At 39.7% G+C, this 72,089-nt stretch overlaps 1 long non-coding RNA gene and 1 pseudogene across 1 annotated transcript; both read right to left on the bottom strand.

The window, feature by feature from the left end:
• The window catches only part of LOC117424821 (DNA topoisomerase 1-like), a 19,868-nt pseudogene extending 7,221 nt beyond the window's left edge, over nucleotides 1-12,647 (bottom strand).
• A 26,131-nt stretch (nucleotides 12,648-38,778) lies between these two features.
• Nucleotides 38,779-71,521, bottom strand: LOC131698763 (uncharacterized). The gene is made up of 4 exons (XR_009307773.1): nucleotides 71,333-71,521; nucleotides 45,558-45,626; nucleotides 45,203-45,255; nucleotides 38,779-39,494 (listed from the first exon to the last, which is right to left on the bottom strand). It is a non-coding gene; the product is annotated as an uncharacterized LOC131698763 (long non-coding RNA).
• Nucleotides 71,522-72,089: the final 568 nt, after the last annotated feature.

Raw genomic sequence — 72,089 nt, 5'->3', positions numbered from 1 at the left:
GATCAGAACCTGTAAATGTCTGACAAAGCACTGTCCTTACAAAGGTACCACCAAATGTTCCTGTCAGGACACTGCAATCTGATTGGTTATCATATTATTGTTAATAAAACAATGAATAATCCTCTCCCAACACCGAAACCCTAAACCTAAGGTCAGTATCCTATACTGCAGCCATTACACATCTATAGTAGTTCATGTTTGGCAGTGAATAAGTGTTTTTGTTACTTTAAAAAAAAAAAAAGTGTCCGGAGGTGCTGACTTCCTCAGTTGTCCTGACAGGAACATTTCGTGGTACATTTGTAGGCACTGCTTGACAGCCCAGCACCTAGGAAGTATGAGCGACGCTGAAAAGCAGAAACACAAGTACAGTGTCATCGCGAGGAAGGTATGTTAAAAAAACACCAACACTGAGATGCTATTTTAATAAAATACCAAAAAAATATATATATGTGGAGGTACCAGTACTTCGGAAAATACATTGGAGTGAAATCAAAAGGAGGAAATGACCTAGGTTTACAGTATATGGATTACAGTGGGGCAATCTCCATGGAAAAATACAACCAAGTCTCACCTTTTTCTCAGTCTCAGTGTTTTGGTAGTAGTTTCGGGTTGTGTGTGTTTTCATGTAGTTCTCTTTTAGACTGAGAAATGATCGTTCCAACTGCAAATACACTAATTCATATTAAAATACCAGAGGCTATGTTTGTGCCTGAGTTGCAATTTGACTTACTGATATTGTACAGCTTTCTTAAACCGGGTTTCCATTAAGTTTTTAGGTTGTCTTAAAACACACTATGCCTCATTTGGTCCCCCAAAAAACAAACAAAAAAAAACTAAATTAAAAAAAAAAAACGTTGTTCCTGTGTGTGCATCTCTGCTGATTGTGGTGACACAAATAATAATAAAAAAACAACATGACATAAGAAAGCGCTGTGTACTATCCTTCTATTATTTGCTAAACATTTCTGACTGCATATATATTTATTACAAACCTATTTTACACATACATATTCATAAGAGATAAGGACAACACATTTCCAGATAACTTGCTATTACGACAAAAGAGTCTGCATTTTGCATTTCCCATTTCTTATTTGACACTGCCAGTAACTAACACTAGGCGAACGCTCATTTTCAAAACTGGCACTAATTCAAACATCGAATCAGGTCAAATATGGATCAGCTAAGACTGAATAATTTGACATTAATGTTAATCGAGTGTGGTGGTAGTAAAACAGTAAGGGGAAGGAACTGAATATGCAAAGAGGGGCCTTCAAAATGATAACAGCCCTGGCCCCCCCTTTACTCTTAATCCGGCCCTGGTCAGGATGCGTGTGTGAGCAAATTGAGAACATAGACAAACCTTCAGGCATTTAAATTGCACTTATGCCACTGACAATCCCTAGATGGCACTGTTGTATTAGTGAATTTCTCCCATCACTGGTTTGATGAAAACACATTTCAGTATTTAATTCACAATGTTAGGATTTTTTTTTTTATATGATCAAAAACGCTACGAAGTTTAGCATTTACATATTTGTTATGTCCCATCCATGACTTATTACTGTATTACAGACAAAACGTATACAACCACTGTACTGTATGCCAAAATCGTGAATCTTACAGCAGAAAGATCTGGTTTAGCTCTGGAGGTTAAAAAGGTTAAATCACATTTGATATTACTTTACTCCATGTCTGGGGCTACAGTAGATTTATCCTCAAGATCATATACTGGGGGTTTTAATGGTTGAGCTTTTTGTTTTCCAAGTATTAAACATTTCAAATGTTTTCTAAACTGGTGAAGATATGCATGAGAAATGGAGGTCAGCTGTAGTATCTACACAGTAGAATGTATGCAGTGTAGGCTTGTTTAATCAAAGCCTTTTTTCCTATGCACATAAATGTTGTACACATGTCTTCCCATCCACATTACTGTTGCAGTGCGTCTTAAAGTAACAGCACTCCATTGGAGGGCTTGTCCGATTGTTTACAAAACATTAAAATTAGTTTATACCCTGCAGTTTAAATGCTTAGGAAATTAAACAAATCTAAAATCCCTATTCTTTACATTCTATTCATTAACCCACAGCCACACTTGTGCTCGCCATCACAACAGGCAGAAAACACAGTGACTGCTCTCATAGCACCCAGGGTAATCTCCTGAACACAATCAACTGCTGGAAAAGAGCTGGGCTACCAGACCAGTAATGATTGGGCAAAAAAAGGGGTTCTATTGGAATGATGAACAGTATCAGAGCTATTGTAGATCAGAAAATAACTGCTGTGGTTGCCACTGTACTATAACATCATTGCTTCATATATGACACTTTGCATATGATCCATTTTACTGCACTGGTAATTGCTCTTGCTATAACAGTGGAGCTGCCTGTTCCCAATTGTGTAACATATGGGAAGAAGGACGCTGTAGACATTCAGAGTGAGAAAAGCCTGCGGGAGATTAGAAATCTGCTGTTCCAGTTTCACAGTCAGGTACCTACAGAATGAGTGGCGGAACAGGCCAGCTGTATTCCACTGGGGGCCTGGCTCAAAGCATGAGAACAAGAGGCTGCATAATCAAGCTGGGTCCAAACCGATTCATTCTGCCCATTCCCTGCCTTTGAAGGTCCTGGGTGGATTTCACTGACCTTTAAGAAACACTTGAGACTAAATTAAATGGATAGATAGATATCAACCGGCAAACAATACTGGAATTGTCAATAAAAAATAAATAAATAAATAAATAAATAAATAAATAAATAACAAAACAGTATGAACTCCTATGGAGAAAAATGAAGGGCATTATAAATCTCTACCTGAAAATCACTGAGGACCAATTGGGAAACATTATTATAAATACAAATTACTGTATGCTTTACAACATATTACTTCGAACTGTAGCAGACTCTCTCTCGTTCTCTCCTCTCAAAATAGGTGGTGATATAACAAATATGCTGTAGTACTGGGTCTTGCATTGATAATAATATACTAATGATAATAATAATGATATAAAAACCTCAGAAAGCTGTAAACTCTCTTTGCAGTGTTCTTGTGAGTTTACAGAGCAGAACAGTTCACTTCTGTACAGCAACTTAATTACATGCAATATGTTTGCGGGGCTGTGCTGGAACCAGGCAGTGACATTTTGACCTCACAAGATATCTGAATCTGGCCTTTTTGCTAAGGGCGCAGTGCAATCAACATTTGCAGTGCATTGTACTACTGATCTTTTTAAACAAATGTTGAGATTTAAAAGCACTGCAGGTTACAAAATGTATTCACAAGACAAACCTAGAGTTTCCTATTGTTTAGAGCAGTAAAAAGAAGCAGTGAGTTTGCTGTATTTTTCAGCTAGCAGTTGAAATGGAAACCCTAATTATATTCATAATAAAACATGAAATGTCAAAACTATGTAGCCAACGTGCAGTTGCTTCAATCAAAAAGGTCATTTGCTTGTTTTTCCTGCTTTAATGAAGTAATTACAGGTTTAGAATGGCATGTACAAGACAGTTGGAGTCCAACATGTGTTTTTTTTAAATTTATTTAAATAGGGCATTAACTTATGTACATCTGATATATTATTGGGAATATGAAATCAGTGAAACAATTACATAAAATCTTTCTATCCAACACCGCCAATTAATAGGGGTCATTATAAGATGGGTCTCAATGAAACCATGCAATTGCCATTCACAATTATGTTTTTGTGTGTTGAATAGACAAGCACACAAATTCCTTATCCCAATCCCTTTATTAAATTGGCACAAAGTCACTTGCTGTAAGGATTGGAAACCTGGTGTTTTGTTTACTTATTTTTGCTGCCCATTACTCTTTCCACAATTTCAGTTATTTAGTCTTATTCTCTTAATATTAAATGTGTTGGTAGCTGCTATAATTCTAATGTTGTGCTCCACACCTTTAAAATAAGTTAATCTGTCATACATCCTGAGAGTCATTACCATATATAGATATGGATTTGTATGTATGAATGACCATACAAAGAAATGTTCAATACAATAGTCATTTGAACTAGAATATACAGTGCATTAGGTTCACATATTGAAGGTAGCTTCGGTGAAATACACTTACATTCAGTCTGTCAAACAGGTCGTCATCACCTTGCTTGTTTTCCATGAATAGATTCAGATTTTTGAAGACCTAAAATAATAAGTTCAGTAGAGTGGAAAATATTTGATTATTATCTATTAAAAAAGCAAATAAAAGTGCATGGATATAGCTGAATTCTCCTTGACAGACCAGTGTCCTAGACAAAGTCTTGTTTTGACATTTATCTAAAATATATTGTAATACATAAACCAATATATTACACTTTATACAGCAAGCATTGAGAGAGGGGTCATGCTGGCCAATGTGAATGGACTGGCCCACAGTTCTCCACATGCCATGGCACCGACTATGGTCATTTTAATTTGTAAAGCCTCCTTATCTACTGCTACATGTTTTATACAGATTAATGATTTCAATTCCACTAGTTACAGTATTTTTGCAAGAGACTCAAGAAGGTAAAACCTAACACAGATTAAGGCATTAGTCGAAACATTCTTCCCTCAGAATTTGCGATGGAGTGAAGTTTTGGAAGAATAACCTACTGTATCTTTGTTAAGACAATCTCTGTTTAGTTAGAAAGACAGTGGCAGTCTTACCGATTTCTTCACAGGCACCTTGTAGTAGCGGATGGAATCTTTACCCAGGATGTTGAACTCAACCACGTGCTGCTGTCCGTCAAGTTCAGGGTAAAGTTTTTTGTGCTCCACCTGCAGGGATCAGCGACCCACAGTGTCTGCCATCTCCCCCTCTTCCTTCTCTGTACCCGCTCTCAAAGCCTGCTAGAAGAACCAGACAGCATGTTGGAACTGGACACAGACCACTCCTTGATCCCTGGCCAGGCACTGACTCTCCTCTTGCCTCGGATCCATTAGTTAAAATACTAAACCACCATCGTCCATGCTCCACCATTATGAGGATCAGGCTTGAAGGTAAATTAGTTGACACTGGATAATCACCTCTTCAAAAGTTATGAAAAAGAATGCCGCCTTATTTACAAATAGTACAAAAATGGCCTCCATTTTCTAGGAATGCAAAATCACTGGGGTTGAAGCAGTTATTGCCCATTGGACCCAATTGAGATCCTTATTACATGTCTTTTACACAAAAAGCTGCTCACCATCATCTTCAAATACATGCAAAAGATTTTCCAACCCACAAGGGCAGTGGTACACCAATTGTCCATTTAATTAATTTAGAAAAATGAAAAATGATTTTTACTCACATAAATTTATTTCTCCAATAGGTGTTTGCCAAGACTGGTACCAAATGAATAAAAATAATTAAAAACCTAAAGTACACATTGGTATTTAGGGGGTGAGGGCAGAATATCTATTTGAATATTCTACTTTGTATTTCTCCCAGCCCTTTTCTCCCTGTCAGGGAGAGAAAGCAGCAGGCATTGGCCAACACAGGCCTCTGTGCCTCTTGTTGCAATGGGCCTTATTAACATAACCATGAAGGGGACGTGTGTGTGTGTCAACACAGTAACACTCTACATACAAGGTAAATAAGGAAAAACACCACATTCATTCAGACCCAGGGGAATGTTTGACAGATGGCCCATGTTAAATATCACACACACACACACATAAAAACACATGATTTATTTCAGTCATTGGTTTGTGTGTTATAATTATAGTTATAAATTCTGTGAGAAACAGTACAGTATGTTTTTACAACCACTCATTTTGTGGTTATCTACAGTTTTCCCTGTACTTAGCGTAGCATTTTAAGAGAGGACTAAACCCCCTGTGAATCTTTTAGGTAATGAATTTGAACTCGAGGGAGGCAAGCAGAATATGCAGCCCTGCCGTTCCGAGTTGTGTAACGCTTCTACTACACACTGGGAGAATTGAAAGTGACAGGTGCATCAGTTGATATAATTAACTGTTAATAACTCACTTCTCAGGAGAGATGACGTGCAGCATATAAATACATAGCATGACACCCAGCCAGCTCCTCCAGGGAGTGCAATCAGCCTGTCAGATATTATATGAAACTATATACCCTGCATGGAACTAGCAGTGTGCTTGTGGAACTGGATATCTTAGTTGTACCACCCATTAGGTGCAGAATCATTTTGCTTTGCTGGTAATACACCGGTGCACTAGCTGGTGCAGGCGCTTACTAACTTAAAAACACTTTGGCTGATCTAGCTTATATTACATTTGTCTTTGGCAGGCAACTAGAACAGAAGGGAAGTTCCTGAACTCAGTCAAAGCACCTTACCAAAAGGTTTAAGAAAATACATTTGCCTAATTGCACTTGAATGATTGCAAATTTCATAGAAAGACACAGGGACAGTAAAATAATTCCACATAGGGAAATGTTTATAGTGGAGTCTTTCTTACACAATAGTTTGCATTTTGAGGACCCACAGTTATAGGATATTTAAATGGCTGGGTTAAGTTATTGTGGTGGATATTGTTCTGGTGTCTTAGATTTCTCAATGTGAAGGTCGTATTTACAATGTTATTCACGGGGCGTGAGCTGGGGTGAAGGATAAGGCAGAAGAAGCAAGGAGCAGTTAGTAGGATGGTCGCTGACTGAGGGCGGCGATGCCGACACATTCCAGGGGCAAAGGACCCAGCATACTGAAGACAGGATAGAAAAGAGGTCGCTGACTGAGGGCGGCGATGCCGATACATCCCAGGGGCAAAGGACCCAGCATACTGAAGACAGGATAGAAAAGAGGTCGCTGACTGAGGGCGGCGATGCCGACACATTCCAGGGGCAGAGGGCCCAGCATACCGAAAACACATACGAGGGTTATGACTCAGAGAGCCGCCCCTCGAGAGGAAGTCGGTCCCGGAGGCCAGGACACGAGAAGAGATGAGAGAAAGAGGTACCCAGTATCTGAGACTTCTGTAAGGGGCGCTCGTAAAACCCGATTGGCCGAGACGTCACGCTGCCTGGGACCTGAAATAAGGACAAAGCATAGAGGTTAGTATAGGACTCAGCACGAGTGGCCACGTCCTGAAAGAGAGGCAGAATAGAACAGAGCCTTGAGTGAGGCAAGATAAGTCGCAGGAGCTGTGACAGGACAGAGTTTGGCCGGGGGTCCGCTCTGACTCACATGGTGAGAACCCCCCTGAAGGTAAGGGAGGCGAATGCCTAGCCCTGAGGTCGGGGAAGTGAGACTCATTTGCCCCCCCAGAGATGACCGACGCCAAGGCATGTATGAAGGTGGAGGAGGGGAGGAGGAGGAAAACGAAACACTAGACAGAAAAGGTGCAGGTGATCAGGGTTTAAATAGAAAATAGATACGAATTAACAGGAAATTAGAAAATTAGAAGAGTAGAAGCTCCCCCAGCTCCAAATCCCCTGAACCATGCAAGCTAACATTTAAAACTTCTGGCCTCACTTAGGAGTCAATAGTTAAAAACACTGTTGCCCTCTAAAATAACAGGTTTAATTAAACATGTATTGACAGCAGTTTTCACCTTACAGTGTAAAACCTGTCATCGTCCCCCCTCCCGGTGTTGAAAAAGTGACAGAGTGAGCAATAAAGCCTTCCACTATAAACCTCAGCTCCAGTCAATATTTATACAAGTTATAAACAAGAAAATGTTACAAGTTATTTAAGGTTTATCTTATATTTTTGGTTCCTTCACACAAAAAGCCATGTGTTTGAGGTTTGCCTTTATCATTACTAATTAAACACACAACACCATTTACACAGAATGTGAGCTTTATGAAAATCTGAAGGACAGACGAATGAAATGAGTACCATCAACCACAGTCAGATGTTCAAAAACCTGCATAGTTTTGAACAATTAATTGCCCATGCTCCTCCAAAGGTCAACCCACGTGTGACAGGGGTGACGAGTGGTCTGACGTCAGGCAGAAGCAGGAACAAAAACTGACACCAAGGCAGTACTGCAGTTCAAAAAGGCTTGCGCCGCAGTTTTTATTAACAAACAAAAATAAATAAAATATTCAAACACAAAACACTGTGCTCACCGAGCAAAATAAAAGAGTAAACAAAAACAAATCTCGAACACAAAATGAACAATAAATAATAAATAAACCATACAGGTCAGGCTGGGCAGTCGCTGTCACTGTTCCTGTATGTTATAATTTAGTTTCGTTTTCACACTCTCGCTCTCGCTCTCGCTCTCGCTCTCGCTCTCTCCGCTCCTACAACACCTCTGAACTCCCACCCCGAGCTAGAGAGCTGCAGGCTTTTTATAACAGGTGACCATCTCCCAATTAGCAACAAATTAAATCACCTAATTAATTCGGGAGATGGCCACCTTCTGCACGAGTTTTAATTATGTTGTGCATCCACGCTAAACAAAACAAAATCGGCTACGCCGTCAAAATACAAACAATAAAACATACGGCGCTCGCCGACAAATATAATAATCAAAATAAACAAACACAAAATAACACAGGAGCGGAGGGGGAACCCTCGTTCTAAAAATAAACAAACAATATACAGGGCTGCTCGCCCTGTTACACCACGTCAAAGCATATATGCAGGATTCCTTACAGTGTGGATTTATGATTAGCATACTAATCCTAATAATAAAAAAAAAAACATAATCCTTGTGGAAATGTCCACACTATACCCACTCCGAAAGCATTGTCTCTAAGCAGTAGAGGAATAAAAATGAGTGTCAGTAGCACAGCAATGTGGAACCGCTAAAGATTCGGTATAGTCATAGATGATATTAGCTACATAATGCTATTCCACTAGCACTTGCATTCTTGTTATAAAGCAGAAGACAAAGAGCAGTCTTTAAACTATGGCTTTGCTTACGATTGTAAGTCGGCCTGGATAAGGGCGTCTGCTAAGAAATAAATAATAATAATAATAATAATGGCTCCTAACTAGCCTTGTGCACTGTGTTAACTGCAGATTGACGTTTCATGCTGCCAAAATCAGTGCAACTCTTTCACCAGCTTTCCAGCTTATCCATTTGAATTATACTTATTGTATTTAGGGATAAAAAAAAATCAGAACAGGCTTTTATATTACAGCTGAGCTACAGACTTCAACCTTGAGCTTGGAGTTAGCGTTGCGCATGATGTATTTGCAGGAGCCCTGTACGTTTTCTGTCCAGCTGGCCAGCCAGGTGTCACTGTATTGCGGAAAGAAGCAAACTTCTTTCCACTTGTGTCCAAATGGGGGCTTGGGTATCTTAGAATCTCTGAAAACAAAATGTAATAAAACAAAACAAACATAGTACAATACCTACCATAATTACTGTGGTTATTATTCAGATTTTAAGTTACACTTCAATACAATCCCTCTCCCCTCATTTCACTGAACCTTGGCCTTGGGTATCAGGTTGTATAATATATTACATTGTAATTGTTGAGAGTTACTTACCTGTTGCAGGTGATGATGAAGTCATCTTCTTCAGCTTGCCATGTTTGGGATGGTCTCCTCTCCCTCGGAAGAGCCCCGGAGGATATTTCAATCTTGAAATTCCAAATCCTCTCCTGATTCTGGTCGATTAAGCAAATCCAAACATCGCCACTATCTTTTGATTCGCCTCTTTGATTTTCTAGTAGGAAAATAAATATATAGTACCTTATAGAAATTATCTGGGTGCACTTGTGTATTACAAAAAAAAAAAGGTTTTTCATTCCTGTAGAACTACAGTACACATCAGCGCAAGGTTGCCTTAATTATGTCAGTGACTGTGACAGGGTGGCTGGGCGGTGACGTCAGGCAGAAGCAGGAAGGGAAGAATACTGACACCAGGGAGTACTGCAGTTAAAGGCGCTTGCGCCATTTTTTATTTAAATAATACAACAAAAATAAAATAAATATTTAAACAAAAACACACTGTGTGCTTGCAGAGCAAAATAAAAGGGTTAAACAAAACAAATCTCGAACACAAAGTATAACACAACACAGGTCAGACTGGGCAGATTGCCTTCACTGTTCCTATGTCTCCTCTCGCTCCGCTCGCTCTCTCTCTCCTCTCTAACACCCACCCCGAGTGCCGAGAGCTGCAGGCTTTTATATTAGTGACCGAGGGATTAACTAACTATTATTTAATAATCCCCCAGTCACATTCTGCACGGGTTTTCTAATTATTCCTGGCAGAGGACGAGCACCAATCTCGCCTCTGCCAGAATAAGTTTACATAAAACAAAACAATAACAAAACCCACGGCGCTCGCCGTTATTTAAAACACATAACTAAACACAGAAATAATAACAGAATGCACAGCGCCTCGCCATCATAAATAATAAATACAAAAACAAACACAAAATAACACAGGGGCGGAGGGGGAACCCCCGTTCTGAAAATAAATAAACAAATGAATCTATGTACAGGGCTCTCTACCGCCCTGCTACAGTGACCAATAAAGAGATCTTCGACTTTCAATAACATACATACTATTTAAATACCTTCATTTTCTTGTAATGCTGTTACCCTTTTAGAAATACTAAAAGAAACTTAAATTCAAAAGGCACTTAGTCTTTAGTCGAAACGTGTCATTGAATTGTGTTTTTTAGTATTTCTAAATTCAGCACTATTGAGTACTTAACAGTTATGTATTATACTGTTACACTGATCCAACAATAGCAAAACAAAATATACATCGATTAACTACACACAATTTAGACCCTCTGAAGATTGAGACACAGTTATAGAATTATTATGAATTGTTTCCATCTGCCATTGGGCATTCGAAGCAATCTGAAAATCAGTTCTGTTGGTTTTCAATGCCAGCAGACAGGTGCTTAGCTTGAAAATCAGTGTTTGAATCCTACTTTGAATGCTTGAACACTTCGTTTGTCTACTGCCAATAATGTTTAAATGTGAAACTGCATGCAAGATGTATGTGTATTCCAAACCACTTGCTCCACAGGGGAATCAAAATGAGAATTTTAATTTTTCCTGGTAAAAGAAATAAAACCTCATCTTAATTCTGTGTGTCCCTAAAAACTTATATTGAAAATAAGAGTCGACTTATAACCTTTTCCCTGCTTTTAAAACTAGTGGTCATTTCACTCTTAGTTTTTAATCTGCCATTCAAGGAGCTGCCGTTCAAGCAATTAAGAGGCCACAACCGTACCAGCCTATTCATTTGTAACAATCACACTTTAATTTAGCCATTAGCTTATAAATCACCACCAGTTACACCGTATGCAGTTCTTAAATCCTATAAAATGGGCTCCTACTCTATGTTTTATATATTTAAATGTTCTTTTGTTAAAACCAATTTTACATTCCACATGTTATGCACCACAGGGCTAGATGATATAAATTCGCTTTCAGTTGCTCTGTTGGGTAAAACAATCTTGAAGTCGACCGCTCCATCCTTGGAATTAGCACAATTACCCAGTAAGTATTTCCCGGGTACTGTTAGAATAAAGTGAAGCACTAATGTCAAATTTAAATACACAGCAGATGTACACTCCCCATAGGTAAAAGCTACCCACCTACTGTGCCTAGCTATTAGCGTAGGCATTTTAATGTCTGGAGTAATTGATCAAATAAGCAAATGGAAAACTGTGATGGTGCAATTCTGTTTCACAATTGAACCATGTAATGCTTAAGCATATTTTAAATGAGATATTTATGTATCTAGATTCTGTTTCTTGTACAAAACATCCCCCCCCCCCCCACCCCGGCAACACAATGCACAATGCATTGCATAGGAAGAAATCTGGCTTATGAGGCTGTATTTAAAAAAAAGAATAGAGGGATGGGTAGGCATTGTATCATAAGTGAAAGAAATGGGCATTACAGTTAAGCAGTTGTATTGGTTGGCACACAGCTTCAGTATTAAATGCCAGTAAATAGTCGCACCCAACTTGGATATTAGTCATAGCTACCAGCAGACTGGGGCGGACAGGTTCTTCCCTAGTCCAGTCTCTGCTTTAACTTTTCTTCATGGTTGCTACGATTTTCCAGCCTGCCAAGTGATCATTCTTGCAGATGGGTTACCTGCCTTGAATATGTCATTGCTTTGCAAGGCACTAGACGTGAGTTTCTAACTCATTATCTGCTTGTCTTCCTTGCTTATGTAACACCCCTTCTCTGCTCTTGGAATTAAAGTAACTGTAAACTCATGTGCTGGAGACCACCTAAAATCAACGATCCTCCCTCACAACCCGAAAACTTACTGTTTCTCAGGCCTACAGTAAAAAAATATATAATATAATCAGTACTTTTTAACAATGGGCAGACTCGCTGTGCCCTCTATTGACACAACTGTAGCGCTCCAGTGAATTAATTCAATAAAAATCAGGTAATATGAGTAGTAATAATTCTATAAGTTATGTATATACAGCATTTACATCATGTATTTTGCATTGTGTGATTTGTATTATAGTCTAATAATGAGCCCAGACCAGGTTTCTTTCTATTTCTCAATGAGCCAGCTTTTATTTTGCTCCTCCTGTTATTTAACAACAAAAACATAAATAACACAAGAGTTATGCAGTGATCTCTGTACATTACTGCTGTGCTTCACATCTCTGCGCTGTCTGATGCGAATGGGAGCGATCACCGCAGTTTTATAGGGCCAGACAGGAAGTGATGCATTTTCCTCTGGTTGCCTGGCTACACTTAGATTTCTTCCAATGTTCCCCTTGTAGAAATCAAACATGTTCTAGTTTGCAATATAAGTTTACAAAACCCGTAAGTGTTAGTCTGCCATTGATTTCAGGAATAGTCAACGAATAATTTTGTTATTTAAAAAGTTCCCGATAATACTTGTACCACAATATCATTGTCGTTTGCTACATTTTTATGGGGCTGTTTTGAAATCTATATTGTGCCCTACACCCTCAACGAGTCACAAGAAGGTGATCTAAAATACTGTTAATCTTGAATACCTTAGTCATTTTTATATGGTATATTACATGGATGACACTTTACAAACACACACACAGTAAATAAGTAAGGGCTTCCACTGAGATAATGCATATCTGCCCATCAGCACTGAGATAAGCAATTAGCATTCACTTTACCTACTACTGTTTAAGAAAAGTATTCAGATGTGATCCCCCTTCCTCTCCCAGTATGTCTACCCAGACCAGGGTAAGAACATTTCGATTTCAGCAGTCACCTTCTACTCTATTGATGAAATACTTTTATTTTTTGCTAATTGAAAATGAATGCCAGCCACACTGGCAGCTAGCTTTGATATTACTGTACTGTACATACCATAATAGTCTATTGGAAAATTGGTTTTAAAGTAACTTAAGGTCTGAGTCATTAGCTGATGGCAAGCAGTGACGAGAGCTTATTTTTCGGTACTGAAATATATATTCTATGTTGACTATCTAACTCTTCTTTAAATATTTGCAAAAGAATGCTTTAAACAAGTTCTCTTGGATCAAAAGGCAAGCTGTTGTGTATCACCCATTGATAGCGCTATGGTGACCGGCTGCAGAGTCCTTTATTCATCATAGCAGATTTTTAGCCTTTTAAAATGTGCTACCAAAACACAAATACCACACTCTTCACTAAAATGCCAAGAAAATGGCTGAACGCCTTTATCCAGTAATAACTCAGGAAACAAGCACACTGTAACAGAGACAGGACCAGGAAATACAGTAAAATTAAACAATACATTAAAAACAACAGATCAATAGTCAGTTTTGTCAGAGAATGCCATCTGGGCCCCAACCCAGTAAAGGTCACCCTGAGTGTTAGAGATGTAATGTTCCCCAACACACTCTGTCTGAACAGGAGACAAATCCTTATACACAGGTAAGCAGGCTGAGAAATACAAAATTAGCTGCTTCAGAATAAGGCAATTAGAAAGCTAAAGCGCAGGACCTTGATTATCGTAGCAAATCTGTATGCTAAATGTGCTTCGGTGGAAACGGTGTACTCAGTGTTTGAAATGGACCATTGCCGGCACTAAAATATTTGTGTGCATGGAAGTTTATTAACTGGAACCTCACATAGTTGGCTTCTCAGAAACATGTTCTTTCCTTGCGCTTTCCTAGACTAAATCTTGTTCATTTGCATGTGGTTCATCATGTATCTTTTTGATTTTTGATAAGGTTTTCAATGCATATATTATATTGCTGTATTATGCATGTTTTCAGTTATATTCAGATTTTACACATTATTTTTGTTTTAATGAATATTATAGTGTCCTCTGTGCATCGATTGTCAATTGATATCAAATGACTAGTTGCTGGTCTATTATATAGTTAACAGAAGGCTATTCATACTGCAGCCAAGAATACAACAGAAAGCAGTGTAATCCAGATCGGCGTCTCCTTTAGAGGGGAAGCCCGTTTCTTACACACAGCAGTTTAAGACGCACACACACACACATATGCATACATATCAGTCTTAACCACAGCTGTGATTTTTTTTCTTACTACACAATGCAATTCAAAATCAACATTAAGCCTATGGCCATCACAGAATAGTTGGATAACTAATTTCCAATTAAATTAGGTTCTGTAAAAATGTACATACACCCACCCCTCGCTATACTGCGGATTTGGATATATCGCGGTCCTGGAGTTGTCTCCCCATTTTTACAGTCTAACTGCACATGCCTTTGCTGCAATATACAAAGCAAATGTATATATTTATGCTGAAGCTGTTTTTATTTTAGCCAACGAGGTGTTCACTTGTGGCAGCAATGCACTAGCAAAAGTCACAGGGCAGTGATGTCAGCTCCCTAGCAACAAGCTTTGTATGTTAGCAATTGATTCTTTCAATGCAGCGGATTTCTGCATTTGAGAAAGGAGAGGAAAACTCTCATGCTGGTTACTTCTACAGTGGCTCATTAAAGATACAGTGATTTTATGTATATATATATATATATATATATATATATATATATATATATATATATATATATATATATATATATATATATATACAGACGTGCTCAAATTTGTTGGTACCCCTCCACAAAAAACGAAGAATGCACAATTTTCTCTGAAATAACTTGAAACTGACAAAAGTAATTGGCATCCACCATTGTTTATTCCACATTTAATAGAAATCAGACTTTGCTTTTGATTTTTTATTCAACATAATATTGTAAATAATAAAACAAATGAAAATGGCATGGACAAAAATGATGGGACTACTAACCTAATATTTTGTTGCACAACCTTTAGAGGCAATCACTGCAATCAAACGTTTCTGTAGCTCTCAATGAGACTTCTGCACCTGTTAACAGGTAGTTTGGCCCACTCTTCCTGAGCAAACTGCTCCAGCTGTCTCAGGTTTGATGGGTGCCTTCTCCAGACTGCAAGTTTCAGCTCTTTCCATAGATGTTCGATAGGATTCAGATCAGGACTCATAGAAGGCCACTTCAGAATAGTCCAATGTTCTTATCCATTCTTGGGTGCTTTTAGCTGTGTGTTTTGGGTCATTATCCTGTTGGAGGACCCATGACCTGCGACTGAGACAGAGCTTTCTGACACTGGGCAGTACGTTTCGCTCCAGAATGCCTTGATAGTCTTGAGATTTCATTGTGCCCTGCACCGATTCAAGGCACCCTGTGCCAGGCGCAGCAAAGCAGCCCCAAAACATAACCAAGCCTCCTCCATGTTTCACTGTAGGTATGGTGTTCTTTTCTTTGAAAGCTTCATTTTTTCGTCTGTGAACATAGAGCTGATGTGACTTGCCAAAAAGCTCCAGTTTTGACTCATCTGTCCAAAGGACATTCTCCCAGAGGATTGTGGCTTGTCAATATGCATTTTAGCAAATTCCAGTCTGGCTTTTTTATGTTTTTCTGTCAAAAGTGGAGTCCTCCTGGGTCTTCTTCCATGGAGCCCACTTTTGCTCAAAAAGCGACGGATGGTGCGATCAGAAACTGACGCACCTTCACCTTGGAGTTCAGCTTGTATCTCTTTGGCAGTTATCCTTGGTTCTTTTTCTACCATTCGCACTATCCTTCTTTTCAATCTGGGGTCGATTTTCCTCTTGCGGACGCACCCATTGAGGTTGCCTACAGTTCCATGAACCTTAAACTTCTTAATAATATTTGCAACTGTTGTCACAGGAACATCAAGCTGCTTGGAGATGGTCTTGTAGCCTTTACCTTTACCATGCTTGTCTATTATTTTCTTTCTGATCTCCTCAGACAACTCTCGCCTTTGCTTTCTCTGGTCCATGTTCAGTGTGGTGCACACAATGATACCAAACAACACAGTGACTACTTTTCTCCATTTAAATAGGCTGAATGACTGATTACAAGATTGGAGACATGTGTGATACTAATTAAAGAAACTAATTAGTTTGAAATATCACTATAATCCAATTATTTATTATCTTTTCTAAGGGGTACCAACAAATGTGTCCAGGCCATTTTAGAATATCTTTGTAGAATAAGCAATCATCTCATCTCTTTTCACAGCTTCTTTGCTTTATTCTATGACATACCAAAGGCATGCAAGTATACATGATAAAATAGCTTTTAATTTCATCACTTTTCAGGAGGAATGAAGCATTATTTCAATGAGCTGTAAGGGTACCAACAAATTTGAGCACGTCTGTATATATATATACAGTACTGTGCAAAAGTTTTAGGCAGGTGTGAAAAAATGCTGTAAAGTAAGAATTCTTTCAAAAATAGACATGTTAATAGTTTATATTTATCAATTAACAAAATGCAAAGTGAGTGAACAGAAGAAAAATCTACATCAAATCAATATTTGGTGTGACCACCCTTTGCCTTCAAAACAGCATCAATTCTTCTAGGTACACTTGCACACAGTTTTTGAAGGGACTCGGCAGGTAGGTTGGCCCAAACATCTTGGAGAACTAACCACAGTTCTTCTGTGGATTTAGGCAGCCTCAGTTGCTTCTCTCTCTTCATGTAATCCCAGACAGACTCGATGATGTTGAGATCAGGGCTCTGTGGGGGCCATACCATTACTTCCAGGACTCCTTGTTCTTCTTTAAGAACATAAGAAGAACATAAGAAAGTTTACAAACGAGAGGAGGCCATTCAGCCCATCTTGCTCGTTTGGTTGTTAGTAGCTTATTGATCCCAGAATCTCATCAAGCAGCTTCTTGAAGGATCCCAGGGTGTCAGCTTCAACAACATTACTGGGGAGTTGGTTCCAGACCCTCACAATTCTCTGTGTAAAAAAGTGCCTCCTATTTTCTGTTCTGAATGCCCCTTTATCTAATCTCCATTTATGACCCCTGGTCCTTTTTTCTTTTTTCAAGTCAAAGAAGTCCCCCGGGTTGACATTGTCTATACCTTTTAGGATTTTGAATGTTTGAATCAGATTCAATTCTTTTAGCCTGTCTGCATACAACATGCCTTTTAAACCCGGGATAATTCTGGTTGCTCTTCTTTGCACTCTTTCTAGAGCAGCAATATCCTTTTTGTAACGAGGTGACCAGAACTGAACACAATATTCTAGGTGAGGTCTTACTAATGCATTGTAGAGTTTTAACATTACTTCCCTTGATTTAAATTCAACACTTCTCACAATATATCCAAGCATCTTGTTAGCCTTTTTTATAGCTTCCCCACATTGTCTAGATGAAGACATTTCTGAGTCAACATAAACTCCTAGGTCTTTTTCATAGTTCCCTTCTTCAATTTCACTATCTCCCATATGATATTTATAATGCACATTTTTATTGCCCGCATGCAATACTTTACACTTTTCTCTATTAAATTTCATTTGCCATGTGTCTGCCCAATTTTGAATGCGGTCTAGATCATTTTGAATGACCTTTGCTAAACAGTTGAAGATAGTTCTTAATGACTTTCGCTGTATGTTTGGGGTCGTTGTCATGCTGCAGAATAAATTTGGGGCCAATCAGATGCCTCCCTGATGGTATTGAATGATGGATAAATATCTGCCTGTACTTCTCAGCATTGAGGAGACCATTAATTCTGACCAAATCCCCAACTCCATTTGCAGAAATGCAGCCCCAAACTTGCAAGGAACCTCCACCATGCTTCACTGTTGCCTGCAGACACTCATTCGTGTACCGCTCTCCAGCCCTTCGGCGAACAAACTGCCTTCTGCTACAGCCAAATATTTCAAATTTTGACTCATCAGTCCAGAGCACCTGCTGCCATTTTTCTGCACCCCAGTTCCTGTGTTTTCGTGCATAGTTGAGTCACTTGGCCTTGTTTCCACGTCGGAGGTATGGCTTTTTGGCCGCAAGTCTTCCATGAAGGCCACTTCTGACCAGACTTCTCCGGACAGTAGATGGGTGTACCAGGGTCCCACTGTTTTCTGCCAATTCTGACCTGATGGCACTGCTGGACATCTTCTGATTGCGAAGGGAAGTAAGCATGATGTGTCTTTCATGGCCGACCACTACGTCTATGGTCCTCAACGTTGCCCGTTTCTTTGTGCTTCTTCAAAAGAGCTTGGACAGCACATCTGGAAACCCCTGTCTGCCTTGAAATTTCTGCCTGGGAGAGACCTTGCTGATGCAGTATAACTACCTTGTGTCTTGTTGCTGTGCTCAGTCTTGCCATGGTGTATGACTTTTGACAGTAAACTGTCTTCAGCAACCTCACCTTGTTAGCTGAGTTTGGCTGTTCCTCACCCAGTTTTATTCCTCCTATACAGCTGTTTCTGTTTCAGTTAATGGTTGTGTTTCAACCTACATATTGAATTGATGATAATTAGCACCTGTTTGGTATAATTGTTTAATCATACACCTGACTATATGCCTACAAAATACCTGACTTTGTGCAAGTGTACCTAGAAGAATTGATGCTGTTTTGAAGGCAAAGGGTGGTCACACCAAATATAGATTTGATTACAGCATTACAGCATTTTTTCACACCTGCCTAAAACTTTTGCACAGTACTGTATATATATATATATATATATATATATATATATATATATATACAGACGTGCTCAAATTTGTTGGTACCCTTACAGCTCATTGAAATAATGCTTCATTCCTCCTGAAAAGTGATGAAATTAAAAGCTATTTTATCATGTATACTTGCATGCCTTTGGTATGTCATAGAATAAAGCAAAGAAGCTGTGAAAAGAGATGAGATGATTGCTTATTCTACAAAGATATTCTAAAATGGCCTGGACACATTTGTTGGTACCCCTTAGAAAAGATAATAAATAATTGGATTATAGTGATATTTCAAACTAATTAGTATATTTAATTAGTATCACACATGTCTCCAATATTGTAATCAGTCATTCAGCCTATTTAAATGGAGAAAAATAGTCACTGTGCTGTTTGGTATCATTGTGTGCACCACACTGAACATGGACCAGAGAAAGCAAAGGCGAGAGTTGTCTGAGGAGATCAGAAAGAAAATAATAGACAAGCATGGTAAAGGTAAAGGCTACAAGACCATCTCCAAGCAGCTTGATGTTCCTGTGACAACAGTTGCAAATATTATTAAGAAGTTTAAGGTCCATGGAACTGTAGGCAACCTCCCTGGGCGCGTCCGCAAGAGGAAAATCGACCCCAGATTGAAAAGAAGGATAGTGCAAATGGTAGAAAAAGAACCAAGGATAACTGCCAAAGAGATACAAGCTGAACTCCAAGGTGAAGGTACGTCAGTTTCTGATCGCATCATCCGTCGCTTTTTGAGCGAAAGTGGGCTCCATGGAAGAAGACCCAGGAGGACTCCACTTTTGACAGAAAAACATAAAAAAGCCAAACTGGAATTTGCTAAAAATGCATATTGACAAGCCACAATCCTTCTGGGAGAATGTCCTTTGGACAGATAAGTCAAAACTGGAGCTATTTGGCAAGTCACATCAGCTCTATGTTCACAGATGAAAAAATGAAGCTTTCAAAGAAAAGAACACCATACCTACAGTGAAACATGGAGGAGGCTCGTTATGTTTTGGGGCTGCTTTGCTGCGCCTGGCACAGGGTGCCTTGAATCTGTGCAGGGCACAATGAAATCTCAAGACTATCAAGGCATTCTGGAGCAAAACGTACTGCCCTGTGTCAGAAAGCTCTGTCTCAGTCGCAGATCATGGGTCCTCCAACAGGATAATGACCCAAAACACACAGCTAAAAGCACCCAGAATGGATAAGAACAAAACATTGGACTATTCTGAAGTGGCCTTCTATGAGTCCTGATCTGAATCCTATCGAACATCTATGGAAAGAGCTGAAACTTGCAGTCTGGAGAAGGCACCCATCAAACCTGAGACAGCTGGAGCAGTTTGCTCAGGAAGAGTGGGCCAAACTACCTGTTAACAGGTGCAGAAGTCTCACTGAGAGCTACAGAAAACGTTTGATTGCAGTGATTGCCTCTAAAGGTTGTGCAACAAAATATTAGGTTAGCGGTCCCATCATTTTTGTCCATGCCATTTTCATTTGTTTTATTATTTACAATATTATGTTGAATAAAAAATCAAAAGCAAAGTCTGATTTCTATTAAATGTGGAATAAACAATGGTGGATGCCAATTACTTTTGTCAGTTTCAAGTTATTTCAGAGAAAATTGTGCATTCTTCGTTTTTTGTGGAGGGGTACCAACAAATTTGAGCACGTCTGTATATATATATATATATATATATATACACAGTGCCTTGCAAAAGTATTCAGACCCCTGACCAATTCTCTTATATTACTGAATTACAAATGGTACATTGAAATTTCATTCTGTCTGATATTTTATTTTAAAACACTGAAACTGAGCTCTTGATATGGTTGACTGGTGCACCATTACTCCACTCCCAGCCACTGAACTCTGTAGCTCCTTCAAAGTGATTGTTGGCCTCTTTGTGGCTTCTCTCACAAGTCTCCTTCTTGTTTTACTGCTGAGTTTTGAGGGACAGCCTTTTCTTGGCAGTGCCTGGGTGGTGTGATGCAGCTTCCACTTCCTGATTATTGATCCAACTGTGCTCACTGGGATATCCAAACACTTGGATATTATTTTGTACCCTTTCCCTAATCTATGCATTTGTATTACTTTATCTCTAACTTCTGTAGAATGCTCTTTGGTCTTCATTTTCCCTCAGATTCACAGCCTGACCAATGATCCTTCCAACAGTGGGGTTTTTATCCAGAAAATGTGACAGCAACTTTAATGGTTCACAGGTGGAGGCCAATGCTAAGGTAATTGTGTCCTTGTTCGGGCAATTTCTTTCATCGGTGTAAACTGGGAGCTTCCATAGCACAGGGGTTGAATACTTATATAAGCAAGATATTTCAGTTTTTTATTTTTCTTAAAAATATTTCCCAACATAAAACCAATGTCCCCTTTTTTGATTTTGAGCTTCAGTGTTTTGAAATAAAATATCAAACAGAACGAAATTTCAATGTACCATTTGTAATTCAGTAATATGAGAAAATTTGTCAGGGGTCTGAATACTTTTGCAAGGCACTGTATATATATATATATATATACACACACACACACACACACACACACACACACACACACACAGTATATATAATTTAAAAAACAAATGCCATATTTTATCAGATTCTCTTCAAGCTTGAATAAACATATATATATATATATATATATATATATATATATATATATATATGAATGACACAAAACTGTTCAAATTAAAGTACATTAAATAAATATAAATTAAGCACACCTCCAAAACAAGACAAAAAGAGGTAATAAAATGTATTTCAAAATACTTGGATAGCACTGTGTTAAAAGGGGGCAGTGATAATGTTGCTAGAGTTAGCACCCCTTTAAGTTTTCTTTTAGCAAGATAGTTAATGGGAAAATCATGAATCTTCCTTTGAATCAACTACCGCGATGATCGACAGCAAAGCGCTGCTCTGATGTTTCTTTTTAATAAAATATTTAAATTGGATTTGTTCATCTGCACGAGCAAGTTATCTGGATTAACATATCAATATGCTACACAAATCTTATTTTTAAGAGCATTCATTGTCAAGAACCAATAAATTATTTCTCAACTACATGACGAGTGCTGAAGGCTCAAGAACCAGAATTAAATTTCAAACTTCCAAAACTGTTTCTCCCACTTTACACAACAGAAAGAGCCTGCTGTACCCTTCCACTTACCTTTCTCCAATGCGTAAAGAAATTGTTCCTAAACACTTCCTTCGTTGTGTATTCGTGATCCAGCATGTGAGCAAAAAACCCAGCCACTTCTTCAGCTGCCAAGCTCAAAGTCATGGGTTTCCCTGAGAGAAGAACAATGATTATTTACAACACAACTTTACATTGCTTTGCATTTGCACATGACTTTAAAACACTCAAATTAGAATGTAGACATTAAGAAAAATAAAAAAGGACAAGATTCTGTAAGGTGTGAATTTGGCCTACAACTGAAGGACACACATTAAATATTTACTATGGAATTTGTTTAGCCTTTAATGAACTTGTCTATTGTCACATTCTTATTTATTCCATGTGTATCAAATCTTATGTAGACCCACCTGTACAATTTTGCTCATTGTCAATTTCTTTTATGCAAGTGCCATTTTGTGTTATAAGCTCAATTCTGAACAAAAAGCAATATGAATGAATGCTACAATAAAAACCATTGCTTCTGGTCCTGAACTATACATAAGACTAGCATGTGCCACAAACAAAATGGCAATTTTCAAAAGGCCCAGTCACGATGTTTAAATTGTAATGAAAAGGAACAGTATTAATAGAACATATACTGTACTTGCATTCCTTGTTGCCAAGGAAACAACTCCCAGTATAAAAAAAAAATAATAATAAAACATTTGTAACATTTGATTGTGTACAAATAGTTTATTTTTTGTTACAAAAATGTTAATGTGTTCTATAGGGATTAGTACTTACTGGAAAAGGGAAAAGCTGCACATTAAAATAAATTGAAACAAATTCAAACAAATCAAAAGCAGTAATTTTGACTTAATTGCATGTCTTTTGTTAACATTGTCCAGAGATTTAGGCTTTGGGGCACTATCAATGGAAATTTGATTGTTGTGTTTTGAAGATACTGCGGAATTGACTCATTGCCATGGAAATATCCCACTGACCAGAAGCAATGGATTCAAGTTGCAAATCGGAATTTGTTGCCTAGCAACCCTGCTGTCATATCAGCATTGACATGGTGCACACCTGGATATGGTAGACAAAATTTGAATTATTTAACACCTCTGGAATCAGAATGGAAGATTGACTCTATTCTAAAGAGCAGGGCCAGCTACACTACAGGAACTCCCAAGCTACTTTGCTGCAAGGGAACCCATGATGTGCTTCTTTAATGATCTATACAGTAACTGCAAGACCTTCTCTGTTTCAGGTGGCTTTTTTCTTCTTCTATGGGCAAAAACAACTGCTAAAATAAAAACAGCATGCACTGTTCAACTGCTTGTATAAAAAATTTGATGGAAATATAGGGATTAGTAAAGCTGCACATTAAAAAGAAACAAAACAAAAACAGTAATTTTGACTTGATTGCATGTCTTTTGTTAACATTGTCCAGAGATTTAGGCTTTGGGGCACTATCAATGGAAATCGATTGTTCTAGTTGAACAGTTTTGTGTGAAAAATGGAAAAATGGAAAAACACACAGGTTTTATGCCTGTTTTGTAGTTGCAGGAGTTGAGTAAATAATAAGGCATGTCTCACTACATTAAAAACAGGGCTTTTGACCTCTGCTGCGGAAGGGGAATATTGTCTGGTTTTGTAGAATTTGACGGAGGATGATTAATGCATTAAAAAAAAAAAAAAAAAACAACATTGACTGCATTTTTGCACAATGGACAAAATGCTATTGAAAAGCTAAAATTTGACAGAAAGACAAATTGGGTGTAATAATGGTTAATTCTCTGTAGCAATTTGCTGTGTTAAGTCAGAGCCAGCAGATATCCGTGCAGCGGGACAACGACAGGCTATTGCACGCACTGTTAGAGACATCAATAAATCATAATAAAATTTGACGTGGTCCAGGAAAGGTTCATACTCAGGTGGGAAATAAGCCCCCTTGTGTTCCAGAAACCTCCATTTGATACCATCTTCATACTTCTCTTCCTCCCACCTGAAGAAAGAATTGTGAGATAAAACTAAGTAACATGTGTATACAACATGTGTTGATTTAGCATCAGATTATTATTTTTTAAAACATTTTTTAGATTGGAATCTATTTGGATTTCATTCAAATGCAACAATTCTCTGAGTTCAGCTATTTAATTCAGGTGCAACCCTTTCCATGCATGAAATATTGAAAATAGCTGAAAAAAAAAAACATTTGTAGTTTTCAACACCAATACATTTCAGTGGACATCTAAAAATAAATAAATAAAAATAAAATCCATAATACACTATTTGCTAGCCTCTTATGAGGCCATCGTGTATTTGCATCTTCCATATGTCCCCATTTACTATAAAGACCAGAGTTGTTTTTATTTTTTATTTATGAGGTCATCATGCACGAAAGGGTTAAACATACTTCCATACTGTATATTGTACTTATAATATACACACAGAAGACTCAATGAACGTTCATGGAGTGATGTGGTTATTTCACTAATTCTCCCTTCAGCCATCCTCATTCATGGAATAACTGCAGTACTCCATGAGCCTTACACAATATTGAATACATGTGCATCTGTGGGTCTCCCAAAGTAGCGTTTTACACAAATCAATGTCCAGCTACTTAAAATAAATAAATTCAAATAAATAAATGTGTCAAACATTTTCTAGACAAGCTGAGTTCAACCTGATTCAATATGTATTCCATGTAGTAGCTTTTTAATACAACATATGAAAACAAAATGTAATTATGCAGAACTTTATGCTCCAACATAGGAGCAATAGGAATGTTTGACCCATCGCTGGCATTATGTTATCACACAAGTGGTGATCCGCTCTCCACTGTTACAGTGGATATGTGAAGATTAAAGTCAAAGGCATCCTAAATAATAAAATGTATTACCATACATTAAACTTTAATGTGTGACACTATATTTTATTATGGGTGTAAGGATACCTTTGTCACTGCAATTAGGCCATTATCCCCTAAGTTATTGCATACTAACTGTCCTGGACAAGGTGGTCAGTGTTCAGAGACAAATCCTGCCTGGGGATAATCTGCATATATTTACATTCAATCTACATCTCTATTCCGCAGCTGGGGTACACTGAAGGACCCAGATCTTTAAATGATGGCTTGCAGGCATTAACCACTTGACCACCACTGAATGTACCAGGTATGTCCTCCTTGAGTAATGCTGATTTCCATTACACAAGAGTAGATGTTAAAACTTCATGCTGATTTGAACTCAGCTCTCGCCAAGATAAGCACCAACTAAGACGTAGCTTTAGAGTAAACTAATGTGATCCATGTGTCTCCATCCATTTGCGTTTCCTTCCATATGATAATGTAGATATCCTTCTGTCTGGTGTTAATGGCTGAAGTGTAATGCTGGCTCCAGGGATCAGCTTATTGCCTCCCTAGCGCATCAGCAAAGAAGGTAAGATTTTCTATTCCTTTAAAATTGTATTATTTCCAGTGAATTAATCTTGTTTTATTTAACTTCTAAAGGGCCTGGTAATGGTGCAAGGGCTTCGCCTTTCCACTCAGCTCAATGTGCGGTCATTCTCTCCAGTCGGTTCAACACTAGCATTGCACCACTGGCTTCCGTGTTTGGGGGCGGGGCTTATGACACCACAACGCTAAGTAGATGCAGAGGAAAGCAATTTTCTGAATTCAGCTATTAAATTCATATTTAGACTTTAGAGTTACAGGCTTTTATGGCCAAGACTGGTCAAAGTGTGCATGTGACAACAATATCCCAAGCACTCCACAAATCTGGCCTGTATGGTAGGGTGGTAAGAAGGAAGCCATTACTCAAGAAAGCCCACCTTGAATCCTGTTTGAAGTATGCAAGAAAACACTCAGGAGATTCTGTAGCCATGTGGCAAAAAGTTTTGTCGTCTGACAAAACTAAAATTGAACCTTTTGACCTAAATTTAAAGTATTATATTTGGCGCAAACCCAACACTGTGCATCACCCAAAGAACACCATCCCTACTGTGAAGCATGGTGGTGGCAGCATCATGTTATGGGGATGTTTCTCATCGGCAGGGACTGGGGCACTTGTCAGGATAGAAGGGAAATTGAATGGAGCACAGTACAGAGAAGTTGTTGAGGAAAACCTGCTGCCCTCTGCAAGAAAGCTGAAACGGGGATGGAAGTTCACCTTTCAGCATGACAACGACCTAAAGCACACAGCCAAAGCTACACTGGAGTGGCTAAGGAAAAAAAAGGTAAATGTCCTTGAGTGGCCCAGTAAGAGCCCCGACCTAAATCCAATCGAAAATTTGTGGCATGACTTGAAGATTGCTGTCCATCAACGCTCCCCATCAAACTCTGGGGCACTGACACAACAAAATGTGAAAAAGTTTATATATATATATACATACATACACACACACACATACTGAGGCACAATGAAAACACAACAGTGTAAGTTTTACATCATAGTTAATTGGGCACACACATAATGTTATTTGCATTTTAAATAGCGAGCAGATAGGTTTGTTGATTTTTTGAGTAGTATTGTTCCTTGGGATAACAAAATATTGAGCTCAAGTCAAGTGATTTCATAAACATGCCAGGGGCTCAGTGTTTGGTATTTGAGTTGAGTTAAAATTGTCAAAATGAGTTAAGAATCTGTATAAATAGCCAGAACAGCAAAAGATATGACCATTTGCTATCGGAATGATTGAAGGCGGTCTGTCTGTGAGAGAAGTTGCCTGGAGAATGAGATGTTCTGCTTCAATAACACCGTGTAACAATTTTTTTTTTTTTTTGGGGGGTTTCTGGGTAGGAAGTGTTATTTCCTAATTGCTTATGCCTCCAAAGTATAGAAAATGGCTATTATTCCCCACAAACTTTGCTTTTGTGACCAGGACAGTGATATTTTGAAATGTACCTATTTTCCAGAACATTCCAAATAGATTCAGTGCTGACTAAACTTGGAGTAACTTCTAGAACTTTCTACAACTTTCCAGTAATATAAATAGTAGTATAAATACAGGGGCCTTAAGCCCACCAGTTCAGTTTAGTTCCAGCTGAGATGGCATCAAGAGGCTGCAAGCATCCAGCAGACGCCTTTTGCTATGTCTGCGGCCAATTTATCAAGACAAGAGCGAAAAAGTACTCCGTGGAAGCTTCTGCTAAGATGTGTGAGGCCTACAAGGCATATTTCGGCATGCCTGTCAGGGATCAAGACAAACCCTGGGCACCTCATTTCACCTGCGAGCACTGCAAAAAAAATGGAAGGTAAGATGGACAATTGTTGCTCGGAATTTTATGTTATAAAATTTGTTAAACTTTTTTAAATTGTTATTGAAAAAATATATCATATATGAAAAATGTTGCAAGAATCTCTTACACATTAGTCATGGGTGAAATAAATATATTTTTGTAGGATGGTACAGAGGGGAAAAGAGAGCCATGAAGTTCGCTATCCCAAGAATTTGGCGGGAACCCACTGACCACTCAAGCAACTGCTACTTCTGCAACAACGTCAAGTGGGAGCCACTGGTGGACCCCCGGAAGGTGCTGATGCCACCACTGCACATCAAATTGGGCCTTATGAAACAATTTGTCAGAGCTCTAGATAAGGAGTCGGCAGCCTTCAAGTACCTTCAAGACTTCTTCCCTAAGCTGTCTGAGGCAAAGGTCAAAGCCGGTGTCTTCGACGGACCACAGATAAAGAAGATCCTGGAGTGCAATGAATTCCCCAAGAAGCTCACTAGTAAGGAGAAAGCGGCTTGGAACAGCTTTGTCGCAGTGGTTCAGGGCTTCCTGGGTAATCACAAGGTTGAAAACTATGTGGAGCTGGTTGAGACTCTGGTGAAGAACTACGGCACAATGGGCTGTAGGATATCCCTCAAAGTCCATATCCTTGATGCTCATCTTGATAAATTCAAGAACATGGGAGCGTACTCAGAGGAGCAAGGCGAGCGCTTCCACCAGGATATACTGGACTTTGAACGCCGCTACCAAGGACAGTATAACAAGAACATGATGGGAGACTACATTTGGGGGCTGATTCGTGAAAGTGATTCATATGTTGTTTTTTTCTGACTTTATGTGAACGAAAAGACACAAATTCGCCCGTTTTCTCATTGGAAATAGGTAAATTTCAAAATATCACTGTCCTGGTCAAAAAAGCAAAGTTTGTGGGGAATAATAGCCATTTTCTATACTTTTGAGGCATAAGCAATTAGGAAATAACACTTACTACCCAGGAACAAAAATTGTGTTACATAGCGTAATCAGCAGACTAGTCCAGAGAAACCAGGAAACCGGTTCTGTGAGGGACAGGCCACATCCTGGAAGGCTGAGTGTCACCACACCAGCACAAGACCGTTATGCTGACTGTTGTGTTGTTCAAGCCAAACGGTGGGGTAACCGCGACCACCCAACCTTTGCCAGCTGGCTACAGCTGCACAGGAAGAGTGGCGGAACATCCCACAGCAGTCTATCCAGAGGCTGATCACGTCTATGCGTCAACGCTGCCAGGATTGTGTTAATGCTCAGGGAGATCATACCCGACACTAACTTTGTAATGTTTTCATTTTGACAGTGTGTCACGCTTTATAGTGAAAACTCATCATGATTCTTTGATGTGTATTTTTGTTCACATTTTCTGTGATTTTGTTTGACATCTGTTTAAAATATTAGATTAAATCCATTAGACCTGAGTGTTGCGTTTCTTTTGTGCATCAGTATATACTGTATATATATAGATGTCTACATCCCAAAACTGTGTCAATTATTCATATTTTATTCATTAAAAAAGGTAAAAACAGGTACGCTGATGTGTTTCGACATGTTGTCATCAGAGCGTATTGAAAGCAGGACTCATTAGATCTATTAAATGCACCCGGTACTCATTGTCATTTAACACCTTATCCGATTACTAGAAATCGTAATCTAGCAATCAATGCATTCAATTCACATTCCAGATACTTAACAATTTGCTATATATTGTAGTGCCAGCGTATCTGGTCAGCAGCAGGAAGAAATGGAGACGACACAAGATGCAGTTTAAAGCAGTGAAAACTGATATTTTTAGTGAAGCGCTGGAACAGCAGGCAAATGGACACTCTCGTATTAAATGGTTTAGCTTCGATAGACAGCTCCCGGACACACAGCTACATGAAAACCACAACACAACCCTGAGCTGTATGCAGGCAGCTCCTAAATAGTGATTGCCCCAAGGCCTATTAGGTTCAGACCCTCAGTCCCGCGCAAACAGCTGGTTGGCAGAACCAACCACAAATCACAGATCAGCCAACACAGACCCCATCTACATACAGCTGCACTGTGCACGTGACACCCCAGACAGGTGCCAGCACTGCCTATACACAAAACGCGCTTCTACTCACAGCAATACACTTAACACTAACACTACCGCACAACGGTGCGGGGCTCTCTATCTGGGGCTATGGCGATGCTGGGCTCTCTCTCTGGGGCTCTGACCACGCTGGGCTCCATCTCTGGGGCTCTGACGGCGCGGGGCGCTCTCTCTGGTAGTGCAGGACAGTCTCTTCCGGGCGGCGGGAACTACTCTTTCGCTGGTGTCGCTATGCAGTCTCTCACTGTCGGCGGCGCGGTGTGCTCTCACTGGCAGTGTGGGACACTCAACAACCGGCGCAGGAAACTTTTTCTCAGACAGCAGTTGTGGAGGGGAACTCTGTGGTGGCAGCTGCGGCATGGGGTTCTCTTTCTCAAGCAGTAGCACTGTGCACTCTGGCGATTCTGGGCTCTCTGTGGCTCTGGCGCTGGCACGGGGTGGGTACTCTCCCTCTGGCAGTGCAGGACTCTGGCAGTGGCTGCGGTCTCTCCAGCAGCGACTCCACGACCACCTGGATGACCTCATCCCACTCCCTCGCTAAGCGCCGCAGCTTCTCCTGGCGCCACACCCCCAGCTGTGCTCTCTCCCACTTGTCCAGTGTGGGGCTCTCTGATTCGGTGGGTGGTAGAAAAACAAATAGGAAACAGCCCCCTGAATTTAAAGGCTTATCTCCCTGGCTGTGCTTTTGGTCTCCATTTTGCCATGTATGTGATTTTAAACTAGTATTTTAAAAGGCATTGGGGTTTTAGAGGAGTGCTGGAGACAGGCTGTATTGGTTTTGTTGCTGTTTTTTTGTGGTCTCCATGCAGATATTGAGCCACACTGCCCTTTAGTTTTAAATTATAATTCTGTGTTTAGTTATTGTTTTAATTAACGGGCAGTGCAAACCACTTGCTGTGACTGTGTATTCCAGATCTGCCCTGTTAAGTATAGTTTACCAACAGTATTTATAGATGTTGCGGAAAATGTCTACTACTACTAATAATAATAGTAATGTAACACCTAGCCAATAAGGCAAGGGCAATAGCAACTGAAAACCCAGGAAAGAGTATAACCCAGGAAGACCAGTTATCTATATGTATTATACACACACCATCACAGACTCTTTTGGAAATCAGGTAAGTTGTGACAATGTCCTCTCAATGAAAGCCCACAACACAATTTTTATAGAAATACAGATACCTTGGTTTTTATTACATTTACAGCTGTACCAGAAGGGGTGGGTGGCTGGAGACGCAGTTCTGCTCGACCCACAGCAGTGCAACCAAACAAATCAAAACGAACATGCAAATAAACAAAATAAACACTCCAAAACAAAATAAAAGATGGCTGTGTACTTCTACAAATATGAATGACTAAATAAATAAAGAAAGAACGAAAGAGCGAAAGAAAGAAAACACACTAGACTACACAATTAATCACACACAATTACTTAGGGAAATTCCAATTCAAAATACTGTAGAGCTAGCAGGAGTGCAACACCAGCCCAACCCAATTAATCTTTGTTAAGAACTATCTTCAGCGTAAAGAAGAACAAGGTGTCCTGGAAGTGATGGTATGGCCCCCACAGAACCCTGATCTCAACAGTATCGAGTCTGTCTGGGATTACATGAAGAGAGAGAAGCAACTGAGGCTGCCTAAATCCACAGAAAAATGGTGGTTAGTTCTCCAAGATGTCTGGGCCAATCTACCTGCCGAGTTCCTTCAAAAACTGTGTGCAAGTGTACCTAGAAGAATTGATGCTGTTTTGAAGGCAAAGGGTGGTCACACCAAATATTAATTTGATGTAGATTTTTCTTCTGTTCACTCACTTTACATTTTGTTAATTGATAAATATAAACTATTAACATGTCTATTTTTTAAAGCATTCTTACTTTACAGCATTTTTTCACACCTGCCTAAAACTTTTGCACAGTACTATATATATATTCATATGTTTGCTACTACTATGTGAAATTGGGGGAGTTTAATTATTAATTACACTGTGTAACAATTATTTTTTTTTTTTGGTTCCTGGGTAGTAAGTGTTATTTCCTAATTGCTTATGCCTCAAAAGTATAGAAAATGGCTATTATTCCCCACAAACTTTGCTTTTGTGACCAGGACAGTGATATTTTGAAATTTACCTATTTTCCAGAACATTCCAGATAGATTCAGTGCTGAGTAAACTTGGAGTAACTTCTAGAACTTTCTAGAACTTTCCAGTAATATAAATAGTAGTATAAATACAGGGCCCACCAGTTCAGTTTAGTTCCAGCTGCCTAAGTGGATATATATCTGCATTTTTCTGAGATGGCATCAAGAGGCTGCAAGCATCCGGCAGACGCATTTTGCTATGTCTGCGGCCAATTTATCAAGACAAGAGAGAAAAAGTACTCAGTGGAAGCATCTGCTAAGATGTGTGAGGCCTACAAGGCATATTTCGGCATGCCTGTCAGGGATCAAGACAAACCCTGGGCACCTCATTTCACCTGCGAGCACTGCAAAAAAACTGGAAGGTAAGGTGGACAATTGTTACTCTGAATTTTATGTTATAAAATTTGTTAATTTTTAAAATTGTAAAAGTTTTTAATTTTAAAATGTTTTACAATTTTCAATGTTATTGAAAAAATATATCATATATAAAAAATGTTGCGAGAATCTCTTACACATTAGTCATGGGTGAAATAAATGTATTTTTGTAGGATGGTACAGAGGGTGAAAGAGAGCCATGAAGTTCGCTATCCCAAGAATTTGGCGGGAACCCACTGACCACTCAAGCAACTGCTACTTCTGCATGGTGGACCCTTCCAAACGTCGGACTGGCAAGAATGCACCTGCTATCACGTATCCGGACCTTCCTTCATCCATCGCCCCGGTGCCACACTGCCATGAGCTCCCCGTACTCACTCCTCTGGAGAGAGAGCAGCCGTCTTTAGAAGAGAGCAGCAAGTCAGAGAGCGAGGAAGACGTTGTAGATCCAGATGACAATTTCAGAGGTGGAGCTGAGGAGAGAAACCCATACTACCCCAACCAAAAAGACCCCAACGACTTGATTAGAGATCTTGGTCTCACCAAGTCCAATGCCGAGCTTTTGACGTCTAGGCTCAAGCAGTGGAACTTGTTGGATGAAAGTGTGCAAGTCGCAGATCAGAGGAAGCGTCACCAACCTTTTTCCAGCTTCTTCACCCTTCAAGATGGGCTCTGCTTCTGCCACAATGTGACCAGTCTGTTCGAGGCAATCGGAATCGTCTGTAACCAGAATGAGTGGCGCCTCTTCATTGACAGCTCATCCAGGAGCCTCAAAGCTGTGCTGCTCCATAATGGTAACAAGTACCCGTCTCTTCCCCTGGCTCACTCGGTGCACCTCAAAGAGGATTACAACAGCATCAAGACCTTGCTGGACGCCTTGAAGTATGATGAGTACGGCTGGGAGGTCATAGGAGACTTCAAAATGGTGGCATTCCTGATGGGTCTCCAAGGCGGTTTTACCAGGTTTCCCTGCTTGGGACAGCAGGGACACCAAGGCGCACTACCACAGGCGGGACTGGCCACAGCGGACCGAGTTCTCTGTGGGGAGGAACAACGTCGAGTGGGAGCCACTGGTGGACCCCCGGAAGGTGCTGATGCCACCACTGCACATCAAATTGGGCCTTATGAAACAATTTGTCAGAGCTCTAGATAAGGAGTCGGCAGCCTTCAAGTACCTTCAAGACTTCTTCCCTAAGCTGTCTGAGGCAAAGGTCAAAGCCGGTGTCTTCGTCGGACCACAGATAAAGAAGATCCTGGAGTGCAATGAATTCCCCAAGAAGCTCACTAGTAAGGAGAAAGCAGCTTGGAACAGCTTTGTCGCAGTGGTTCGGGGCTTCCTGGGAAATCACAAGGCCGAAAACTATGTGGAGCTGGTCGAGACTCTGGTGAAGAACTACGGCACAATGGGCTGTAGGATGTCCCTCAAAGTCCATCTCCTTGATGCTCATCTTGATAAATTCAAGGAGAACATGGGAGCATACTCGGAGGAACAAGGCGAGCGCTTCCACCAGGATATACTGGACTTTGAACGCCGCTACCAAGGACAGTATAACGAGAACATGATGGGAGACTACATTTGGGGGCTGATTCGTGAAAGTGATTTATAGTATGTAACAGGGCGAGCAGCCCTGTACATTGTTTTGTTTATTTTATTTTTAGATCGGGGTCTCCCCCTCCGCCCCTGTGCAGATTATTGTTTTGTGTTTGTTTATTATGATTTATTGCATACATGACGGCGAGCGCCGTATATTTGATTATTTATGTATTTAGGACGGCGTAGCCGAGTGTTTTGTTTATTTTTAAAACGTGTTCTGGCAGAGGCGAGATTGGTGCTCGTCCTCTGCCAGGAATAATTAAACTTGTGCAGAAGGTGGCCATCTCCCGAATTAATTAAGTAATTTAATTTGTTACTAATCGGGAGATGGTCACCTGTTATAAAAAGCCTGCAGCTCTCCAACTCGGGGTGGGGTGTTGGAAGGAGAGAGCGAGAGCGAGAGAGAGGATTAAAACAAAACTAAAATTAAACTCCAGGAACAGTGAAGGCAATTGCTCAGCCTGACCTGGGTTTTGTTTATTACTTTTGTGTTCGAGATTTGTTTATGTTCAAACCTTTTATTTTCGCTCTGGGAGCAAGTGTTTTTTGTTTAAATATTTATTTTAGTTTTGGATTATTTAAATAAAACGGCGCCCGCGCCACTGCACTGTACCTTTTGTTTTGTTGTGCCTTCTTCTGGTCTGACGTCACCACTCGTCATCCCTGTCACACAGTATAATCGTAAATCTCGAAAAACTACTCACTTCTAAATCTTTTGTAGTCATTTTTGTATTACTTTAGTATAAATACATGTTAATTTGGATTCATATGATGTTCTTCTGACTTTATGTGAATGAAAAGACACAAATTATGTAGGATGTCTGTTGTGGGGAATAATAGCCATTTTCTATACTTTTGAGGCATAAGCAATTAGGAAATAACATTTACTACCCAGGAACAAAAACTGTGTTACATAGTGTAAATGTAATAATTATTTGAGATGTTTTCCAGAAATAATTGTTAATAAAATGTCTTTTTGTCTTTTCAAACCTTTGTCAAAGAAGTCTTGAATTCAATATTATTTCATTGTGATACATCAACAAAATGAATATAATTTATAAATATCAAATTGCTATACGTGAAAAAACACCATTACACCTTAAAGCACCATATGTTGTTGATGTTTGCGTTATTACTGTGGGATCCGTGGCGGCTCTATGAGTTTAGTGCGAAGAAGTAATAGACCTCAATCCAGAGGTCCGGGTTCGCGTCCGCCAAGTCATTATGTAATATGCTTTTTTTTTTTTAAATAAAAATATATATGGCTGTATATGTAGAAATCTTTGCATTCAAGTATGTTTTACTGAAATGTAATAAAATAAACATTATTATTATGTTATGTTTCTATATATTATGCACTTTAAAAACACTTTTTTGTTAAATGTCCAATAGGCTTTAATTGACTTGGGGTTACGCTTCAAGTATGTTGTATGCTCAATCTAGCCAACCGAGAGACACCGATGAGACACTGAACTAATGACCGATTAATGCTATGCCTAATACTAGAATGCCTATGAGTTTTGGAGAGGGCCTTCAACTGATTCAACTACGTTAGTGCGGAGCTTCAAATCATTCACAAGGTTCATTGCTTCATTGAGGCTTCAAATAATACACAGGGTTCATTGCCTCATGAGGCTTCAAATCGCTCACAGGAGCTCATTGAGGCTTCGGATCAGTCACATGATTCAGTGATCCACTACTTCAGGTGATTCAAATGACCACTGCTTCATGTGAAGCAAACAAATGACGTAACCCGCCTCAAACTATCGGAAGCAAACAGTGTTCCGCACGAAGCAACACATCACGTGATCTGACTGAACCAGAATTAATACAATGCTTCGTTGAAATATAGCCTAGATTACTCCTGGAAGAAAGGATTTATTATTTCTTTCTTTTTTTTCAATTCATTTATTTAAAAAAAATATCAGCAGATATGATTCTTTTAGTTTTGCATTTTGGAAAATGTAATTAGTATTATGTTTTAAAATTTAAAACAATTTCTAATTACACGACTTACTAACAAATGAAATATCAAATATCTTACTTGTTTTAACAGTAATTTCCCAGCCGAGTATATCTGAGGTCAGATATGCCTACCTTTCTAAAGCAACATTATCGTGTTTTTGATTGTACAACAATTTTACATTTCAAGTATGATAATGCGTATGCGTGACTGGCTTTTTTGTTGGGTAATCACATGTGTGGTTGATATATAACCAGATAACAGAGAAATTATAAAATGTAATTTCATTTTGTAAGTCACAAAAGACACTGACAGAGCCTGTAATTAGGCTACATATCATTATTTTTAAATGCCAAGTTACAGGCAATAGCAGCCTGTGTGTAACTCGTATGTTCAAGTTCAAGTATGTTCAATGACGCGGCTCTACCAATAGATGTCACTATGGAGCACGAAGCGCTTCAAGTGATTCGGCTCAGTGAATCTTTTATGAAGCAAATGGTTCAGAGGGTTCAGTGGTTCAAGAGGCTTCACTTTTCCCACCACTACTAAATAGCAATGAGAAAACACAGCCGTCAGACACTTCCAACTTTCAATTAAGTTTCCTTATACAAAACAGCATTTACACAGATTGTCCGACTACAAACAATCTAGTTTTCATAAGACTCCCAAAACAAATAAAATCAATATTCTCACTTTCTTTCCTGAACTCCAATGCAGCCCCGCCTGTCCTTACCGTTCCTCTCTCTGTACAAAATGCGCTCCTGTTTCTCCTCAACATAGTATATTTATACAGAGAAAACCAATAAAGAATTTAGCAGCCAATTACCTAATCAACCAATAACAAAGACCGTGTGAGTTAAACATATTAGCACCACGTTCAATGTATAATATGCATCAAGTGCGTCAATTAGAAACCATGAAAGAACCGCTTCAATTCACAGGTAATTAATGTATTAGCAGCATCTAGTGCAGTCTGAAAAGATTAATTAACCTTTCTAGTGCTAGTTTATACACATATACAAACAATTGTACCTACAAAATGCCCATCTGTTACAGTAATAATGCATGTACGGTACCATAAATAAACAGATAAATGATCAGAATGAAAACTAACAACTTAGGAATTCAAACCGTGTTTGATGTGTGTCTCAGCAGCCCACGTAAAGTGTTTACTGAAAGCGGGATGGTTAAATAGAGCGGGTCAGCTCAACAAAGTCTGAGCAAATGTCAGTGATTTTACCATGAAACTGAATGTTTGTAGCATCCGTCTGAATCGTATGCCCAGTGTGAACCAGTCTTTACTCTCATCTACCAGTAGAGAGAGGAAACCATATTTCCTTGTACCAATAGGGACCACAATGAGCGTTACACTCACAGGAAACCAAAAATTTTCAAAGCCCCAGCTCAAAATCCCAGAATGAGATTGATGAAGAATGAATGATGGCTCGAAAAATCTCAACAATATAACAAAGTCCTGAGAATTCTCAGCTCGCTGACTTTCAAACTACTGCTTGTCTCAACTAATCGTGTGGCACTAACTGTTAACACAACACGCTTGCAAACTGAAGATTCAAATCCCACATATACCAGACCTTTTTTTTCTTTATTATATAAAGATTTTTTTTTCAGGCAAATGTTCCATTTTAAAACAGAAATAAATCATTTAATATAAACGATGAAGACATCAAAATAAGTGTGTTCCCCAGTATATTTCCATGTTGACAAAATACATTAATTGTCATTAAACTCGGATGTCCTGTAATATACATATACGTGGAAAAAAGTGCCTGGGTCTGCAAAAAATACGTCGGAAGAAGGACAAGATGGACATTTTTACCTTCCTTTGGCGACTTATTTCTCTTACTGTATGACAGGTATTTACTTTTTTTTCAACATTTCACATAAGAGTATTGGGAACTACAGATTAAATGTGGAATGGTGCTTTTGGCTGATTTACTTTCCCTGCGCCAATTCCCTGAAAACACGTAAACTATCCGTGCTGTATAGATAGTCATAGTCACTGCAGTTCTCGCGCTTCGCTGTAACTTGGCGCGAGGAACTACCGTTCCTCAAGATGCAGTCACTTACAATAGGACATTGATTTAACATCTTATCCACAGGATGGAGCACAAGGAGGTTAAGTGACTTGCTCAGTGAGTCAGTGGCAGAGTGGGATTTGAACCTGTGACCTGGTTACAAACCCTGGACTTTAACCACTGGATCACACATAAAAAAAAAAAAACATTATGCATTATATACAGATACATAGATAGGAAACTTAACATGGCACAATTATACACACAGTGACTGAAAGGGATATATAAAACGGCTGGAAGTGAAGAGGTTAATTATTTCTTAGCATTTTAGAACAATTTAGCATTCGTGGGCAACAGCGGTGTACAATTATGAGGGTTATAAGGCTGAGAGGTAAAAGGCTATAGAACTTTCCCGGCAACTTTTGTGACAAAGTACTTCCTTTAATACCTGTTGCAAAAAAAAAAGATGCAATCACGACTGCATGCGATACATCCTTGGAGTTTTACTCCATAATAAATAGATGCATTTTGCTGCAATGGCTTGTGGTGTTTTTTCAGTTTGCAGCAAGTGGTAATAGCTAGTTTTTTGAAGAACTAGCCAGGCTGTCATCTTTGAAACAGGGAAGGTAAAGAAATGCATGTGATCACGCAAGAGTTATTAGAGTTTACAAGAAGCATTACCTTACGCATTGAGGAAATCTAAATTCAATAGGTACTGTATAGCTTAAACATTGAATGTGTCTGAAATACACAGCAAGTTGCACTAAGCCTGGTTCTTCTCTTCTTATGACATGAGGTGGCATACAAGACATTCCCCCAGTAATGACACAGGACAAGGGTCCACAGGATAGGTAATTTTGACTACAAGTGATGGACAAAAATGTACTTACTATATAAATACCACAGGGTTTATCTGCAGAAATGTACTTGTCTGTAGCCACATTCTTATTTTTTTCATGTGTTTTGAATTCCTGGTCAGCCCACTTTTTCAAAAGTTTAAAAGGTCATTTTTCCTGCTACACATCCATTTTTAAATAATACCTACTGTAAGTCATATTTATAACATCCCATACTACTAAACTTACTGAAGCTGTTTAAAGATGGCACTCACATTAAATGTATGCATAGTAATGTCAGGATACTTGAATATTAGCAACATTTCACAAGTGAGCCTACATAGGATTCAATACAAGGTTTATTTATTTTTTAGTAGTTCCTTTGAAGGTGAAACACCTTCCATGGTAAATATTTCATATTTGGTCATCACACATAGGCAAAATCCACATCTTATAGACATGTGTCCTTTGATATTAAGTTAAAAACAGTGCAAATGTAATCTAGTTTTAAATGAGGAGGACAAAATCTGCAATACTGTTTCCCTGTGCTGTCTGTTCAAACCAATTAGTATCAATCCAGTTACAACTGGTGCCTGGGCTTCAAAGAGAACTAAAAGTACACCAACTCCATTTCATATACAACTAATTTCCCTGCAGGAGTGTAAAATCAATTTAAGTCATCGCCACTTATTCAAGCGCAAGTAAATCCTTCACACTGGATACGCGTCCCAGACACCAGGAAAGATTGTATTGGCTTAGGCTTGGAAGGTTCCAAGACTTCAAGGCAGAGGAAAGTGAATTAGGCTTTGAACCATGGGATATAGGAAACCTTTTTCATTTTACAGAAGCAGATGATCATCGATCTTTAACAGCACAGGAGCAATCCTTCATACGAGTGTGCCTGGTTCATACTTAGTGGCCCTTGACCACATTTCCACATGGCCGGTAACACAGTTTCCAAGGACTTTCAAGGAATTTCAATTATGTGCTGGAATTTAGGCAGGAAGAAGTGCTTAACACCCTACTTATTCTTTTAAACACTGTCATGTTGAACTGCTACAAATTACGTAGGACCTTATTTTTGTAATTTTGTGTTGTATCATTCTTATTTATGTCCTGTCCCCGCCCCCAATTTTTTTTTTTTTTTGTAAAACTGCTACTATTGTGGCTTTGGTCACATCTGGACTCATGCACTGGCTCTCACTTCTTGTTTTCTCCGTCTTTCCCCTTCTGAAGTCCGCAGTTCCTCCTTCACTTTCTTTTCTTTCTGGGAGGAGAGAAATGAATATACCGAGATGGTTAAACATGCAGTTGCACTGATGTTTTACGCTTTGTATGCATTGGAGGCCATTACTAATGAGCATGTTGACTTTTCAGTATTTACTTGTAAGCAAATTAGCTATGTTTTATTATTACTATATTGCAGGAATAGTACACTATTGACAATAACCGGCAAAACACTTCATTAAAAGGCAAATATATGCAGTATTATCTGTAATCTTTGAACACAATTGAATACTAGTTTGTATGTACTGTATGATGTTGTAATCCGATACTATTGAATGTTACTTTGTTATAATTATGTACAATAAGATTGAATGTAAGAATGCAAAAGCATTAGTCACACACGCTGCGGTACACTTGACAAACATCTAGAGCCCAGACTGATGGGAGCCAAGCTCTGTAGGATTTTGACCAATTGGAGAGTTTTGATAAGGATGCCTTACTTTCTATAGGTTGCCTGCTCCAGGGACTAGGGGCGGAACTAGGGCTATTTAACCCCGGGAAATGTGAATGAAAAGCTGTACTGAGCTTGGTGCCTGAAATCAGACCCAGGGATCCTTTGGATTCCTGTATTGAAGATTGTTATTTTGTGTACCTTTTTTCTATTTGAATAAAGCATTTTAAAAACCAAACAAGACAAACAGCTTTCCATTAAACACAAGCGTGCAAAGCAGTGTTCCACAATCCGACGTTTTCCGAGTCGGAGACGGAGCGGTGCGGTGAGGAGCGGAAGCAGCGGTCCAGCCTGTAAGCAGAGTGAGCAGCCAGCGATTCCTGAGTCTGAGGTGGAACAGGAGGCGACGCGTCTCGGCAGCAGCGGTCCAGCCTGTAAGCAGAGTGAGCAGCCAGCGATTCCTGAGTCTGAGGTGGAACAGGAGGCACCGCGACTCATCAGCAGCAGATCCAGTGAGGTAGAAATTCCTGAGTCAAAGACGGAATGGCGCCTGTGTGGTTCTCATCAGCAATACAACACATAACACAATAAGCAGCAGATCCAGCTTGTGAGCGGTGAGGCAGTAATTCTCACAGACGGAACGGGGGCGGGTCCCGAGTCAGTGACGGAACGGCGCCAATGCGGTTTTCATCCGCAACAACACGCAGTAAAATAATATAACTAAATACACCACATCCAACAAAGACAACCAACTACATTACTGCATGAAAGGGTTAATATTGAACACAAGAAATATATTTTTTCTATTAAAAAAAAAAAAAAATTGCCATTGCTTTATATGCGGAAAAATGTCATCCTCATATGAGGTCATCATGCATTTGTGTCTTCCATATGTCCTCATATAAAGACGAGAAGAGAATTTTTTTTTTTAAACCATCCCCATAAGAGGTCGCCATGCATGAAAAGGTTAAAGCAGTGTTGGCTGATTTAAATCGTCGATTTAAATCACTTGATTTAAAAAAAAAAAAAATTTATTTAAATCATTTTTCATTTCCTACCTATTTTATATAGTTTCTCAAGGAAAAGACATGAAAAGTATGTTTTAAAAACCTTTTATTAACACAAACATCATAAACACTTACTGTCTATAAACTAAAACTTACGGCTGTATTCTGATCACAGCGCAAATGCGAGTGAAAGTGTGAACGTTGCTTGCCCCCCGATTCTGTGGCGCATAAATAGAGTGAAGACATGTCTTGCCCCGTTATAGAGCGCCTGTACCCATCATTAACATATTCGCCAAAGCGATTCTGATGACAGTGCAATGGGGTCCCAAATAGACAACTGAGCACTGTGTTAAGACCCGCTGAAACCAGGTTTATTTAGTGGTGCAATCAGGAACTTTAACAATTTAACACACTATAAAAAGCAAAGTAGTCCTAAGTAACAACTGCTTGTGTTTGGACTGACACAGAAAGAGGAAAACAAAGAAAGAAAAGTAAAAGGAAAGAATGACTGGGGTGAGTGAGGGGGATTTTTCTCTGGCGTACTCCATCTGTAAATTCTTGTAGTTCGTATATTGTACTTGACATTTAGAGGATGCCACAATGATAAATAATTTGCTTTATTTATGTGTTCATTTAAGACTGAGTAATTTAGTTTGGTATGTAACTATTCACAAACCACCATTTCCAACATCCTTAAATTTACAGTTTGGAGGTACTGTAGAGCTACATCTACGGTACTACAAATAAAAAAAAAAAATCTAATTTAAATCAGATAAATCCGATTTTAAAAAACAAAAATCTAAAAAAATTGCCAACCCCAGGTTAAAAGTTTAAAAAAAAAGGTATTTATTAACTTGCTCGTAAAACTTGTAAACATACACCTTTTTGCCGCTAACATTTACTCATATTCCTACTTAAGACAGAGTTATATTTATATTTGGTTGCCTTCCTTGGTCCCTGCAGTCTTAAACTCATTCACATTCCTAGTCTCTTCTTGATAATGAACTACAGCTCCCAAATTGGCAACCAAGCTACTACCCAGAATTCCTGCTATCAAACTGGCAGTCGCTTCGAAACTCCAAAATTCACAATGATGTAATCTTGCGCAATATTAGATCTATTATATAGGAACTTTAAAACTTCCTAATATTGAAAACCAGCAAAGGAAATTGGGTAATATGTCATCATTTTGGAATGTTCTCATAGTGATAAATAAAAATAATTCAAGCAGGGTAACACTTATTTCTGGAATGTTCCTTCATCACTAAATGAACGCGATACCCAGTTCACTACAATGCTTCTCCATATCTGGTTCATGTTATGCTGTGTGTGGGGGACCCTTTTAGCATTTTCTGATAGCAATATGCCTGTTAAGATATGTGTAAAAGGCATGTTAGTTACATACATAGCCCTGAATGATGTCACTAAATTAACAGTGAATGTGTTTCAGCACAAGCATCAGAAATCATAAAAATCAACATAGGAAGCACTCCATAGCTTAACAAAATTCTGCAAAATATATTTGTGTGTAAGATAGCAAGTGTATAGCATTTAATGGGATATGGCAAAGACTAGAAAGAAACATTGAATATAAATTGGCCTACATTGAGGTCAGCACCAATGTTTTTTGACAAAGGTTAAGACCACTCTACCCTAGGATAACTAATCAAGTTGTCCAATGTCTCATATTGAAAATAAAATATATATAAAAGCATAGGAACTATTTCTATCCAAGGTTAAATCTAATCTTCTAACCCCAGGCCATTCAATGAAGTGCCCTGGCTCTCCCACCCTCTCCTCCTTTATTATTCAGATAACTAATACAAAATGGTAGGTCCAGGGAGATTAATAACCGCTGCTATATCTGAGGCAGAAATAAAGGGGACATGATCCGCAGCTGCCTATGTTCATTCGTGCCGTGGTTCATAAGCTTAGTTAGTGGAAATCTGCCACAATTAGGAGAATTGAGAGGTCGGCCTATTGAAGTGCTCCCTACCTCCATAGCTAATTGTCTTCATTAGCAGGTTAGTCAAAAAGGGAGTTCATGGAAAGTGTTTATACTCCTCTCTGGCTCTCTTCTTTCCTCGGCTCTTCCTGCCCGAGTGGAAATCAGGGTCCTCTGGTTCCTCCTTAACGATCCCTTCTGTAGCACTAGTTTTTTTTTTTAAATAAATTTAGTCGTTGCCAATTATTTTTATTATTTTCTCCCAATTTAGAATGGCCAATTATTTATTTTTGCTCACCGCTACCACCCCTGCGCTGACTCGGGAGGCCGAAGACAAACACACAGTGTCCTGTGTGCCGTCAGCCGACCGCTTTTTTTTTCACTGCGGACTCACCATGCAGCCACCCAAGAGCTACAGCGTCAGAGGACAACGCAGCTCTCGGGCAACTTACAGGCAAGCCCGCAGGTGCATGGCCAAACTATAGGGGTCGCTTGTGCGCTGTGAGCCGAGGACACCCTGACCGACCTAACCCTCCCTCCCCCCGGGCGACGCTCGGCCAATTGAGTGCCGCCCCCTGGAAGCTCCCGTCCACGGTCGGCTGTGGAATATCCTGGACTCGAATCGGCGACGTCCAGGCTATAGAGCGCATCCTGCCTCCACGCGGAGCGCCTTTACCGGATGCGCCACTCAGGAGACCCCATGTAGCACTAGATTTGAATAATAATAATAATAATAATAATAATAATAATAATAATAATAATAAACTGGTTTCCAAGTCAAGATTGAGTTGTACTTTGATATTTGATTTGCAAGCGTGACAAGAATTAATATGTTTTTTTTTTTTTTCTGCTGGCATCCAATTCAGCTAACACACTCTTATATACAGTAAGATTTGGGATGGGGGTTGATGGGATTTGAAGTGCTCGTATTTGAATTTGTGGGATACTGAGGCAAATCAACATGTTGTGTGTGTGTGTGTGTGTGTGTCTTTGGGGGGGCTGGATAAAATTCCCCTGGGCGGACATATCCCACAGTCCTTGTGTTTGATAAAACCTTTAAGCATACAGTAGCACTGAAACAGAATGAAGCCATAGATACCCAATATCCATCACTAAATAGCTTTGAATGAATTCACAATAGTTGTCAAGCAGTGTCTCAGTGCAGTGCACAAGGGTGTTCAAGATTAGGAATGGAGCTACTTAGCAGGAAGCCCCTATTGGAGGGGATCTGTTGTTCTCTGGAGTGGGGGGTTGGCTTCCACCCCTAACTGCGCGTCCTTGGGAGACGGATTTCCGCTGGTGAAGATTATCTCACTCTGCCGCTTTAGACAGCAACAAGCCACGATTGCTTCCCAATATAAAATAGCAATGCGGTTGTTCCATGCATACAAAATACAGCCTGAGGCTGCTCCATTAGTTGTGTGGCCTTGTAAAGACTACAGCTTCATTATACCATTACTCCCCAGAACTGAAGACGGAGGATGACAGACATGCAGTGTAAATGGAGTGAAATAGAGCCATTATCTTCATTGGGATGTAGGTAGTAACTGAAAAATGACCCCATAACACCCTTCATAAAATAGCTCATTAGAATGTCTCGACAGGGGGATCTTTTATAACCTGTTTTTACACTGCTATAAAAAACAAATTCTAAAACAGAATAATTCAGGGCTACCCTCTAACTGGTCCCCAATGGATAATGTACAATTCCCAAAGGCCAAGTAACACTGTACATTCTACCATGATTTAACCTTTTAAGGTACACAAGAAACTGAGCAGTTATTCAAACGGTTTCTTCTTAAAATACATTTGAGTGACGAGGTATCAAGAAAACTGACAATATGGTCAACCAGATCCAACCTGTCAGTAAATTGTAAACCCTGTTCCGTGCACCTCATTGAAAAAAAAATAATAATAATAATTTGTGGGACACATGTCCCTTGTACATTAAAAGGTTAAATTCTTGCTGGAAGCAACCAAAAAAAAGCCAGTGCAAAATCTGGTCTTTTATACTGCTGCACCTAATTTCTTCTACTTTTGTTCAGTAACATTTGTGTTGTACAATTTTAGTTTTTGATGGTTTCAAACTAAGTAGTCATCATACAGCTACATTTAAAACCTTACAATGGTACTTCATTTGAGGAGTGTAACGTGATATTCCTTGCCAGAGATTGCCTTCCAAGTCTGAGCATGTTTCAATGTTTTATACTGACATTAATTAATGGAAAAAGCTGGGAAAGAAGATTTAAACTGGGCTGTATAGCTAAATATAGAACCTCCCTCAAGAAGCACCATGGTGACACTCCATTATCTAATCGTGAAACAAAAAACACAAAAAAACCTACCTCACAAAGTCTTTCATTTCTGTGTCAGCGCTATGAGATTTTGTTGACTTGTTCTGTAGAAAAAAAGTAAAAAAAAGACATTTTTCTATTTGTTATTACTTATGACAGAAATAGATTTTATATATCTAGGAGTTCACTGTTTCAATTTACAACTCTCATTATCAATTCCCGGTTTTGGTGCTCAACTCATTTCCTGAAACAGGTTCAGCCATATTCACATTTCATTACCCGTGTTTGTGTTTAGATTTGTGTGCAGGTGACAGTCATTTCATTAGGGAGTTATACCACTTTTATGAGCAAACTAAATAATGTGAGTTGGAAAAGGAGGGAGAGGAAAATGTTTGAAATGCTCTACCTGTTTCATTGCTGATGTGTCTTTCTTTTTCTTCCCAGTTCCACCCATTTCCTCCTGTTTCTATTTTTACTGAAACGAGAGGAATTGATATAAAGAAACGCCATGTTTGTTGGGATGTTGCAACGTTAGTGATCTTTTTACTTCTAAGACTGATAAAAAGAGAAAGCATTGAAACTCACTGCCATACATAGAAATGATATACACCATAAAACTGAAGTGAGGAAGCCCCGCAATAAACAATGTCTAAGCACTGCATTTAAATTGAATTTCCATAGATATATAAGATAGATTTACACAATTTACAGAAGCCTTCTAATAATCTGCCACTTTAGATCAGTTATGTTTTTTTGTTTTGCTGGCAATACACGACTGTGCACTAGATGGAGCTGGCACTTACCAATATAAAGATGATTTAATGTTCATTGCTTACTAAGGGCCTCATGCACTAAACAGCGGTAACGTCTTTTGGACGCAGAAAGCCCCTTACTGCGTGCTTTGTGCACCTGCTGCATTCACTAAGCAGTGGCAAACGACCTTGCACGTGGAATGAATTGCGTTTAAAGAGGTACTGCATGCAAGTCATTTGAATACAATTAAATACAATTAATAATGTTAATCTATGGAAATGTATTTAAATTGTTTCCCCTAATTCTGCGAGGGAGGTGCTTGATATGAAAACCATATTCACTTAAAGGTGCTAACTTTACCATGTGCCTCTGCATGTGTTAAGTGTACTGCATATTGAAACCAGGAAGTGTATGACTAAATCACAATATAAATAGGGCAGATCACAAGTAGTGGGTGTGCGAAACATGGAGGTGATACTGTGTCACAGAGCCAGGAGAAGTACAGAAATGACAGCAAGAAGGCGAGTCAGGGAGAGAATATAAGACTAGGCAGACCTTTACTAGGGCTGTGTGAGGACGAGATAATAATTAGGTACAGATTGAAAAGCGAAACTGAAGATTCTCGGTGTGGTCACCAGCTATCCCGGTGTAGGACGCCCAAAACACTACTCAGTATAAAACACTCTAGAATGTTTTGAATGTAAGCTGATAACACTAGAGTGTAATGAGTGTATGTTCAAAACACTCTGCTGCGCTTTGAATTCAAGTTCAAAACACTCTCTTTCAAGACCACAACACTATAGCTACATACGCCGAAAACACTCCCCTGTAACACAATCAAATCAATAAACAGTTTAATACTACTACCTACATATACCATATTTTCTAACCACTGCTTAAATAAATAAAACCAGCTACATAAAATATATTCCGCCTATTAGTTTTATTTCGTCAATGTGTTTTGTTGTTAGTAACCTTTATATATTTTGTTATAAACATGTGTAAAACATGTGTGTAATAGTGCTAATCTAAATGTGTCTAAATGAGAGTAAATATGAATGTCATTCTGTATTTGACTAAAAGTGTAGAGCACATACTATTTAGCTAACTAAACTATACATAAAAGAATGCAATTCTGCCTCAGGTTTGTGGTGATATTATGTGCAATATCACAATCCAACCAAGTGCAGAGAGTTTCAACACGATGGGTAGACCTGTTAGACAAAGAGAGCCCGAATTTCAAGAAATATTCAGTCATTTATCATTATTTATTATTTATTATGTGGACCACCATCACAAAGCACTTTACAAGATGCAGTAACAACAAAATACATAATACTTTAAATACAGAGAAGTGCATGATACATGATATACAATAACAAATTTAAAAATGCCAAATACAATGCAGTGAAAAATGCATAATACATGATATAGTAGCATAACACATGAAATAGTAGCAGCAACACAGCAGCTAATAGCAGATATCAGGCTTAAAGATCATGGAAAGCAAGAGAGAACAAATGGGTCTTGAGAGTTGATTTAAAGCGAGCGACGGTGAGAGCATCACGCACCAAAGCTGGGAGAGAGTTCCAAAGAGTCAGAGCCATGAAGCTAAACGAGCATTCTCAAAGTGTGGTGCACTTTTGCTTTTGCGATAACAAACAGGCCAGAGTCAGAGGACCTCAGTTTGTGGGCAGGGACATAGTGCTTCAGCATGTTGAGGTACTCGGGACCTGTGTGATGAAGGGCATTGTAGGTGAGCAGGAGAGTTTTGAAAGTAATCCTGAACTTTACAGATAGCCAGTGCAGCTAGGCAAGATGGGGGGTGATGTGTTCACGTTTTTTACATCTGGTAAGGATCCTGGCAGCGACATTTTGAACTAGCTGCAGTCGGTTTGTGGTGCGTGCCGGGAGACCACCATATAGAGTGTTACAGTAGTCGAGTCGAGAGGAGACAAATGCATGACAAAGTATTTGTTCTAATATTAAACATATTTTTTAATTTTAAAAAAGTTGTATTAAACAAGATAACATATTCAAAACATATCGATGCATCTCGTAATCCCTCGAGAATGATTGTTGTTTTTTAAGCAAAATAACTTAAACCAGTATGCTTGAAATAGTCACCCATTAGCCATAGATTCCAATTTACTGTATTCATGTGTGTGTGTGTGTTAATGGAAATCTGTGTTTCTTTAATGTGTATATAGTTAATTTTGGTATTTTTTTTTTTTTGCTTTGTATTTCAACTCTGTATTTTTATATACAGTACATTTGTACAGTTAGTTTCTATTAGTAAATTCATTTAGCTTTAGCTGAAAAATGTTTGGGGAAATACGAATGTAATAACATAACTGTAAAAATGTACGTAAATGCTTTGAGCTTAATGTATTTTAAAGTGTTCATAACTCAGTGATAGTAATAATGGGCAATTTGCCAACATTGGTAATGCCTGTCATAGGTGATGCTTGTTAAGGGATCAGTCCCTGCTAAAACCGTTGTCAGATCCCACAATATTGAGTGTACATCTGGAGTGTTAAAAAGTCGTTTCAGATGTTAGATAGCTCCGGTGGTGTGCTTACATATTTTTGGAGTAATGATTAGTTGTGATTGTGAGAGTAAAATGATTAGAAATGGAACCAGCATAAAATATTTGTGAGCTAGTTTTTCCTTTAAGTCTGTATTTCAAATATGTTTATTTCTAGCTTTTATTTTTGTGGACTATTTGGCTGTCACTGTAGTTGCTGTTCTGTCTCGATGGCAGAGCGCTGTGTTTATTCATTTTTAAAAAGGGAACTCAGGAAAAAACAGAAATGCAGCACTCTGAAACACTTTACAGCATGTTGATGCAGAGTCGTTATCGGCATGAGATAAGATGTCGGTGTGGTTCAGTTGTGAAAGGTTTCTGGGGGCGCGCCTGGATATATAAATACATGTTTTTATATTGTTTTAACTGGTGAGCGAGTGTAAGGCATTGCAAAATAATGCGGCAGGGACGGTGCTATGATGCGCTATAAACAGATATGCTATGGTTTGACTGTGGCGCTAAACTTTAAGATTGCATTGTGTCTAGGAATTCGGGACAAATGCCGTCACAGAGGCATTAAGCCCGGGACCCGGACTTGATCTTTACATTTCGGGACTGTCCCGCCAAATTAGGGACGGGTAGTCACCCTAGGTGTGCTACAGTATTGCCCTGCAAATGTATGTAAAATAATTGTTGCATGTTGCATTCTGCATAACATGGGCAGCAGTGTGGAGTAGTGGTTAGTGCTCTGGACTCTTGACCGAAGGGTTGTGGGTTCAATCCCCAGTGGTGGACACTGCTGCTGTACCCTTGAGCAAGGTACTTTACCTAGATTGCTCCAGTAAAAACCCAACTGTATAAATGGGTAATTGTATGTAAAAATAATGTGATATCTTGTCACAATTGTAAGTCGCCCTGGATAAGGGCGTCTGCTAAGAAATTAATAATAATAATAGCTGTCAACAATGCACTAGCAGAGGATAGTGACAATGCCAATATTGATGCTGAACCCCCTGCAGAGGACATCGAGGAGGAACACAACATGGCCAGTGGGAGAGTATTGAGAGAACATGTCAGAGTCAAAGTACCTTAACTCAGACCAAGTAAACAGCATTGGGGTAATTACAATAAGAACCACTCAGAATGATTGCAAACATCATAAAAACACAAAGGGAACAGGAAATAAAAAACAAATAATGGGTCATATGAATCTAAAGTACTTACTCTTTAAATAGTTTAGGAGAAATGTACATCTAAATATAATTACAGAGAACCTATAAATTGTACATTTCCAGAAATAGGACTAGGACTTCATTGAAGGAGCTTAATACAAATATTGGACAAAATGAATGTTTTAAAAATAAATTTTAAAAAAAGTCAGACTAATTGGTGCTTTCAAAACTTTTGATTTTAGTTTACATGCTAATACATGCAGTAAAACATATAGCTGTAGGATATTTTCTTAAATACAGTAGTACGTTGAAAAGTTAACTCTTGAACGCACCCATATAAAATGAAGTCAGCGAAATAATACCATTCCTGAACCTCCTACACCCTGAATTGTCCTCCTCCTTCTCAACTCAATAACTCTGGAGTTTCAATTAATTACCATGCTTTGCATAATGAGCACACACACACACACAGACACACAGACACACAGACACACACACACACACACACACACACACAAACACACTACTGTATTATTTTAGGGTTTACTTGCAGTTTCATTCCAACATTAAAATGGTATATATGGTCACAAAATATTTTGCCTGTAAATTAAAATTCATCAACCACTGAAGATGTATAGATGTGCTCATGGACACTGTGTGTTGAACACAAGAGCAGGGTAAGTCATACGATACAGGGCAAGTCCTGGTACTGCAGAGTTGACAATCTCAGATAGAGGCACACAGGGAGAAATGCATTGGTGCTCCCGCAGGATAAGGGAGGTTCTTCTTATTGTGGTGGTCAGACGCCCCAACAAAGCAAAGCAGAGACTAACCAGACAAGCTAGAAAAGTGGCGATTAATGAGGGAACAAAGATTAGCTGTTGATCTTCAGATATCCAGTACTCCGAATCAGTATCTGGGTTGGGTGTCAGTAACACGTATAACTGTAGCCATGGCTGTCGATGTAAAACCTTAAACTAATTACAAACCATCAGACTATTGTTTAAAATTACAGATTCAGTTTCCTTGACTCGTACAGAGCACATTACACTAATCTTGTGAAACCTTCATTGGCTTCCTACTGTACATCATTCAGGGTTGTTTTAACATCTTGTTGTTGACCTAGAAGTTCCAGCATGGGCTAGCACCTTAGTACCTTTAAGACGTGTTGTCTGAATATGTTTCAGCCCATTCTCTACGCTCTGCTAATGAAGAGATATTAACTATTTCGAATGGCATGCAGGCGGTGTCCTCCCTATTCATGAAATTCTCTTCCAAAACATATCTAGCATCTGAGCCAATGTTTTTTACATCAAGATTACAGTGCTTTAGAGTCTTTCACAGAAGGTGCTTTATAAATCTCTACTGTATGAAAAGAGTTTTCAATTTTGATCACTATTGGATAAGTGGATGCCTCAATTATCTCACCTGTAGTTACTGTATATTCCTAGACTGCGGTGTGGAGCTTTCTCATCTTTATTGCATTTAAAAAAACAACAAACCGCAGTCAGGAATCTCCCTCTAGTTTGCCTAATTCAGAATGAAGGTTACCCAGGAAGATGGATACATAGATAAATCTCTCTACCTCTTTGAAGTGTCAGCTCTGGATCTAATCTCCTCTGCACTGGGTTTCTTGCCCTTTGATTTATTTTTCTTCATTTTGCTCTCTTTGTTGAGATTCTGCTCAGATCCCATCTTGCTGGATTGTCTTGGATCAAGCTGACAGGTGAATGGAAAGTGGCATTAAAGAAGAACAGAAAAAATATATATATCAAGCCCCTTTTCCCCCCAAAGTTAGCAAATACACAAACACACAAATGTACAAATGTACCAGTTTTCTTAAGAAAAAAAAAAAAAAACCTTGATTGTTTTTTTTTTTATTTATTTAAATCTCAAAAATGCTCATAACAGTTTGGGACATTCTTAGTTTTACCGATGGTTAATCCCTGGTGATGCAGTGTGTTGAAAATGGTATGTTTGATACACTTGTGGCGATAGATCTATCTGATGTTTGATAATCAAGGTCTTGGGCTTGCCAGAAGTCAGATATTGAAGAATTATCCAATTTAATAAGCATTACATTTCAACAGTAGAAAACACTTTGTTGATCAATTCATTTTGCATCATTTTCAACTGCTAATCTAAGGTTTTGCAATTGAAAAATCTGCAATAAAAGAATCTCCATCACAAGAGAAGGGTAGTAACATTGCCAGAGCTCTGTGTATGTTCACCGACAAGCGCATGACTTGGAAATAAATGTAGTTGATCTGACTTGCATGAATAATTCTACCAGGGCAGCAGTGTGGAGTAGTGGTTAGGGCTCTGAACTCTTGACTGGAGGGTCGTGGGTTCAATCCCAGGTGGGGACACTGCTGCTGTACCCTTGAGCAAGGTACTTTACCTAGATTGCTCCAGTAAAAACCCAACTGTATAAATGGGTAATTGTATGTAAAAATAATGTGATAACTTGTAACAATTGTAAGTCGCCCTGGGTAAGGGCGTCTGCTAAGAAATAAATAATAATAATAATACCACTTACATCACACACATTAACTTCAGTTCAAAGTGGCCTGGTTAACTATCAAAAGTCATCCAAACAAAACCTTGCTTTTTCACCAACATGGTGTATTATCTGTTGATTCTCTTTTTTAATCAATTTATTTAAAAGGAGTCAAAGCACTCCACTAAAATAAAGCCTATGCACTTCACTGTGAAAAGCCCATGAAGTGATGGCTGTGAGAATTATAAAAGGTAAGCCTCAACAAGGCTGGCCCTTACAAGATTAAAAACCACCTACAATGGTAAAATGCCCTTGAATTGAAAATGTAGTACAGCAAGTGTAGTGGTTATTGTAAGCAACTTATCCCCAATGGGCCATTTATCTGCTGAGAACTACAAACTGCAGGGCAACGGCAGCAAATTAGCCCTGCAGCAAATGTAATGCATTGTTTTAATCAAACCACTGTTGCCACATAGGATTAAGAATATAATTGAGATATCCACTTTAATGTTTAGTGTTGCAAATGTTGATTTTAATATACTGTACAGAGATGGAAATAAGACACTTTCCAGCCACGATTTCAGAGTATTTGGTAGTTAACTGCATGTTGGTACTCTTGGAGAGGTGGCTTGATATTGGGGGACAGACAGGGGTGATGCTGGGATACCAGAATCACCGTCGAGCCCTCTTGAGGTGTTGTGGGCTAGTCGACGAAACACAGAGGATGGAAGGTGACCCCAGAGATGTACCCTACTTAGCCCAATACAGACGGTTGTCATGCTGATGCGCTGGGGAGACAGCACTGTGGTTGATCCCCAGAGCCAGCATCACAGCCGTTGTGTGTGCTGATGCGCTAGGGAGGTAAAATTAGCTGATCCCTGGAGCTAGCATTACACTCCAGCCATCACCACCAGGCAGAAGGATATCTACATCATCATATGGAAGGAAACGCAAATGGATGGAGACACAGATGGATCACATTAGTTTACTGTAATGCTACGTCTTAGCTGGTGCTTACCTTGGCAAGAGCAGAGTTCAAATCAGCATGAAGTTTTAACATCTACTCTCGTGTAATGGAAATCATAATTTGATAATTATCTTTAGTACCTTTTTGGTTATTTAGTAAATATCACAGGAGACTTTTTCTTGATATGTTCCTCCAATTCAATAAAAAATAAAAAATAAATCTTATACCCAAATGTAACATTGCATCCCCTTTTTATTTTAATAAAATGTAGGGTGTTTTAATTTGGAAGCTAGACCTACACACTAATGGTTCATGTGTGGGAGTCATAATTGTGTCCTACACAACGGCACATCCTACACTATTATTAGGCAGAAGTGTTAAAGGGACTAGGAGCTCTTAAAATAAACAAATCCCCTGGGCTGGATGAGATCCTCCCAATAGTACTCAAAGAAATAAAAAAAGTTTTTTACAAACCGCTAACCAAGATCATGCAACAGTCTCGTGACACGGGTTGTACCAACAGACTGGAGAATTGCAAACGTAATACCGATCCACAAAAAGTGAAACAAAACCGAACCAGGTAACTACAGACCAATAAGCCTGATTTCTATTATATGTAAACTTATAGAAACTTTAGTAAGATCCAAAATGGAAAATTACCTATATGGTAACAGTATCCTGGGAGACAGTCAGCATGGTTTTAGGAAAGGGAGATCGTATCTAACTAACCTGCTTGATTTTTTTGAGGATGCAACATTGACAGTGGTTAATTGCAAAGCATATGACATGGTTTATTTAGATTTCCAGAAAGCTTTTGACAAAGTCCGGCATAAAAGATTAATTCTCAAACTGAATGCAGTAGAGATTCAAGGAAATGCATGCACATTGATGAGGGAGTAGTTAAGATGTAGAAAACAGAAAGTACTGATTAGAGGAGAAACCTCAAAATGGAGCGAGGTAACCAGTGGTGTACCACTGGGATCAGTATTAGGTCCTCTGCTATTCCTAATATACAATAATGATTTAGATTCTGGTATAGTAAGCAAACTTTAAATTTGCAGATGACATAAAAATAAGAGGAGTGGCAAACAATGTTGCAGCAGCAAAGGTCATTCAAAATGATCTAAACAGCATTCAGAACTTGGCAGACACATGGCAAGTGACATTTAATAGAGAAAAGTGTAAGGTACTGCACGCAGGCAATAAAAATGTGCATTATAAATATCATATGGGAGATACTGAAATTGAAGAAGGAATCTATGAAAAAGACCTAGGAGTTTATGTTGACTCAGAAATGTCTTCATCTAGACAATGTGGGTAAGCTATAAAAAAGGCCAACAAAATGCTCAGATATATTGTGAAAAGTGTTGAATTTAAATCAAGGGAAGTAATGTTAAAACTTTACAATGCATTAGTAAGACCTCATCTAGAATATTGTGTTCAGTTCTGGTCACCTCGTTACAAAAAGGAATTTGCTGCTCAAGAGTGCAAAGAAGAGTGACCAGAATTATCCCGGGTTTAAAAGGCATGTCGTATGCAGACAGGCTAAAAGAATTGAATCTAGTCTTGAACAAAGAAGACTATGTGGCGATCTGATTCAAGCATTCAGAATTCTAAAAGGTATTGACAATATCGACCCAAGGGACTTTTTCAACCTGAAAAAAGAAACAAGGACCAGGGGTCACAAATGGAGATTAGATAAAGGGGCATTCAGAACAGAAAATAGGAGGCACTTTTTTATGCAGAGAATTGTGAGGGTCTGGAACCAACTCCCCAGTAATGTTGTTAAAGCTGACACCCTGGGATCCTTCAAGAAGCTGCTTGTTGAGATTCTGGGATCAATAAGCTACCAACAACCAAACAAGAAAGATGGGCCGAATGGCCTCCTCTCGTTTGTAAACTTTCTTATGTTCTTAGTGTGTCCTACACAACGGCACATCCTACACTATTATTCCAGAATTGGTCATTAACAACTGGTATACTTGTTTTTTCAGCAAAACTCTTACATCTTTAACCAACATACTGTTAAAATAAGGGTAATTAAGAACATTTTCCAAACTGAGCATTGCGAGTCCTGATGAGGCCATTGTGTTACATTTTATACAATGCCAACATCCCTCTTTGACTGACAAAGACTTAATTGGTTTAATTACAGTTGTGGTTTTGTCCCTGCTGAGCTTAACGAAGTGCAACAAAACAGCTTCATTAATTGACAACTTCCAGCTTCCAGCTTTTGATCAAAACATCATAATTACAGGTACAGTTACGGCAGCATCCAGAATTAGCTTCTACTTTGTCAAGAACAGGGGTGAAATTCTGCCGGTACTCACCGTTAATCCATACCAGGACTTATACTGAGTACCGGGATTTATTTAATCTGTTTTTCATCCAACACGGATGCATTCCACCCACTCGCAGTCCACTAGCACATTTCTCAAATTCGCATTCATTCACTACAGTTCATGCTGCTTGCATTCTGTTTCTTCACACTGCTTCTGTTTCTGTTAGCTGCTATTGGCCACCTTTAACGTCAGTAAAATCACTGCATGTTGATTGGCCGAGCTTTCATTCTGATCAGATTTCATTTTGGTATGCGTCACAAATCTCGGTCCATTTTGCTTTGTGTCAGTACTCATTCCTTGATCAACGAGAGAAGACCTTAGCAGTGCAATGTGAAAATAGCGGTTTGGAGTAATTATCATTATTAAGTGGTTAGGGCTCTGGACTCTTGACCGGAGGGTCGTGGGTTCAATCCCAGGTGAGGGACACTGCCTCTGTACCCTTGAGCAAGGTACTTTACCTAGATTGCTCTAAAAACCCAACTGTATAAATGAAAAAATAATGCGATATCTTGTAACAATTGTAAGTCGCCCTGGATGAGGGCATCTGCTAAGAAATAAATAATAATAATTAAGTAATTGTCACAAGGCTGGCTGAGTGCGACACGTCAGACCCGGAAGAAACACACAGACAGACGGTGGTGATGAGTAATGCTGAGTGCAATGGTGGCACTCAGCATTTAGTAAACGAAATAAAAGGGTTTTAAACACAAAACAGGACACGGCACTGGAGCCAAAATAAACAGGTAAACAAAACGAACTAACACACAAAACAAGTGGACGAACGTTAAACAAGTACCGTGCTGGCACTTCCAGCACGCTATAGCAATTGTTATTTCACCTTCACTGTATTTCTCCTTTCTCTCTCTCCCGTTCTCCACTCTCGAACACCCAACCCCGAGTGAGTGAAAACATGCTGCTTTTATGCAGTTGTACCGAGAGTCGATTGCTAGTCAATCATTCAATTGGAATCTCGGTACAACTGCACGTGAATTAATTAAGTGTACTCCCGTGACCACACATTACATTTTAACCAGCACGTGAAGTGATCTGTGCCATCCTCATGCCTAAATACAAATCTACATTTTTAAATACACGTGAAACACAGACCCGTTTATATCCCGTGTCCCAATCTGTATACACCAACAATAACACACGCAACATACAACATAGAAATGCACACAGGGGTGGAGCACATTGCCACAGTAATAAATTACTATCTGAATATTTGAACGACCATTGCTGCACATGAACTTGAAGGCAAAAATCCACGTCTGTGTTCGCCATAAATGACATAGTTGATAAATATTAGAAAAAATTAGCATAATGCATTTTGCCTGGCACCGATTTGCCACATTGCCAGAATTTGCATGAAATTTTCTAAAATGGCAAGTGATGTGTGGGACAGTAAGGATGAACATTAGAAAAACAGGATCAAGAAAGTGCTGCTTCAGATTTGGTAAGCGAGTCAGAATTGGGATACAGATGTCTGCATGCTTCACGCTTTGCAAACACTGGCCCAACTTGCAAGGTACATGTTAAGCATAGTGAGCAATGTTTTGTTTTGTTGTGGTCCTAGTATTTTCTGTTATGAAGACTGTAATAAACGAAAACCAAAACAGTGAGGTGTTTTTTCTTTGTACAATGCCCCCTTTTCTAAAACATTTTGAAGATTGTATTTAAGTTAAATGTGAGTTTTCACTTGCGTACATCTAAAAAAAAAAGGAAGTACACCAAAATAATGATAATACTTTATGAAAATGTGTCATGCCACTGTGCAGAAATAACAATACCAGGGATAAAAAATAAATCATGGTAATTAATCTAGACAGAAACAAAACAGAGAAGCACACAGAACATATTGCTGTAAGATAAGTAATAAGTACAAAATAAATAAAAGAAACAGGGATATAAATTCTAATCCAAGGCTAGTATTGTAGCATGGCCATTTCCTGTTGTAAGTACCCAGGGTCTGGAAAGTATGGGGATGATTTCAAAGTATACTATGGAGATGGTCAGGTACATCATTAGTAGTAGTAGTCGTAGTAACAAATTGAGGCGTATTTTAGCCCTTGTTGTACATTGTTTGACTTAGACATTTTTGTATCATTTTTTCAGAGCAGTTTTTTTTATACCATTTTTAATAACGTCATCCTTTTTTTAGGATATCTTGAAACAAAACCCTCTCTACAGCAGCTACTGCATAGTGTAATATTTCTTAATGCTTGTCATTTAAGGGTTAACTTAGTGTTATATTACAGTACATGACAGTGATATACAGAGGATAAAAAGCTTTCATTATGTTCAGCTTCCTTATTTAGGGTGAATTGGTTATAATTGATCAGTTATTTAAGGCTTACTTTGTATTTATAAACATATTGTGTACAGATATCTATACATTTTAAACGTATTTATTCATTGGCACTCAAATTGTCTACATTTTTTAATGTTTCCACCCAGCTGTGCATAGAGTACCTGCACTTTTTTTGTTGAGAATTTCACCCCTGGTCAAGAAGATATGGAGAGGTGTGGGAGGGTGCGGGTATTCACTGACACGGGAGACAGAAATGGTAGTTGACAACACCACACAGGTGCTCAGTTTTATTATTTTCTTTTTGTACTCTGGTGAGGTGTACTGATTTCGTTGAGCCCGTAGAGGGCGCTTGTGGTCCGTGGTCTGGCTACCAGCTATGGTATCCAGAACCAACGGGGAATACCACGGCAGGGTACTCAGCTGCAGTCCCGCACTCGCAGGTGCTCACAAATTATAAAAACGAAAAAGGCAAAAAGAAACAGGGAAAATAAAACACAGTAAGGAAAAACTACAAAATAAATGTGCTGCACTTCGCAGCGTGAATCTCCCCAGTCGCCGCTACCCGTACGACCCGGGACTCCGTCCTACACTCTGCTGTCTCCCTGAACAACAATACTGGGGCTGCCCAACGATCCCCCACTTTTCCCTTTCTTTCTTTAAAATTATTTTCTTTGATTTTTCTTTCCGGGCGTTTGTTATCCTCCCGTCTGTTGGTAGGCAAAGCGAGACCGCCTTGCTCGCTGTTCCAGTTTAAAGGGGCAGATCTGAGGAAACAACAGAGTGTTACTTTATAGGTTAGCAATCCCATTAAAGTCCGCCTCCCAGCCACTCAGAGAGGGGAAAAGCACACACACCCTCTTCCCCACCTCTCCGTGTCACCGCCATGACTGGCAGGCAGACCCAACGGGACTGCCGCCCCCTTCCTGCAGCATCGCGCATGCGTCAGACGGCCAGTCCAGGTCTCTCCCTGTTACAAGAGGAGAAATGCCTCAATAAAGAAATTGAAGTTACACCATTGCCCCTTGGGAAATAAATGATTGCATTTGTGTTGTATTATTACAGTAAATACACCTACACTACTGCCTCTACTTTACATAAAAGGACAAGAGCATATGAGATGGGAATTTTGCTACAAGTGACAGCTACATATTTACTATTGAAGTTTCACCATTAATGAAGTACCATAGGATACTGATGCAATGAAAATGCAGCAGTCTAAGTTTTACATCAATAGCTAATGGGGCACATACATAATGTTATTTACTGTTTAAATAGTAAGCAGATAGATTTGTTCATAGTAGTATTTTTCCTTGGGATAACAAAATACTGAGCTCAAGTCATTTGATTTCATAAAAACACCAGGTGCTCAGTAGAGTAGAGTTAAAATTGCCAAAATGAGTTGATTAAGAATCTGTATAACTAGTCATTTGAAAAGATATGATTAATTAATGCAAGAACAGCGAAAGATATGACCATGCCCTGTTTGAGTAATGAAGATTGTCTGGTTGCTATCAGCATGATTGAAGACGGCCTGTCTGTGAGAGAAGTTGCCTGGAGAATGTTCTGCTTCAACAATCAGCAGACTAGTCCAGAGAAACCAGGAAACCGGCTCTGTGAGGGACAGGCCACATCCTGGAAGGCAGAGGGTCACCACACAGGCCTAGGACCGTCACATCTGACTGATCCATCTGTGTAATTGTTTTTTAGACTGCAGTGGCTTGCAGCACGAGAAATTCCAGGAAGAAATAAACCGCCCATCAGCAGAATGACTGTAGCTCGCCGTCTGCATGAATATGATTTGCATGCTCGGAGGCCATTCAGGGGTAACATGTTGACAGCTGAGAGATGAAATTGCCGTCTTCTCTGGGCCGGAGAACATCTGAGGTGGCGGCAGAGAGAGTGGACTAATGAGTCTAATACAGCATTTGTGGGACCAAATCGCCAGTGCCATCCACAGGAGACAACCGCGACCAGCCAACCTTCCCCAGCTGGCTGCAGCTACACAGGAAGAGCGGCGGAACATCCCACAGCAGTCTATCCAGAGGCTGATCAGGTCTATGCATCAACGCTGCCAGGATCGTGTTAATGCTCAGGGAGGTCATACCTGATATTAACTTTGTAATGTTTTCATTTTGACTGTGTCACATTTCATACTGAAAACTTATTATGATTCTTTGATCTGTATTTTTGTTCACATTTTCTGTGATTTTGTTTGATATCTATGTTTAAAATATTTGATTAAATCCATTAGACCTGAGTGTTGCGTTTCTTTTGTGCATCAGTATATTTGCTAAAATAAACTGTCTATTGACAAAGTCTTGTCTTTTCCATGTGTATCAAATCCTATGCAACTTTGCTCATATTGAGTTTACTTTTCATACATTGCACCCTGCTTTTAAAGTGATCGCAATCTTTAAACAACTTCAGTTTTCAGCATGTTGTTTAAAGATGGCACTCACATTAAAAAAAGATGGAAAAAAGTGGGCCTACAAAGGATCCATTAAAGGTGAAACAACATCCACAGTAAATACATGTAAGGCAAGATACTATCTTATAGACTCTTGTCCTTTAGATTTAATTCTTCAGAGGAAATACAGTAGAAAGATGCCTAACCCTATAAAATAGCTGAATCAGTGGTTCTGAAAGGTTGACAAGGAAACATAGAATAATCGAAGCCAGTCCATCTTCATTCAAAGTTACTGCTGAGATTATTCAGCAATTTTTAAAAAATAGTTCAAATATGTTCAAAAAACAAATACAGAAAAAAGGGTTTTATAGCATACCATTGTATAAACCAGAATCTGCCTTTACAAGTTTTTCCTTTGTTTACCATAAAAAAAAGAATTGTGTGCTTATTTCAATCACATAGTACATAATGACACCCATACAACACAATTTGAAATTGGCTAAATCCTTTATTTGGGAATTGGTCCACACCAAAAACTGTCATGAGTTTAACCCCTCAACACATTATTGTAATTTTACACTACCCAAGACTGACTGCAAATACATTTGGATATATTTAAAGCTTAATTTAAATGTTTTTAAGAAAAGGGTTTTTTTTTCAAAAGGATAAAAGTAATGCACAACAAGTAAAATTGCAAAGCTTTAACCACTAGCAACACAAAGTGCAACTTAATACAACTTTAGAGTCTACAACGTGAATGACTTCGCAACAAAATTGCTTTCACTTGGTGAGAAATCCATCAGCAAAGCATCAGTTAGCGACTGAAATGCACTACAGTCAGCACACGAATATCCCTTACCCAGATACACGTCAGTCGCGTTTTACCGCCCTTGTATTAAGAATAAAAACAATCTCAGTTTGTTTATATATATATATATATATATATATATATATATATATATATATATATATATATACACACACAGTATATATACACAGTATATATACAGTGCCTTGCAAAAGTATTCAGACCCCTCACCAATTCTCTCATATTACTGAATTACAAATGGTACATTGAAATTTCATTCTGTTTGATATTTTAATTTAAAACACTGAAACTCAAAATCAATTATTGTAAGGTGACATTGGTTTTATGTTGGGAAATATTTTTAAGAAAAACAAAAAACTGAAATATCTTGCACTGTGTGTATATATATATATATATATATATATATATATATATATATATGTAACAAATTAATGCACTTACAAGTCACGCGCAATTTCCAATTCCTTCACCAGTTTTCTGACACAAAGCCCATCTCTCAATGTTACAGTTTACCTGAATATCCGTCATAGCCCGCGTTAAAAAAAAAAAAAAAACACTAATGCCAAATCAGTCTGTCTTATATTGTGCAGTTACACAGCGTTTCTTCCAGTTTCACTGGACGAAAATGCAGCCAAAACACAGCGCACGAGACAAGCTAGGGTAATGTAACAGTTAATCATGAAACAATTTTAGATACTGTGATGTACTTTTTCTTTTTTTTCTGATCTTTTGTTGCTTTTGTGCATTTCCATTTGCAAGTGAACTGTGACATTAGGGCCTTATCTATTCTGCAATTTTGAATACGGACTTTGGATACTGTTTTAATTCTGGAAACTGCATAAATTGCATTGCCTTTTACGTTTATCTGTGCATGGATATCATTTAGATTTCATTTTGCTGTTAGGTCGTTAATTGTAAATTTTACATAGGCCTACCGCTACAATACGTACCGGATTTAAAAGTACAGTATGTGCTGTAATACTATTAAGTTAACGTGTAGTCTCTTTTGTTTTGGCAAGTGACATTTTCAAAATCATATCGTTCTGAATTAAAATGCTACTCCTAAAGCGCTTTGTGATGGTGGTCCACTATCAAAGGCACTATATAAAATAAAGATTGATTGATTTATTGATTGATTGATTCTGTTAAAAATGTAGTACTGTACCAACAAAACCAATGCAGTACATCTAAATGGAAGCATACCTATTTTAAAACGCAGTCCTTTCAGATATGTATTTTTAATATTGTCCGTTTTTCAGGGAACACAAAAAAGATGCAATGGTTGGAACGGACCAAAATGAAATAATCAGATATGCGTCACACTGAAGTCAAAATTTTATATGTTTGTTTAGTGGATGGAAAGCAAATCAACGTGTGGGTGGGAAACATAATTGCTGTGTTGTGCCATTGTTTTGCAAACTGCTGGAGACTCACCTCAAACACCCTTGCAAATTCCTCCAGCTGAGCTGTCGGCCATCATGATTTGACTCAACCTTTTTATAACCTTTGTTACCAAGTGCGTGGTCTTAAAGTTTAACTTAAAGTTTAAATGTAAATACGTATTTTATAAAGGAAGCTCGTCTTTATTGTCTGATATTCTACTTGGCCCCTCTGGACGTTGTCAGGACACCAACATGTCAAAATGTGTTGGCACTGGACCGATGAATATTCCATACCACTGGCAGCCACATGATACCTTTATAAATAGCACTGCTCCTGATGTGTAACCAGTCTGATATTTTTGTCAACTGTGGCAAAAGTGACTATCTCTATGCAATGAGTGTAGGGTTGCCAACTTTCCATTTTTCCAAAACCGGACAAAATTAGCAATGCGAGTGAAGCAGTCACGGGGAGTGGGGTGCTGAGCACAAAACCTGAGAATGCCAGAGAAGCCATCTGGGGTTGGGGGCTTAATAAGAGCTAATGAAATAGTATAGTTAATGTTGGGGGGGAAGGGGAGCTACAGATGATTACCGGGAAGTCTTTTACTGAATGATGGCAGGAAGTTACCCAGATTAACAACAGACAGGCATATCTGGGAAGTTACCCAAATTAACAACAGACAGGCGTATGCTAGCAGATTGCAGAATTTATCTACCTCAACCAGAAAATATTGTTCAACAGAGATATGGGCAGGCTATGTAATCCTATCAAACTAAAATAAGTACACTGCACTCAACCCACTCCAACTTTCAGTCAGGTCACCTTCATGGAGGAAGGGCACATAAACTGCATCTAATCACACCCTGATCAGCCACAAGCTTCTGTCTGGGAAATCACGTGCCTGGCATTACTGAAGTTGAGAGCAAGTGGAAGTAGTACTAAATGTGTCATAGGCCTCATACACACACAGCCTAAATGCGTTTGCGAGTTCACCTTTTGTTCTTAATATGGTTTAAGTACACACGCCCTGTCCACACTATGCCTTTTAAACTTGTTTAAAAGTGCTAAATACGGTTAGCATCCACACTAAATAGAGTTTAATACCGTACTCAAGAACCGGACTGGAGACCACCTCGGCGTAGTCTCGAGTCCGGTTCTAATTAGATCGCATCACGTAGTGCGGTTTGTCACTGTGGACGCTGTAATACAAAACTACATTTTTTGTGTATCCTCCAATATCCCAAAATGCTTTGTGACATATTTGGCTAAATAGAGCAGGCGCCTGAAGGACTTGCTATCAGTGTACACTCCGCACTAGGTATTCATTTTTATGTTTAAAAGAAAATCTGTCTGGACATATCTGATAAACTAGTGGGGAAAATAACAAAAGCACAATGTTAAATTAGGCGACAGCAAAAATTATATGTGAGTTAAAAGTAGGATCGGGGATGAACAATTCACGTCATTTGTCAGCTCTTTTTTAAATAAAATTAAGGGGACCACAGGCTCAGGCAAGATATGAAGATAAAAGCAAAGATTGTTTTGTAATTTGTTTAAAAGGGATGTCACCTGATTAAAAATAAAACCTGAAAATGTCAAGCCTTACTTGTGTGTGCTCAGATTCTGCTGGTGTTTGTGAAGTAAAGGTAGTGCTCTGGTGGTTAAGGCTGGCTCCGTGGCTGCAGCCCCTCGCTCCTACTCCTCCTCTATGAACACAAAACAAAACAGCACGTAATACAAACAAAGAGCTCCGGCTGATCGCTCAGCTTCTTAGCACAAGGCGAGATACTGACGCACTGAACCCTGATACTGAACCCGTCGCCATGGTTTCTCCAATAGAGGGCCAGGCCGCAGCTGATTGCAATGGAGTCGTTCTCTATCACATATCTCACCCCTCAGAGTGATGCCGAAGGAACACTCGGCCAACTCTACATTCCCCAATGGTCCCCCCTCCCTCGAAAAAAAATCTGCATTTTGATGCTCCTTACCCGCACGATGTTTCACTGTATAGTGGAAGGGTTCAGCGCCAGATACCACCGAGTTATCCTAGCGTTACTGTCCTTCATCGTATGTAACCACCTTAAGGAGCATGATCAGTGATAAGAGAGAAAGAACGTCCTAACAAGTAATAGCGAAGAGCGTGAGTAGCCCATTTGATGGCTAAACACTCCTCCTCAATGAGAAGGAGTAGTTGATCTCCCTACGAGCCATTTTTTTGCTCAGGTAAATGATAGGGTGTTCCACTCCATCAACTTGTTGGGACAGGACCGCCCCCAGACCAATGTCGGAGGCATCGGTCTGAAGGATGAACTATTTGCTGAAATCTGGTGAAATCAGAGCGGGAGCTTGGCAGAGTCGCTTCTTAATCATATCAAATGCCTCCTGACACGCCCTGTCCATTTAACTATTTTTGGAGCAGCCTTTCGGGTTAGATCTACCAGGGGGTTGCCTATGGTGGCACACTCGGGGATAAAACGTCGATAATAGCCGACTAACCCCAGTAGTGATCTCATCTGTGACTTGGTTCTCAGGATCGCTGTCTCCACCAGCGCCTGGACTTTGGAGGCGATCGGCCTCACCCGGCCCTTACCCATAATGTAGCCAAGATATTATGTCTCTTGTTTGCCAAATGCACACTTGCCCAGCTTGGCTGTTAGCCCTGCCTCCCTTAGAGACGGTAGGATGGCTGAAAGTCTAACAATATGCTCCTTCCAGGTGAGCTAAAAATCACCACATCATCAATGTACGCGGCTGCGTACTGATGGTGAGGAGCTAAGACCTGGTCCATCAGTCTCTGAAAGGTGGCGGGAGCTCCATGCAACCCAAAGGGCATGGTCCAGAAATGGAACAAGCCATCTGGGGTAGAGAAAGCAGTTCTCTCTCGAGCCCTGAGTGAGTGGAATTTGCCAGTATCCCTTCGTCGAGGAGCTCATCCACTTGGGGCATTGAATATGCATCGAACTTGGAGATGGCATTAACCTTTCGAAAGTCCACACATAATCGAGTAGAGCCGTCCTTCTTGCCCACCATCACGATAGGACTGCACCACTCGCTCCGGGAAGGTTGAATGACTCCAAGCTCGAGCATACCCTCCACCTCCTTGTGAACGGGACCCCTGCGACTCTCTGGGATCCGGTACGGTCTCTTCCGGCCCCTGACACCTGGTGGAGTAATAATAGCATTTGAAATAACATTAGTTCTGTTAAACCTCTTCACTAACTGGTAAAGCTCGCGTTTCTGATCCGGAAGTAACTGTTCCCCCATCGGAATATGAGTTGTAGCTGGTGGATTGACAGTGGGACCAAAATCCTCTTCTAAACTGTCACCAGCTATAAATAGGGCCTCCCTTTCATTCCAGGGTTTTAACAAATTAATGTGATAAATTTCGGTCTTATTCCGGCGATCAGGTTGTCTAATTTCATAATTTACATTACCAATCCCCCGTATCACCTCATATGGCCCCTGCCAATTAGCATACAACTTAGATTCTGATGTGGGAAGTAGCAACAGTACTTTATCACCTGGCCGAAAATTCGTGCTTGTTTGTTGTACTGTTGCTCCTGGCGATGCTGAGCTAGTTTTAGGTTTTCTTGTGCCAAACGACCAACCAATGCTAGGCGGTTTCTTAACATGATTACATACTTGACTACGTTTTTTGAAGCTTTTGTTTGCACCTCCCACCCTTTTTTCACCAGATCATGGGTACCCCGTGGTTGCCTCCCATACAGCAGCTCAAAGGGAAAGAACCCAGTTGAACTCTCTTACTGCAAACATCAGGCAGGGGAGGAGTGTAGCCCAATGTTTCTGCTCTTGGTTGACAAACCGCTTCAGCATCTGTTTCAAAGTCTGATTAAAACGTTCCACCAAACCATCCTTCTGCGGGTGATAAACGGAGGTTTGAATGGACTTAATTTGCAACAATTTATATAATTCCTTTAAACACTGTGACAAAGTTCGTTCCATGATCAGTGAGGATTTCTTTTGGAATCCCTACTCTTGCTATAATCTGCACTCGAGCAATCGCTACGGCACTAGTGGATCTCAATGGTACTGCCTCTGGATATCTGGTCGTGTAGTCCACCACTACCAAAATGTGCGTAAATCCAGAGTCAGACTTGCTCAATGGACCCACTATGTCTATAGCAATGCGTTCAAAGGGAACTGAGATCAGGGGCTGTGGGACCAGCGGGGTCGGGCGAACCCGTCCCGGCGCTACTTGCTGGCATTCTGGGCATTCCGCTACATATCGCGCCACCTCACTAAAAACTCTCATCCAATAAAATCGAGCCAATATTTGTTCCCGAATCTTATCGATACATAAATGGCCCAAACAGAGGACATCATGAGCCAACCGCATGATCTCACGTCAAAAAGACTGGGAAACGAATAATTGTGTTACAATCTGACTTGTGCTCGTGGCTTGGGATACTCTATATAGTAAGTGTCTGACAATAATGTGGTGGGGATATGTAAGAGGCCGGTTATCCTCTACATTCTTCCCCTGGATAGACAGAACCTGCACCCAGATGTGTGCCAGTGAGGGATCGTTCTTTTGCTCCAACACTAGGTCCACATCTTGGTCCCAGAATTTCGGGATATCGAGCGGAGCTAAAGTAGCTAGAGCACTGGGGGCCTCAGTAACCCACCCCCGCAGGTCAAACTGAGTCCCGATCCCCTTTCCCTTACATTTGACAGATTCTGAGGTTTTCCCCACCAAACCCCAGCCTTGTTTCATTGACGTTCCTTCCCATCTTTCAACCCTCCGCTCTCTTTTTGTTTTTTTGGGGCGAAATCGAGAATGGAACAGATCAGTGTGCAGCAGAAAAATATTCCCAATAGCTTCCCCTGCTGCTCCCATGGTCTTACCGGAGACTGGCTTTACCGTTTTATTAATCATACTGTCAAAATGCGGCCAGTCTCGACCCCAAATAACTGGATATGGCAACTTCTCTGCCACAGCCACGATTATGCAGCGGGTATGACATCCAACTGTCAAATCTAATTTAGTGAGGGGGTAGTCCTTGTTATCCCCATGGATACAGGAAATTACCACAACCCCCCGTGACCACCAAGGTACCCCCATCAATAGAGCTTTTGTAATCAAAGTTTGCCCACGTCCTGAGTCCACTAATGCGTGGGTGCTCACATCACCAACCTGTACATTAACATAAGAACATAAGAAAGTTTACAAACGAGAGGAGGCCATTCAGCCCATCTTGCTCGTTTGGTTGTTAGTATCTTATTAATCTCAGAATCTCATCAAGCAGCTTCTTGAATGATCCCAGGGTGTCAGCTCAACAACATTACTGGGGAGTTGGTTCCAGACCCTCACAATTCTCTCTGTGAAAAAGTGCCTCCTATTTTCTGTTCTGAATGCCCCTTCATCTAATCTCCATTTGTGACCCCTGGTCCTTGTTTCCTTTTTCAGGTCAAAAAAGTCCCCTGGGCCGACATTGTCTATACCTTTTAGGTATACAAGGCCCCTCCCAATCATTATCTCTGGACTTACCTGGTGCTGCCAGGGCATAATGGGAGGTCACCCCAAACTCCATTACCGCCGGACAATTCCTGGCGAGGTGGCTGATCTCCTGGCAGCGGTAACAGGTGGGGCGAAAGGGCGCCCACAGAGCTTGCGTGTCCCGCTGCCGGTTCGACAGTGGGGAGGGGTTCTCTGCTCTTACCCCGCTGGGGGTCGTCCTCGATCTCCATTGTGTTGGAGGGAGGCCGCCCATGGGGTGACGTTGCAGTGCTGGTCCGTGGGTAGTGGGGGTGAAACACGGTGGTGGTGGTCCCGCCACTTGTGGCTTGTTGGAGGCTGAAGCAGGTATGGCAACCACTGGAGGGGTAGGCAGGGCATCCTCGAACCCTTCAGCCAATCTGACTTCTGCATCCAGCGTGGTGGGACGGTGACGGCTGACCCAGTTCTGCGTGTCTGGCCCCAGCACCTTTATGACTGCTCAATGGCTATGAGTTCAGTCACTTTTTCAGTATCATTGGTGCCAGGTTATCCCCAAACCATGACACTACCACCACCATGCTTGACCGTTGGTATGAGGTTCTTACTGTGGAATGCAGTGTTTGGTTTTCGCCAGACATAACGGGGCCCATGTCGGCCAAAAAGTTCCACTTTTGACTCATCTGTCCATAGAACATTGTTCCAGAACTCTTGAGGATCATCCAGTTGCTTTTTGGCAAACTTGAGATGAGCATTCATGTTCTTAGTGAGCAATGGTTTCCGCCTTGCTACTCTGCCATGAATCCCATTTTTGCCCAGTGTCTTTCTGATGGTGGAGTCATGAACACTGACCTTAGCCGAGACGAGAGAGGCCTACAGATCCCTGGATGTTGTTCTAGGGTTCTTTGTGACTTCCTGGATGATTTTATGCCTTGCTCTTGGAGAGATTTTGGCAGGACGGCCACTCCTGGGAAGATTAACTACTGTCCCAAACTTTCTCCATTTGGATAATATGACTCTACTGTGGTTCGGTGGAGACCCAGAGCCTTAGAAATGGCTTTGTAACCCTTTCCAGACTGATAGGCATCAACAACCTTTTTCCGGAGGTCTTCAGGAATTTCTTTTGTTTGTGGCATGATGTGCCTCTAGAACCTGTGTGCTGACAAATTCACTCTGATGGTAAGGGACAAAGTTAGTCAGATTTATATTGGGAAGGGCTGGCCCAAATCAGGCCTGGTTGTTAACCAAAGTACTCAAACAGCTCACCCTAATTATCCCTTTAATTGGGTTGAGTTAACTAGGGGGGTGTAGCAGGGCGAGTGCCCTGCACGTGTGTATTTAGTGTTGGTTATATAATTTGTATGTGGAATGGGTTTATTTTGTGTCATTTTGGGAGCTGATTTGTTTAATTGAATCATTGTTTACAGACGGACGCTCGATGGAGACTTGCTGCCTGCTAGGCTTGGTTGAGGGGAAGGGCAGCAGGTGATTGGCTGGGCTGGACCTCAATCAGCAGGTGGGCGGGTCTTGATCGAGTGTCCGTCAGGTTAAAAACATCCGCGGGAGATGGTTCAGGGCTGCTGCAAGGCCTGCCGTTTTCACGGCACCTTTGATTTATAGTTTGTGGGATTGTGTTTTATTTTGCACTTTTTGTACAGCTTGATGTACTAGTCCTCTGTGCATTACCATCGCTGGTAACGTCACATGACCATCTTTATTTTACTTTCGTTTTGTGTTTGTTTGTTTGTGAATAAAACCTGCGCGCCTGTGCCGGCGTTTTCAACACCACCACCTCTGTCTCTCTGTATGCTTGAACAGCGGCTACCCACACGCGTGACACGAGGAAGACCCTGTCACAGGGGGCAATAACTTTTTCACACCTGAAGATTGCATGTTTGATTACCTTGCACACCAAACAAATGAAAGAAGCACCAAACTTTGGTGTTATTTTTTTCTCTCAGACTCCCCCTATACCACTACAACCCACAAAAAAATCTGACGAAATACAACGTGAAAAATGTGCAAAGATGCAGAAAATCAGACAGGGGGGAAATACTTTTTCACGGCTATATCTATCTATCTATCTATCTATCTATCTATCTATCTATCTATCTCTATATATCTATATATCTATATATCGGTGCCTGATGAGCAAAGTTGATTTTGTAATATTGATAAATAGTAAATTCATAACAATGGTAAATAGTGCATACATATAATATACTTTTTTTTTTAATCAAAGTACAGTTGTATAATATTCTGTTGTAAGAAAAAAGAAAGTATTTTTTGGTTTTGCAACATAAATAAAACAATATGGACAATTTGCGTCTGCAATCGCCACAGTGCAACCGCAACTCATTTTTCCACCGATACCAAATGTGTTTTGGCACTCCAGGAAAGGACTCAGTAAATGACAAAGATGCATATAGGACTCTGTAACAGCGCGAGCAGCCCTGTACATTGTTTTGTTTATTTTAATTTAGAACGGAGTCCCCTCCGCCGCTGTGCAGATTATTGTTTTGTGTTTATTATGATTTAGTAATGTTTTGTATATTTATATGACGGCGAGTGCCACGGGGCTTATTATTATGATTTATTTATTGTAATTTGTGACGGCGTACCGTCGTGTTATTGTTTTGTTTATTTTTAAAACATGTTCTGGCAGAGGCGAGATTGGTGCTCGTCCTCTGCCAGGAATAATTAAACTCGTGCAGAAGGTGGCCATCTCCCGAATTAATTAAGTGATTCATTTTGTTGCTAATCACCCTGCCACAGACTCCTTAGACATACGTTTTTAATCCAGTCATTTGGAGACCACTTTAGTCGTTCCCACCAGCCTTCTGGTCGGAACATCGCCTAAATGTTTAGATCTACCGTCATAGCATTGCAGATCGTCACCACTGTATATTAGCAGTGCAGAAAAAACAAAACGGCGCCTCCACTGGTTTTAAAAGCAAAGCTGTGCTTGACGAGCTCTTGATCGATTACGTACTGTATTTTCTTCCAAAAGCATAAACAAAAACACAGCCTCCATGCTGCCACCACACAAACCTAACAAGTGTTGTGTAATAGTGGTCCGAGTTCAGTTAGTTTAAACTGTGAATGCACTCTCTTCAGTAATGAAAGGCGTGTGTGTACAACAAACAACCACAGCGAGTGCAGTTTGTTAATACGGTTGTCGCGCTAACAGTGTGTGTGTGCACTGTACGAGGCCTAAGTCCATTAACAATAATAGCCAATACAGACAGAAGTAATCACTGACAAATTGTGGAGGGTATCATTGTGGTTATATGCAATGCAGATATGTTATGTTATTATTTTCAAACATTTTAGGTCCTCAAGCATATTAATCACTGGTCACAAGTTCACTGGTCACAAGTTCAATCACCATTAGGGGTCAGTCTTTTCCATAAAATTGCTCAGTCAGTCTTAACTACCCACAAGCATAATTATGGGGAACATTTGACCCCTCCACACACGTAACCACACATATTGTTCCAGAAAATTAAATAACGTTTAAATACAAAAAACTTACTGGGTCGCCAAACTGTCGTCGGAAACTCTGCTTAAAAACTTTTCCTCATCCGATCCCCCACGCTGTAGGCACTCAGGCAACGTGCAAGCAATTGTGTTGTGGAATGGACATTTTTCAGCTGCTCTCATGTCAGGGAATTATATGAGCATAGGACCGTATGATATGGGTAACACGGCCAAACTTTTGGCCCACCACCTTTCTTACTTATTGAGTTTACCTACATTTATATATATATATATATAAATCTGCAAACTATAATATATATTTAATAGCTACCTCGGTTAACGAAGGCAGGTGCATCACACAGAGCGAAGCAATCCACAGACTCGTAGAGAGCGGGTGCGTACCCGGGTCCTGTCGTACTAAAGCATAGCGCCGATACCGCTGTACAAAAGCAACGTCTCCTTAGTAACGAGCGTATTGATGATTTGCACATATGTCACCAAATCACGTTATCTAAGTGTGGTCGGCCATTTTGGACGTCAAAAAACTTTGGACGTCCTATTGACAACATGCAAAGACATACAACTTTTTTTTAAAACACTTTTTTTTTTCAACTCATGCAGTCCGAAAAACCATACTTGACATTGTCAGATGAAGTTAGTCATCTCAGAGGTGAACATCGAGATAGATACATCGAGAAAATTCTGCTTGCCGGGCTTCAAAATGATGTGTATTTGCTGCCAGCTGGTCTCTTCTCTGAGGCTGTCAACTAAGTGCGACCGGACATCCCTGCCTGACTTTACGCCTCACGATA

This window comes from Acipenser ruthenus, chromosome 19 (assembly GCF_902713425.1).
Source record: "Acipenser ruthenus chromosome 19, fAciRut3.2 maternal haplotype, whole genome shotgun sequence".
NCBI classification, from domain to species: Eukaryota; Metazoa; Chordata; class Actinopteri; order Acipenseriformes; family Acipenseridae; genus Acipenser; species Acipenser ruthenus.
The sequence above is the reverse complement of the archived record's forward strand: the minus strand, read 5'-3'. Positions and strand labels throughout refer to the sequence as shown.